Source organism: Amblyomma americanum, chromosome 1 (genome assembly GCF_052857255.1).
Source record: "Amblyomma americanum isolate KBUSLIRL-KWMA chromosome 1, ASM5285725v1, whole genome shotgun sequence".
NCBI classification, from domain to species: domain Eukaryota; kingdom Metazoa; phylum Arthropoda; class Arachnida; order Ixodida; family Ixodidae; genus Amblyomma; species Amblyomma americanum.
Window position 1 is genome coordinate 408,136,537 of NC_135497.1, and position 72,089 is coordinate 408,208,625.

Below are 72,089 nucleotides of genomic sequence, written 5' to 3' on the forward strand. Positions count from 1 at the left end.
GGCACTCCGTGACGTTGTATTTCAGTAGTTTCTTACCAGGCCGCCAACATGTTAGTGGCGCCGCGGGCTTGTGACTTTTTCTGGTCGCCGCAGACAGCGGAGTTTCCACTCCTATATAGTCTTCCTCCGTGACCGCCAGCCATTTTTTTTTACTTTAGGTCGAGCCCATGCTGCCTCGACTGAAATACGTTTCATGTTGTTGTTCTTCCACCAACACCTGTTCCTCCGTCCGGTGCACGAGGACACGTGAAGGTGACGATGCGTTCAGCGTTCGATGTGAATTCGGGCGAACCTATCTATAACAGGCAGCGCTGTGTCAAAAGATAGGCATCGTTACGCGCCGGTTTGAGTACACGAAGCGGATAGACTGAATGGAGATTGGCATGTCGTGCAGATCACTACCAGCGGTCTCGTTCGCAGCCATATCGACAACAGCACAAGGGAGCCTGTATGCCGTAGGAGCCCGGCGACGACGCAGTAAATCGTTGCTTGTTGGGCACCCGGACCGTTCGCAAAAATTCCGCTCGTCCATCATACAGGTAACAAGCGCCGTACGCTGGGCCGCGCGCTGCTGCCTTGGACCACTTGCCACAGTCCGTGACCGGCGAACGGTCCTTGCGAAGGCCAGCTCTCTTTCTCTCCCTCTTTTTGGGATGCCTTAAAATTTTCAGTTCTCTTTCTTCTTTCCCTCCCTCCTTTATCCCTTCCTTTACGGCGCGGTTCGGGTGTCCACCGAGATATCTGAGACAGTTACTCTGCCATTTCCTTTCCTCAAAAACCAAACAAAACAAATGAGCCGACGGCGTTCACAGAGTTCATTGGGGTTGACAACTTTGCAAAGGCCGTTCATTTTCACGAAAGGAAAGGTGCACAACCGGCTCCGTGAGTCAGTGGAGACCTCAATCTCGCTTTCATGTACGTGGCGTTGGTGTCCAACTGCAAAAGCCTCCTTTGATTGCGTTCCGCACACTGAATAGGCAGCGCGCCCTCCCTTCAACCCTGGGAGGTAGCATGCAGTTAATGGTTGATCGCGAGAGATTGATCACCAAATGAACGCGGCGGCCTAGCTATTGCTTCAGAGCCGCATCTCAGCCACTACGCTGTCAGCGCTAATGCATTCAGGCCACATCTCTCTCTATCTCTAACCACCGCCACATGTATCAAAGCACGAATGAGGCGTCCGCTTGTCCAGGAAGCCAGTTATGCGCCCTCCCTTTGCTCAAGGCCACCGCCGTCTAGAGCATTGTCAATGCCAACGCCAATGAACACAGTGAACGCCAACATTTTTCGCTTTGTATATCCTGGATTAGCTGAGCTAATCCAGATAATTTTTTCAGGAACGGAACGGTGTGTGTGCCCCGCCGCGGTGGCTCAGTGGTTAGGGCGCTCGACTACTGATCCGGAGTTCCCGGGTTCGAACCCGACCGCGGCTGCTTCGTTTTTATGGAGGAAAAACGCTAAGGCGCCCGTGTGCTGTGCGATGTCAGTGCACGTTAAAGATCCCCAGGTGGTCGAAATTATTCCGGAGCCCTCCACTACGGCACCTCTCTCTTCCTTTCTTCTTTCACTCCCTCCTTTACCCTTTCTTTACGGCGCGGTTCAGGTATCCAACGATATATGAGACAGATACTACGCCATTTCCTTTCCCCCCAAAACCAATTATTATTATTTCCCCCCCAAAACCAATTATTATTATTATTTCAGTAGGTGCGATGTCAGTGCACGTTAAAGATCTCCAGGTGGTCGAAATTATTCCGGAGCACTCCACTACGGCACATCCTTCTTCCTTTCTTCTTTCACTCCCTCCTTTACCCTTTTCCTTACGGCGCGGTTCAGGTGTCTAACGATATACGAGACAGATACTGCGCCATTTCCTTTCCCCCAAAAAACCAACCATTATTTCAGTAGCTGCAGCCTAGCGCGTGGCACGCGTTCCTGACCGCTCACCGCCCTCGCCTCGCAGCTTTGGCTGTGCTTCGGTGCGGACAGCGCACGCATTTTCCAACGTTGTATGCAGATCTCCCAAAAGCTAGTTTTAAAATCCCATGCTCCCAGGTGGATAGCCGTGACACTATGCGTAACTAGCAAAATTATTGGGAAGATATAGCGAACAGTACGAACTAGCCTTTACCATACCTGGTGCATCGATGCACGTCGCGGGCCATAGCATGTTAGTGTAACTGCCAGTGATACAACTGAATTTCTTATAACATTCTGCCGATGCAATCGTAGCATAACCCGTTTGTGAATTTGGTGGCAATGTGACGTAACTCCAATAATGAAGGAATAAAAAAAGAACCGTCTAGCACACTCTCAGGCTGCGGACAGCCGCACGAAATGCTTTGGATGAAATGGCGAGGACCGCCGCTCACTGCATATCCTGATGGAAGCTAATGGCCGGCCGCATTTGTTTACACTGAAAGCGTTTACTGATTTGTGGACACTTTGTTGTCTACTCTATGGTATAGCCCAGTTCCCGTTTTATTTACGTTTTCACCTATTTCGATAAAGCGCCTGACTCTTATCAGTTGCTTTCATTCTGCTCTATGAGTGGTGGCGCAAAAAAGTTGGTAAGATTCAGGCTGAAGCCCCGTTCTCCGCAGAGCAGTAGGAAGCGAGCCGGAGAGTAAATGGACGCCGGCTGCTTGGCTATCGTAAGGAAAAAGTTGCCGGCGAAAATATTCGCTCCGCTGTTGAGTGCGTCGATGTGGGCAGGGCTTGGCGAGGCGTTACGCGTTTTATCAGCCCCGTGTCGTTCACTAATGAATCACGGGTGCAATGCTGCTGCGCGACACTTCCGCGGTGGAGGCGGCGATCTGAAGGGGACAGTATATACCGTGCTGGGTACCTCGGCCGCTTTCGCGACAATAACGACGTCGACTCTCCCCAGGCTTCCGGCAGTGCACGCGTGGCCATCGTCGAATTCAAAGAGAAAACTTTTCTTACATCCTCCGCCGAAAACCGGCGCCTGGATGTGCGCCCTCTACCGGTCGTGCACTGTAACTTTGTGTGCGTCGCTCGGCAAAAGCTCCGTCGTCGAGCTGGGAGCAATGGAACAGCAGCAGCAATACAGCAACGACCAATGTTCTTCTGTTTCTTGGTGCAGATGCTATCTTGGAGCGGACTTAGTCATGACTCGAGCGACCGGCAGCACGTTCCCTACCTGACATCAACTGAGCGCCCCGTATCGCCTCTTCGGCTGCCTGTACAGTTCAAGCCCGACTCGCTACGAATGAGCGAATGTTGCCCGACGCCACCGGAAGAAGCCATCGCCTTCAAGTGGTCTGCACCTTTGGCCGCGCAAGCCCCATCGTCACAGTCATCAAGTGTATCGCGCCAAGTTTTAATATAACCTCCTTGATCGCGCCCATTTAAGCACTGGCAATCACCGAGCGCCTTCAGTGGGCATGGAACAGCAGCAGCAATGCAGCAACGACCAATGTTCTTCTGTTTCTTGGTGCAGGTCAGTTCATGTCCTTCTTTGCACTGTAAACGCACAAGTAATGTCAACCTGCTGCTTGTGCCATGCCCAAGCGTATTCATGTGCATTGTCTGCGAATGTGTATATATGTGCTGAAATTATTGCTCCTAGGTGGCGACATTGAACAGAACCCAGGGCCCCCTAAAAAAGATTCTAGCCAGTCCAATGATGACGCAGTCACTCTGTTAAAATCTTTAAACGAAAAAATTGACAAGAACCATAGCGAAATACTCTCCCAGCTCAATGAAGTTCGGCAAACACAAACAAAGCTTGAGCGTCAGATGGCCAGAATGAACGATAGGCTTGTTGCCGTCGAAGAAAAAGTAGCTGCCTCGCAAGCCTCCAGCGCCTTTGACATTACCCAGGAAGTGTCTGAGGCTGTACAGAATGAAGCAGAGGCGTTTCATAAACGACTCGACGACCTCGAAGGCAGGTCACGATGCCATAATCTATTTTTTCACGGCCTCCCTGACACGCAAAACGAAACATGGGATGAATCTGAAAAGCTCGTGCGTGAAAAGCTTCTTTCTGAAATGGACCTTGAGCTACCCAGCGAGGCCATAGCACGCGCGCATCGGCTGGGTAAATTTTCGAATGACAAATGCCGTCCTGTCATAGTCAAGTTTACGAATTTTAAGATCCGAGAAGCCGTGTTTACTGACCGAAGCAAAATGAAAAATGCTGGGATAAAGGTTACGGAAGATTTCTGCTTATCAACTCGCAACGCACGTAAACTTTTTGATTTTGGACAAGCAAGTGTAGAGAAGTGCGCTATTCGTCAGAACAAATTGTTCATAAAGAATAAGTGTTACATCTACATTTCGGCATCAGATAGCATCTGTGAATATCATCAATAACCAAGCATCCCCACGCAGCCCTGATAGTAGTGCCTTGCCTGCCGATCTTTCTACCGCGTAGCTACCTGCTCGTGGTCATGAGCTTCCAAATGACATATGTGTTTTGTTCTCTAATATTCGTAGTGTTGTTAACAAGCGTGATGATCTGTGTACTATCATCGACACGTGCGATGCAGACATTCTGGTCCTCACCGAAACCTGGCTGAATTCAAAGATTTCTAATGAAATACTAAACTGCGAAAAGGATTTCATTACTTATCGATGTGACCGTGGAGACAGAATAGGAGGCGGTGTTCTGATAGCGGTCGCTGATCATCTGCATTCTTCACACGTGTCACTTGTTTCTTCACTAGAAATTGTATGCGCCTCTATACGCATTAATCATCGAGACGTAATCTTCTGCGCATGCTATCGCCCTCCAAATGCTCCATCGTCTTTCTGTAGTGAACTTCATGATGTGCTCAATCGCATTTTAGTTAGGTTTCCTTCTTCGCCAATCTTTTTACTTGGCGATTTCAACATGCCAAAAATAATTTGGTCTGGCGCGTTCCCTTCCACTCTGGATTCGTCACCTGACTCGATTGGCTTCATAAATCTGTGCACTGACTTCAATTTTTCTCAGCTCATTACCCAGCCAACCCGTATCACCACTACTAGCGCTAACATTCTTGATCTTGTTCTAACTACGCTTCCTGAGCTAGTTCATTCATTGGCATTTCTACCAGGCCTCAGTGACCACTCCTTCATCCAGTTTGACCTTAAAGATACTAGCACACGTGTGCGACCGAATCCCAAATATATCAGAGTTTATACAATGGCAAATTTTCCGTCGATTAACGCTGAACTCGAAATCTTCTTAGGAGAGTGCATGCCAAACTTTTATAACCGTACTGTGGAAATGAACTGGCGCCTTTTTAAAGAAAAAGTTCATTTTCTCGTCCAAAAACACATACCTTTACGCGTCATATCAGGCAAGCAACGTTCCCCGTGGTTCACTGCCGCATTAAAACGCCTTTTAAGTAAAAAAAACGAGTTTATCGTAGAGCGAAAACCACCGGTTGCCCTGATCACTGGGATGTGTATCGTGCCATAACATCTGAGTATCGAAGAGCCTTAAGAAGCGCCAAGCAGGCTTTCTTCCAGAGTACGCTTCCGTTTTTGTTGATTGATAATGCCAAAAAATTTTGGAACATCATTTCTGGTCCCAAGCATAAAGCAATAGCTCTGAACGATAGAAGCGGCGCAGCCATTCCTTCATCAGAATGCCCTCAAGTGCTAAACGACGCCTTCTCAAATACTTTTTTACAGCAATCATCTGTTTCTCTGCCCTCTTTTCAGCCTGTGCAGAATCCATTAATGGACCCGATTGTGTTTGACAGTCTTGGTATAGAAAGTCTAATTAATAATCTCAAAATTTCTTCGTCTTCGGGAATCGACGACATAAATTCTAAATTTTTAAAGAATACAAGTGTTTATTCTTCCATTTACTTGTGTGCACTGTTTTTGCAATCTTTGAATTCAGGAAAGCTACCCGGGGACTGTAAGGTGGTACCAATATTCAAGTCTGGTGATGCTCATTGTGCTCTTAATTACAGACCCATATCATTAACGAGTGTCCCGTGTAAACTGTTTGAACATGTCATTTATTCTAATCTGGTTAAATCGGATCATCTGCATTTTGCCTTCTGACGAAATAAATGTTTTGCAATCCAATCCTAGGCTGGATATATATTCATTTTATGAATATAGCAATCTGTTATGTGGTGGTGGTCAGGTGCAAAAGTGCATATGGCATGTGAATGTAGTGCACATTATGGCAGCTAGATACATTAAAGGCAATCTATGGCGCTTCCATTATTTAAAATGTATGCGACTTAAGCATTCAATGAATTAAGAAAAATTTAGGATGACAACCACAAATGAAAAAGAAATGATCTAAGCTTCATATCTTCTTCATTTTTGGTGTAAAATCTGTCTTTTGCTATAATTATCACATTGTTTTGTGATAATTGCCTTGGTAACCATTTGTAACCACTGCTGAAAACTTAATTTTCCTGTTCTCGAGTTGCTAAAGCAGTCATTCAGTCTTTTTTACTTTATTCTTCAGCTGCCTTTCAGCATGTCAGGGAAAACATCGAGGACCTCAATGGACGTGTGGGTGTTCGGGACACTGACCTCATTTTTCTCAAAGGTCTCATGGAATCGCCTGTCATGAGCTGCTTAGTGCAGGTATGGCACTTTCATAAATTTTTGTCACATCTTGTCGTTTATCATCATAAGGGCATTCAACATTTTATTACTACTTTCGAGTTTTTGTTTAACTTGGAATAGTGATCAGCGAAATTCGAGGAAGTTGAAAAAAGCTAGGTTCTGCAACTTCATAGGCTGGCATTTTGCATGTTAATAGCAACGTCCCTTGCAGCTGGGCATCTATGCATGTTGTACAAGGCATTGGAGTCACTGCCCTCTCTCTGTCAGAAAGCTAAAAGAGTGTAATTGGCATGGCATTTATTATCATGGTCATATTGTCTACATCATCGCTGTGGTTGTTATTAGTGAGCAATTTAGGTACATTGTGCTAATTCATTTATTTTTACTGATCTTTGCTAAGTCCAGTTAGTTGCATAGAATGGAGGCATTCTGAATGCATTTCAGCATTGTAATAAGGTTTTTGATGAGGCACAAATTACATTGTTTTCATCCTGTGCTTGCTAGCTCAACGTGCTGTCATCATTGTACTCAAGCAGGAAAGTTGCTTGGACCAGTTTTTTAAGATCCATAATATCAAGTGTTTGCAGCACAAAAGTATGAAGGCAAAAGACGTGTGTGTTCCTCTTGCTTTTTTCTTTCATTTTATGCTGTGAAGACTTTATATTGCGCACTTGAGTATTTTTTTATGTAGTGCTGTGCTAATCATGTGTTACTGTTTTGGAGTTGTGCAGAAGAATAAGACATCAGTGAACAGCAGGTAGAAAAATATTTTGCATTCATTTTCTTTTCTGCTATTTTTTACCCTTTTGCTGATATGTTGCCTTCTGTGTTTGAGATGAGGTTGAAGTTACTTGTTGAAATCATTTACATGATGTTACATTTATAGATATGGAGAGTCTTTCACCAGACAGTAGTCATGAGAAAATTAATTTTAGAGTGGGGCCAGTGCCTCAGAAATAGCATCAATGTAATTTCTGAGGCACTGTTAAGAGTTTCTGATTCGGAAAAGGTCTAGAAATGTCAGAAACACATTGGCGTACTGGTATTCGCAGTTTGGCGTAAGAGCCAGTACCATGGTATATTTATTTTTGCATAGTTTTTCAGTGTAATGAGAACTGGTCGACTTTTAATATTAAAAAGTTTATGGAGGAGGTCGATGTCAACAAAATGTGCACTGATCAATGTGATACCTTGTATGCTGACTGAGGATATGTATAGCATTTGAAGTGCTAATGGTATTCAGGTGAGTGGTTAGCCAAAATGAGTTGAGGAGGTAACCCCAGCGTGTTATTTAAAATGAAAGTTCCAGCTGTAACCTTACATGAAGAAGTTCCTGGTGTATCACGGTACAAAAACAAAGCACAATTACTTGGCATCGTTTTGATCTTTAGCATCAATATTTGGTTATTAGGTGTTACGGTGACATCCATTATGAGCCGTAAATAAAGTTGGTCGGTTCTGTTGCTGTGAAATACATGTAAAGTTGATAAATTCAGTTAAATTTTCTTTCTTTGTCTACCAGGTCCAAGATCATCTTGAAGAGAAAACTACCACTTTCAAGCCTGTCTCCACAAACAATGTAGAACTTTTGAGGGATGTCTGCCAGGCTTGCCGTAGAGTCAGTGGTCGTGACGCCCAAGAGCTCGCCAACATTCTTAGTGGTCCTCACTTCTCAGTATGGCTCTTTCTTTAAATTATTCTTTAGTGTCTGGCCTTATTAACAACAGTGAAAAATATATATTGCATGTCTTGCCCCTGGTGTAGTTTCACACTCTTTTGTCAAGCCTAGTGGGCTGTGTGTTTGAGGTTGGTGTTGTCCTCTGTGGCCTGGCATTGCATTTGGATAGCTGTTGTGGAACTGCACATGGGCGTTTCTTAACTTTTGTTGCAATAGTGTAAATAGACCAACTGAATTGATTCATGGCAGTTGTTCATGGCCAAGGTAAGCAAGAAGTGAATCTTTGTTTCTTTTGATAAGCAGGTTTTCTAATGAAGCTTAAAAAGATTTTTGAAAGGGTCTTGTTTTTTTTTTCTTCTATAAAAATTAAGTGTAAAACTGGCTTTAAAGGCTGGTGCTAGCACAAAGTCACAGACTACAACGGCAGTCAATAGACTTTTCACCTGCACCCGCAAGCTTAACCAGAAACGTGAGCCACCAGTAATGTGGCCGAGCGCAGTGTTCTAAATGAGGCCAGTGTTGGGGAAAAACTTGCGAAAGTTCCGCCATTTCTTCCACGCTTGTATGCTACATGTAGTGTTGTGCCTGCTTTTGAGTGTGAGCTCTGCCACTTTTGCAGCGATGCTGAATATGTGTGAGAAGTCTTCCTTGCGGAAATTTTTTATATTCGCTTTTTTTTTATTTGAAAAATGGAGAACCTTAGAGAATATTGGAACAATGCAGTCTCCATGACTGCTTAGCCCTTCATATTTGATAAACTGCACTTTGTTACCTTTGGAGTGCACAGGAACTAATTTGGGGCTCTTACTTGTCTGTCCAATATGAAAAATGTTTGGTATGTTCAGTTATTGCTAGGGGCTATAATTGAATCTGCTGTATCACCATGAATAGTTATAACCTGTTGGTTGGGCACCCTTGTATTTATTATGAATTTTAATTCATTAGACGGTCACTTCGGGTGCATCTTGGGGTGTTTGGCATTGTTTTTTGAGTATGCCCATGAGTGATAAAAATGTATTGCCTCCTCAGCTTCAAACTTCAGTAGTGACCCAGTTGGTGTTATCTGTTGACGTTCTTTGTTTATTACTCATTTTTGTCATTCAGTAATGCCCTAAGTGAAAGAGATGTAATTAATATAACAGATTTGTCACTTCAGGGATAAAATTTTGTTCAAAGCAGAGAAGGGGGTTTTTACCTTTGCTTATAGGTTCACATAATAAATCTACCTACAAGGTTTCTTTTGTTTCACATCTTTTAAATAACAGAGTGTTGACAATTCTCTGCAATAAGTGTTGCATTAGTCGCAGAATTTGTAAAAAAAGCTACTGGAAAATCGTGTCATATGTGTCTTCAAGGTTTATTGAGATCAAAATTGTAAAACACTTTACCTTGCTTATAAATTTACCATTCTTAATATATGCATCAAGAAAAACAGTGAAAGCTAGAGGGATAAAAATTACTACCAAATGAGCATTTGGAGGACTGCAGTGAGTTCTTGTATTTTGTTTTTGATGGTTCTCCTTTTGTTCATGGTAGGCCTTGCTCAACGCCCATGATGCTGTAGCTACAAAGAGCTATGAACCTGCTAAACCACTAGCACTTGAGAAGGAGGCACCAGCAATGGCACCTGAGACCCTGAATGACACTATCAGGATGGTGGGAATCAGAAAGAATGATGATGAACCCTTGGTGAGTGGCTGTTTCATTTCCAGCTTGGTGCTTTTGTGATTCTGCACACATGTGGTATAGAGGTGCTTTTGCTTAATGTTTTCAGGGGATAACGGTACGAGTTGAGGATGACAATTTGATGATAGCTCGCATCCTTGCTGGTGGAATCATTGATAGGCAAGGTGAGTTTGAGTGCAAGCTTTCTTTTTCACTAGATGCTAGGATTTGAAGTAGATTTCTTGACTGACTGATTGTGATGCTTATGGCAGTATCAGACTTCCCGACCTTCCTTGTGCAATATGGTTTCATGTGATTTGAGGATTCTTTTCTACTTGTTACTAGCTCTAATCTTTTCCTTTTGTGGAACAATAATGAATATCAGAATGGTAGTATTTGCTGTCTGTTAGGAAATACTACCATTCTGGTATTCATTATTGTTCCACAAAAGGAAAAGATTAGAGCTAGTAACAAGTAGAAAAGAATCCTCAAATCACATGAAACCATATTGCACAAGGAAGGTCCGGAAGTCTGTTAGTCCCTAAAGAACTAAAAGTAATATCATAGCTACTTTTCTGATTTGGATATGTGTTTTATGCCTTTTAGTGGTATTCATGATAATGTATTTTGCCTTTTTAAGTTCTTGTGTGACTTTTTTTTTTTCAAGCGGTAACTTATGTTGAAATAATAAATAAATTGGTTTTTGAGGAAAGGAAAGGTATAGGAATGGTCTCATGTCTTACTGGACATCTGAACCCTGCTGTGAGGAAAGAGATGAACAAGCTTACCAAAAAAGTTTGCCCTCACTGCATTTTCTGTTTTCAATTTCAATATAGGTTGAGGTGTGAAGGTCAAAGCATGCTTAACTGTAAAGTGTGGTAAAGGCATGCTAAGTATAAACCTCATGTCATGACATACACTGAATGTTCAACAGAGGAAGGCATGTCTGCACTAGTTATTTCATTTAGAACATTCAGTTTGTGTTTCCTCATGGTTACTTTTAAAAGGAACTTTCAGAACATTCACATTTTGTTGTGTTAAAGGGAATGCAACTTAGTATTGTGGACACCTTGCTTATATTTCAGGGTTGTTACATGTTGGTCATACAATCTTGGAGGTCAATGGAGTGCCAGTTCACACGCCTGAGCAGCTGCAGCTGCAACTGAAAAAGGCCCAAGGCAGTGTTGCATTCAAAATCCTCCCCTCATATCACGACAACCTGCCAACATTTCAGGTATGTGTCTGTGACATCAACTGACATATTACAAATGTGAGGCTTTTTTTTTGTGTGTGTGCTTGAATGGTACTTTATTTTGCAGTGTTTTGTGAAAGCACTGTACACATATGAGCCATCTAAACATACCCTTCTACCATGTAAATAAATTGGGTTGCCATTCAAGCAGGGTGACATCCTGCAAGGGCTCAATCAGGAGGATCCAAACTGGTGGCAGGTAGGTACAAAATTATAGTCTGAAGTATTCATGCACCTCTCTTTCAGCACATCTACTGGTCACAAGTGAGCCAGCAATCAATTTTTTTGCTTGGTTTAATCTTCCTTTTTTTTATTGCGTAATCAAGGATGAATCGGGCAAAATAAAAAAGGCTGCTTCCTGGCAAACAGTTTTTTTACCCTTTGCTATACACGCAGAGCTGTAATCTGCCCACAAGAGTGCTGAAACTGCTGCTGCTTTGATTGCCTCTGGAGTTTTTTGAGCATTTATGCTTCACAATGCGACGACTCTGCTAGACACCAGCATGCAAGTGATGCATGTCTCGTCAGATGTCAGGCATCAGGTGGTGATACGTACGAGCTCATTTAAACCTGCAGTTTCTTTTATTCTTGCTAGATTGTTGTAGTTTGCTAAAATTCCACATAATATTTCAGAAAAGCAGCAGCACTACAGAAGTGAGTGCTTTATAGGGAACGTGCTGAAGTGAGCATTTTGGTTTATTCACAACACTCACAACTCATATGTACACAACAGTTTTTTTTTGGCCACAATGACTCTAGAATAGGTGACATGTCTGAACTACTGAGGCTAAGCTTTCACTTTTTTTTTTGTCTCTGCAGTGCATCATGAATCAGTTCATTAGCTGGGCTCTAAAGTCTTAATAAACAAAGTGCACATGTCAAAGATCAGGCAGACTGGCATGAGGTTTCGTGGTGCCAGCTTAAGCGGATCTTAATTGCATTTGAATTGATAAGTGTCATCAGGTTGAATCTACTACTTTATTAAAGTATCTCTGTTAAAACAATTATGCTATCAGCTTGTTGGCTTAGATTTGAATTGTATTTTCATTATTTTTGTAGTTGTTTTTATTGTGACTAATTTTAATATATTTGTTTGATTACAAAGCCTGAAGGTTTTCATGTGTCATTCTTTGCTTACACAGGCAAGAAGAGTATCTGCTTCAGGTCCGGCAGGCCTTATCCCATCTCAGGAACTTGAGGAACGAAGACGAGCTTTTGTGCGGCCAGAGTATGACTATGCAACAAAGACAAGTATGCATTAATTGCTGCTTTTCATGAGACAGATATGTCACAGGTGTTGAGGACTGCAATGAAGGTATTTTTGCATTTTAATTTCACATGTGCATAGTACCTGTTTTAAGTAGTATTGTCAACTTGTTGCTCGCACGAGCCTGTTCGCAGTCAAGATTTTGCATTTAGATTTAAATTCATTTTGCTGGACTGCATACTGTTGTCATGCAGTACTTTATTTTGACATGAGCAGGCTTTAACCATTATAGGCAGGTACTAGTGTGTTTTGCATAACAGCAATGTTTCCCAGTTTCCCTCCTGTAATGTAAGGATTTTTGTGATTTTAAATAGGTGTAGAATTAACACTCAAGTTCCCCAAACTAGAGGGGAATCCATTATTGTTGTGTAGCTAAAGCTGCATGACAATGAAAGCTTCATTGCTAGGTTTCAGCCAGCTGCCAGTGTTTTACAGTGGTGTGTCACCACTGCACTTCAGTGGTTTGGAGCTCTGCCGTTTCTGGTTGACAGCTATTGGATCTCAAGTGTGCAGACCACCTTACAACTAGTTCGAGCTTGGCTGACAGGTGCTCTGAGCAAGCATGATTGCAAAGTTTGTTTCACGCTTTTTCTTTATAAAAGGAGTGTGCAGTGTTAAACTTGCCTCAACTGTGGCCACATTGGTTTGGTTTTTATATCATTTTATGTTTGCATTTACCTTTCTGTTGGGTCAAGCATCGCAAACAAATGGTGAAATGAAAATATTTGTCTAAATGTGCTTGAAGCAATACATGGCGAAACTTTGTAGTATTTTATTGTTTTGGAAAGCTAAGGATTCTGCATTGCACAGTTTATTTGTGGTACAAATGTTTTGTTCACTACAATCTAAGCACCTGAAGGTTGTAAATTCAATGGGGATGTATGCACAGATTTGAAGGATGTTTTGAAATGTTAAATTTAATTGCTATAACATGGGCAGTGCTTTAGTCAGAGGCAAAACTCGGCATTGCGCGTCCCTCATAGCCTGAGTCGCTTTGGGACGTTAAATCCCCATAAACCAAACCAAAGCTCGGCATTGCAGTATTATGTAGTTAAAAACATGTGCTTGCAGCATGAGCAGTCATTGACGCCATTCCTCTTTAGATTGATTCATGTTGTTGCTTGAGCTGCTGCTCTCAGTGACCGCTGTTTCATCACAGTGGTTTGTGATTCATTGTCCTAAATGCCATCGTGGAAGGGGTGCTCATACTTGAGCACTAGCAACTTTATGGTTGCTATGGAAAACGTTGAGAAAATTTGGACAGACTCTATAGTGAGAGTTAGAGAACAAAAGTTTTTTCTTGGGGGGGGGGTACCAGATGCCATATGATGTTTGTACTGAATTTAAACAGCAGTGTTTATGTGTGGTACTGAGGGCCCGTCCATTTATGCAATGAACAAGACTTGTGTCGGCATCTGCATATATCATTGGTGAGGTTTTGGGCAGTTTTATAATATTTGTTTTGTATTTTTGCTTTTTTGTTCTCACTTGTGACTTGTGCGGGGATGAGGTAGAGAAATGTAGTAAACATAAAAAGTTAAAAAAGATACTAATAAATTCAAGATACATTTGCAGGGAATATTTTGACAGTGATGAGTTATACCATTTGTAAAAACATGAATGTTGTATGAAATAGGTTGCAGTTAACTTTCCTTGCTCCTAGTTATGCTTTTCTTTTGCAAGTTTCCTACTTTCATTTCAGCATGAAATTGCTAATTTCCTGTAGACAGAACTTATTCTGGTAGATAATTTCTGGTGGAGTACATTCTCATCATATACTTACAGCTGTTAATATTGAAATTATAGAATTCTAGTGCATCGTACCACTATTAAATGTTTGCATTATTTACTTTGGTTTCAGTGTGTTGGCTTGCTGTGTATGATGTTTGTGTGGGATATGAGGAAAAGGAGGTGCTGCTCCTTGGCGATCTAAATATGAAATTTGGAACATCCTAAGGAGCTGCTGCAGATATTTTTGTCATTTTTTTATTTTTACAGTGTACAAATGTTATGAACATCAAAGCAGTGAAAAACTAAAAATGTATGAGTTTTGTGCAGCAAACAGCTCAATTTTGATGTTGGTCATTACAAATCAAACTTTTGGGGCATGATACTGTAAGCGTATGCCTTGCGGTTTCTTGTTAATGTACACTGTGTCTTTGAAAGCACTCTACCACAGGCTTTGATTAGTTTTGTTTTCAGTGCATTTTATACACACTCATGTCACCAGTAGACTTGCAGTATTATTTAAGCTTATTTCTTGTCTCTATGTGATAGTGCAACATATTTTGGGCCATTTCCTACAGAAGTGTTGGTTTATAACATGTTAGTTGTGTGACCAGTAGTAGTCTGTGAAGTAAAGCTTGCTTAATTTTATCGTTGTTCTAATGCAAAAATAGTTTCTGTAGCCAGGTAGTAAATGTGTGCTTGACATAATATTATCTGTATCCATCTCTTTCCAGAAATGTGTGGTACAAAGGTTACTAAAAAGAAGAGAAAAACAATGTATGAGAGCAAGGCACCAGCAGGTATGCTTGCATTTCTGCTTGTGTTTGTTTTTAATTTATACTCACAGGCACGAGAGTTGAGTTAGATGTGCACAGCAGAACCTTAATATGATTCAGTCACACCGCCCCTCGAAAAGGCCACCAAAATGGCGATTTAGAGTCAAGATTTTTGTTTTTTGGCAATGCAGGTATTTTTTTGTGGTTGAAAGCAACACCTTTTGGCTTACAGGATGTAAATGGCCCTATGTGTATAAATGCATGGGAGAATAATTTGGGTGTGTTCTTTTTGCTTTTTTTTTGCCGGTACAAATATAACGATAATCGGTTATAACGATCAGATTTTCTAGTTTTGTCAGTATTGTTTACTCACGTACTCATCATAACAGTCGGCTCAGCTGGCTGATGTGCTGGAACCATTATAGTGAAAGTGCCACATTGGAGCTCTTTGGAGCTGGGAAAAAAAGACATGCGTGTGGGGGTTTCCTTATCGTATGTGATGGAATGAGGGTTTCTGAACGTGCTCTACAACTCTTCAAATGCAGTTCGTTATCTAAAGTCAGTATTTTTAAATTAGATAATTAAACTTAGTTAAACTATTAATTAATTGTGGGAAAATTTGCCTGTGGTGCGCAAGATGGCTGTTACCAATATGCAACTGGTTTCGCTCGCCTGGCTCTATAATTTATTTTTTAACCCTTGGCTGAAGTTAGCTGGGACACCCGGTATAATGTCCTCCTTGCTGTATAATCCACTTGCACAAACAGCACTGACGTATCAGTACGTATCAGTACCCGTGGTCGAACCCAGCTGCAGTGGCTGTGTTTTGATGGAGGCGAAACCAAAAGGCACCTGTCTGCTGTGCGATGTTTAAAGATCCCCAGGTGGTCGAAATTATTCGGGAGCCCTCCACTACAGCACTTCTTTCTCTCTTCCTTCTTTCACTCCCACCTTCCTTCCTTCCCTTACAGAGCGGTTCAGGTGTCCACAGAGATGTGAGACAATTGCTACGCCATTTTTCTTTCCTCAGAAATCAATTTTTCAAAATATCACCCTCTATATATTCACAAGGGGCAGGGGTGGAAAGCGTAAGCATGTTAGAACATGTGCAGACTGGAAGAAAGCAAAGTTCCAGCAGCGTACAAGGCATGAAGGTCAACAACGTTGATGGTGGTGTAGGCAAGGTACTTTTAGTGCGCAAGCACTAAGTACTAAGCACTCACCGATTTCGCTGATCTTTGTTTGAAACCTTCTTGACCTGAAATAAAATGAACTAAAATAAAACAGTTTATGGCCACGAGTGGCTTTCGAATCTGCAGCAATGCAAACAGATCAGCAACTCTGGCCACTGCATTAGAGCACTACGCCATAGCCGCAGCTGAACATCCCGCACGTTTAAACTGCTAGTCTCTCACGCCATGCTTTGGATGTCATCTTCTTCATCAACTTCCATCCGTGCCCAATGGATCCAGAACACACTGCTATCACATTGCCCTCTTTAGGTGCATTAAGCGGCCCCATAATTTTTTAGCCACTCACCGACTTCGCCAAATCTTTGTCTGAAGCCTGCTTGACGTTGAAAAATATGCCTCGAATCAAAACTGACACTGAAGTGAAAACCAAGCGCTAGTGCACCTAATTTGCATTTGGCCCAACCGTGCTAAATCATCTATTATTTTTTTCATCTGCCAGCCACCACCAAAGATTGCTTTCTGTTCTTTGGCTGTGGGGTAAGCCTCAAGGATCAATTGCGCGCATTGGTTTTGGTGATTGTGTAAGAATCTCAGCTTCATGAAACATGGGATGGCATGAGTAGCTGCAGTAAAACTTTGCGAAGTGTGCATATTTTTGTCATCTTTAGTGGCGCTGAATGCTAATAATTCGACCTTAACATACAGTCGCGAGTAAAAAAGATCAGCACAATGACATCACCAGAGCGGTGAAAATCAGTGTGTGGATGGCGCGGCACTGTGCTTTGCTGACACACCTGGCACTTTTGTTATCGGCATGTTCGTAACTGCAGTGCCGAGTGTTGCTATCCACTGCTTTGGGGGCACGTCACTAGTTGTAATATTTCGTGACTATACCTTCCTGGCTGACCCTCTGCAAGATGAGAGCCACATTTTGAGAACTGGTGAAAAATTTTCCTGTGATATTACTTGTATTGCATCTTTTGCTGGCATCATCTTTGCACAGTCAGCTTGCATAGCAATTGTAGGACATGTGCTTGCTAGCTTCCGAGACTTTTAAAAGACATCAATACCATATCAGGTTCCTACTTTCATCACTCTGAAAAATATGGTGCGTGTTGGGATGAAATCACCAGGGATACTGATTTTTAACTCCTGAAAGCAATTGTGAGAGGGCTGAAATGTACTGCATGTGGGACCTATTTGTGTGGCAAGTATTAGACCCCTTTTGCATGATCCTTTGGGTAATTCAAATTCTGGTGAACAAAATTCTCTGGCTGCAGCGAGTTTCAATTAATGCAAGCTGCCAGCAGATCTACATATTTCTGGGTTTACAATGCTGTGTGGTCAGTATTGTGCACAGCATACTACACTGCAGACAGCATCCCTTCAATTACAACTTGTCAATGCTTCTTAACGTACCACTTCACCTTTACAAGGTGCTGTGTTTGCTGCAATGACATGTTGCATCATGGCATTAGGCTGTCTTCGAAGTCTCAAGTCTCACAGGTATTAGAGGAATATGTTAAAAAATTACTTAGTTCACACTTAAGATATTGATTTCTACTTCTAACTACAGCTATAGTCTCTAACTCTTGTGTGATGTCCTTGTGTTTATTTCTTTCTGCTCTTTTGCCCATTTAGAGTTTGAAAAAGCTGAGCTGCTGTTGTATGAAGAGGTTGCCCGGATGCCGCCTTTTGAGCGGAAGACAGTAGTTCTCGTTGGAGCACGGGGTGTTGGCAGACGTTCACTGAAGAACAAGCTTATTAGCTACGATCCAACACGCTTTGGGACACCACTTCCTTGTAAGTTGCTTTCTGTTTATGTGCTCTGCTATGTCAGGGCACAGGAACACTTGAGGACAGCTGCATCAAAATTTTGTTTTCAGTGAAATTCTTTTCTGTGGCTATTTCTGGCTATAAAGGTGCATTTATTACTGAGAAAATTAGATTGAAAATATTCCCGCCACTCAATTTAAACTCACGACGCCCTACACGGAAAAGGACTCCCTGATCACGATATTGAATTACACGATAGAGTAGCCTATACCTCATCTCACAAGCTGTTTGCATCACTGTGAAAGGTAGAGCGCTCTCATCCAGTCAGGGCCAAGGAAGACAACAAATAGTTCCTCGGATATTTGAGTAGTGTTGGGACTATTTCTCAAACAGTTATTTCAGTAATTGAAAAGACAGTTCAGAATGGTGTTTTGAAAGTGCAGCAAGTATTTCATTCCCTGCATAAATTAGCAGAGAAAGTCCACACGAACACAGCATTGCGGAGGCCTGCTGCGAAGTGGTCTGCCACCATTCGTGAACGTGGAACTCAGTGTCCCTTTAAAGAAAGAACCCTAAGTGGTCTAAATTAATCAAGAGTGCTCCACTACAGTGTCCCTCACAGCCCATGTGTCACTTCGGGATGTTAAACACCACAGTTTATAATTTACAATTTGTTTACGAGTACAGCCACTTTTATGTTGTGCGGTTGGAGATGTTGAGACAAATGGATTCAAAGATTTTTACAGGTAAGAAGGCTGCATGTTATCCATGTTCCACTAGTGCCTGGCAGAATGTTGGATGTGAAACTGCATGAACTTTTTTTTTGTGTGTGTACAGTATGCAGCTGTAAAGGAGCTTAAAGGGACACCGAGGAGAAATTGAAGTTGGCTTGTATCGATAGAATAGCAGCTCCTGATCACAAAAACGCCACCCTTACTGAAAACAAAGCTCTTGTAATGTAGAAAATAGCAAGAACCAAAATACAGGTGTCGCCGCCACAGGCCAATCTCGCAAGTACAAGCGTGATGACTTCCTAGGACAAGAGGCGCCACCTTGGAGGAATTTTCCGTACTTCATGGAAGCCACGAATCTCTGAGACTGGCAAAGGAAGGTTGCGCACCGCACCGCTAGCTGTCAGAAATCACGGAGTCTGCGTTTACGTCACGTATCACGTCACTCCGTTCTGTGACGTCATAAGAGTTCTCCGTGTCCTCATAAGAGTTCTCGAGTTTGAATCAGAGCGGCGGGAAAAACTTTCTCAACTTCGAATCCAAATTTCTTTGAAATAAATGCATCTTTCGCGCCCGACAAGCGGCAACAAAGCCATGAAATGTCGAAGTATCAGATTTTGCTAACAAAAAAAAAATGATAGAGTTCTCCTCAGTGTCCCTTTAACAGGCTGTAGAAGCTGTGGCTAGAACGTGTCTTTCATCAAGTAGTTGTAATGCATTCAGGCTTATGTTCATAGGAAACGTACCACCCTTACATGGGCAATAGCATTATTTTTCAGTAAGTTGTTATTGTTGTTATGTTACAGTGTGTCGTATTAAATCATTGTGTCTTTATTTAAATAAAATGAAAGGAGCTTGTTTAGCTCATTGTAAATTGGGAGGGGGAGCAAGAGTCTAAGGGTAAAAAGAATTGTTATTCCACGTAATGCCTCTGATGGGTTGGTATGTGGAACTATAGACTAGCTGAATAAATTACAAGGATACATATGAAGCAAGCAGAACTAAATAAGGATATGAGAAGGCACACGTAAGATAGGATGCAATGAACCAACTAGCCAAACCAAAATTTTGACCTAAATTAAAAAGAAGTAACGAAGGTATCTACACACATTATATGTTTATCTTCATAACAGCAGGCAGTTTTTAAGGCTCTTTATGGCCATGAGAAACATGTTCAATTCAGTTTTGAAGTGAAACAGTAGTAACAATAGCTAGTAATTTTGTTAAGAGCTTTTATTAAGCATTTTTGTTTTTTACATGGTCACTAGCAGTGTCTGAAATGGTTGTGCTAATGTTAACTACCCTCCACTGTCAAGTATAATTCAGTATCGAGCGTGATTGTGATGATACATGATTTTTCTGTTTCACATACAAGGTACTCTATGTAAACTTGGCTACCCACTCACTTTCATGGCAGTTTGACTTTTTTTACCAGGTTTTAACAAAACTGTTTTATTATGTGGCGATGCAGATACATCTCGCCCAATCCGGGAGACAGAAACGGATGGCAAAGTGTACTACTTTGTGTCACGTGAGGTAATGGAGGCAGACATAGCTGACAACAAGTACCTTGAGGGGGGTGAGCATAGTGGTCATCTGTATGGCACCAAACTGGACACCCTGCGCGCAGTCATCCGCTCCGGAAAGATGTGCGTGGTGGACTGCAGCCCCCAGGTATGCCCCTTATGCTGCACTTGAGAATAACTTAAGGTCGTGTATTTACTGTTGTGCTGTCATACATAGTTTCTATGTCTCCAAGGCCTTTGACACTTTTGCTGGACTACCTTCTGAATTGGAGCATAATATGCCGATTATGACTAAGCTGAAGTAATCTGGCTATTCGTGAAGCATTAGAACAATTTTTTAGCCCGCAGCTTACAGGTATCCAAGGAAGGGGCATGTGGAAAGTACCTTTAGTTCAAATATATGGCTTGTATTTCTTCGACCTGCTTTGCAGATGTTTTAATGCTTTCTTTGTTCTCTGCAGTATGTAAAGATTACTGTGAGACTTCTTGTGGTACCTTCTGATAGACGAAGATGTTTTGCTACTGCTGAGGCCACTATATTCATTCCAAATGGGCTCATGATGCTCTTGTAATTTGCAGAAATTGAATATTGGCCACTTACCTTGTATCACACTTGCACATAGCTAGCAACAATGGCTTTGAAGTGCATTTAATGAAACTGTGGTATGTGCACTACAATGATTTTACCTTTTGAATTGATTGCTCACTATGGCCCCTCATTTGTCAGGGCCTTCATGTGTATACAGCAGCCTATACTTGTGTAGCGACATTAACTAAATCAATGCGTACAGCACTTCACTGCGTATTGTGGAGTGCATTGTGGATGCAAATGCTGGCGAGCATTTCCATAAATCGCGTGAAGGTACACATGAACAGAATACAGTGAAAGCTCGTTAATTCACAACTCGTTAATTCGAAATTTTGGATAATTCGAAATAGTCATCGTGGTCCGGTCCGCAGTGCATAGAAGTCTATGCGCGTAACAGCTTGTTAATTCACTCAAAAATTGATGCGGCCACCCATAATTCGAACTGCGCGCCGCCAAGCGCCGCTGTTGAAAACCATCGTTGGAAGCTTTCACGGCAGAACGATAGATGGTACAACCATCGGGGCGCCGCTAGGGTGCTGGAACAAGTACTAACCAGTCTTTCCTGCCGCGACTGCTTCAAGGAACGACGTTTTAGTGTTTTAGCCCTCGTTTTGCACGCCGCTTGCTGTGAGCTTGTGTCCGTGAGATGTGTTCGCGTGGGAAATACTGCGCCAAGACGGTGAAGGAGAAAGTGGCAATCTTACGCGAGGTGGACGAACGGAAGGCCAGCAAAGTGGAAATCGCGAAGAAGCACGGGATTCCACCAAGCACGTTGTCGACCTACGTCCGAAATAGGAAGGCCATCGAGGATGCCTACGAAGCCGAAGATTTCGCCAGCAACAGAAAAAGGCTCCGATTACCAAGTATCCGGAAATTGAGACCGCTGTGATCACGTGGGTGAAGGAAATGAGAAGCGCAGACATTCCACTGAGCGGCCCAATTATCATGGCGAAGGCGGTCGATTTCGCCCTGCGCATGAATGTGGAAGATTTTGTCGCTTCCGAAGGATGGTTTCACCGCTTTCGAGACAGACATAATCTTGTCTTCCGGGTGTTGTCCGGAGAAGCCAAAGAAGTGAACGCAGAAGCTTGTGCCACGTGGCGAAGCGGTGCTCTGCAGCAGTACTTAGAAAGCTACTCGGCACAAGATATATTCAATGCTGATGAGACGGCTTTGTTCTATAAGCTCCAGCCCGACAGAACAGTAACATTTAAAAGGGATTCCCTGCGTCGCATTCGCGTGCTAGAAGACCGAGTGACTACGGTAGCCCTCAGAGAGAAGAAGCAGAAGATGATAACAGATTGTTTTGCTAAATAAATGTTTTTCGTGCCCTGCGGGCATCAAACGCGTCCATTTTTGCTCACTTTCATTAGTTCGAATTTTGGTTAGATCGAACTGGCCTGGCGGCCCCGTGGAATTCGAATTAACGAGCTTTTACTGTACAGTCAAGCCCACTTATAATAGCATCCACAGATATATAAAGAACGCTTGCTTATTACGAAGGAGTACAGTGCTACCGTCAAAATATGCATTAGGGCTATGGCAATTCGTCTCAGATACAACGAACAACTGTGGTGACACCACTGAGCTACAGCAAACGAGGAGACACCATAAACTTGCCCCGAAGTTGAAAAACTGGCTCTTACAGCGAGTGGGGAACACCGGAGTGCACCTCTAAGCTCCCATGACACGCTACAAAAAGAACATGTCGATCCAAAAAAGGCCCAAAAAAAAATGACTGAAGAGGCAGCATTGAAACTCATGCACAGGTCGATCATTGCTTGCACGTGCACCAACGGGGCAAAACATCTTAAGTGGAAGCAAAAGGGTGATGGGTGCAAGACGGTGGCAGTGTCAAAACTGAAGCTACTGTGCATTGTCGTGGATCAGCTAACTGCAGTGATCTGAGAAATATTAATGCCTTGCTGGCCATGCTGGTGACGTGGTATGCATCGCCTGCCAAGTCTGCTCCACCTTTTGTTCTGCTACTACATGCATACAGTGCCAGACAACAGACAGTGCAGCTGATTCTGTAGGCATGTGCTCTGTGTTCTACTTTTGCAGGTGCAAGGGCCCAGAAACGATAGCTGACACTGTAGAAAACTCTTTTGATCAGATGCACGTAGACTTGTGGCAATGCGTCATTGATGCAAAGCTGGTTGGATGTTGCCTCCGATGACAACGTTCACTTGAACGACATTGCAGAGCCATACTATGAGGAAGCCCTTGTGCACAAAGTGTGAGAGCACTCTCCTACCGCTAGAAATCTGATAAAGGTGGTCGACCTGCAACCAGCTGCCTAGCACACTTCAGCCACGATCAGTTGTACCTAGGGCCTTTGGTCTAGAGGTTTTATTTTTTCCGTAATTTGGGGGGTAAACATCAGGCAATATTTTTCGAGCTCAAATATTGGGGAAAATCGGGTTATTCAGGAAAAATTTTCGTAGTTCGGGGTTTTTGGCGTCTTTTTTCCGTCGTAGGAAAGTTTAATACAACGGTTTGTTTTTCTGCTAGGCATAAAATGCCCTATATTTTGCTTATTATTTCATAAATAAGGAATTCACAGGTTCCACTAAAAAATTGTTCACGAATTAAAATTTCTTCTTAATCTATTACAAATATTTCATTGCGTACGTTAGCAATATCCTACAAAGCACTGCCACATCTGAGCAAGACCAGTCTGCCTTTATGCGTACAGTGTGAGAACAGTATCACAACGATAATTTTAAACACACAAGGTCTAGGGATTAGGGTGCCGATATCTTTGGCAAAGCTTCATACAGTGACTCCGATAAGTTGCCTTTTCGGCAGCCATGCTTTTGGCCTCTCACTTCTAAATCGCCCTTTTTGGAACTTATCCTATAATTCATCCACCTCATAAAAATGAGCGTTAAAAGAAGTTCATAAGATTCCTAGTTGACCGTAGGCACCCCTCAGGAGTAAACACTAGATATCCACACATTTTATTGCGGTCTCTTGAGCTCTGTGAACTGGAAAACCAACATCATCTTGAAGGCTCATTTTTGGGGAGAAATTTGGTTTACCCCAATTTTTAAGAAATAATTTCGGGATGCAAGAATTGGGTAAAACCCAAAGACTAAGGGCCCTAGTTAGGGTCTGTTATCTTGAAATAGATGCACTTGATATAGTTTTAAAGTAATAAATGCTATTTTTGATGAACTTAGTATCTTTAGCTGTAATATGCAGAGTCCTCTTACTGCGAACACCGGATACAATGAACATAGTCCATATTTCTGTCGGGTTCGTTAAAGTGGGATCGACTCTAGTAGGTGAAAAACATTGAACAAGGTGATGAACAAAATCAAGTACATTGTTGTACGAATTGGATCTTTTGGAAAGAAGGTATAAAGGTGACTGAATGGGGCGGTGCCTCCAGTCTGAACTAGGCTTTGGAATGAAATAGTTGCAATCTAAATCAGTCCAGGAGCTGGGTCCTGTACAAATCAGTCGGGAAATTTTGAACTGGTGGTCGCTTCGAAATGAGATGTGTGGTGGTGGCAAGAATCATTTTTGACATCGCCACACCACACATGCCTGCACAAGATGGGTACTTTGTGAATTAGGCACAGATAGATCTTTCAACAAAGGAAAAAAATCAAGCAAGTTGAGGTTTGTCCTGCAGGGAAAGGTGAATCCAAGTCGGAACTGTTTTTCTTACTCCCCATTCATGCCATGCTGGGTGCACACCTGCACCCGTTGCATGGAGGCTGCACATCACGATTCCTGATTAGCGTAGCACGGTGCTAAAGCGTGATTATCAAAGCAGCAGAGCTAGACATCTCAGTAATGTATAAGCAGTGGTTTTCATAAGTTGGTTTACGTACGTTATATACACTATTGCAGAGAAGGACTTCAGCCGGTGCGCGATAATGCTGTGACGCTAAAAGAAACAAGTGACCAAGGCAAACAACAATGCAGCAGTACCTTGGAATGGGTTGCCTTACTACTCTATTTACTCGCATAATTTGTGCACCCCCAACTTTTTATCTGGATTTTTGAAAAAAAAAAAAAAAAACTTTTACTCCCTAATTTTGTGCTGTCTGCTGTGCCAGGCCACCAGCATGTACATAAGTGCGCGTGGAACTCTGAAATACAGTGCTCCTCTTAGATTAGGTGCAAGTGCAGGACATAAGAATTTCATGAATTAAAAAAATAAGAAATGGTGCCATCAACAGACATGTGCAAGTATGTCATCTTATGGTTGTCCATGAACTAGACTAAGGAGTAGGTTCAGTGTGCCCCCCAGGAGCTGGTAAAAACTGCCATACAAGTAGGCCAAGTGCATTTCTGTTCAGCAGGAATATGTTGGGAAGGTTGATGCTGCAACCATGCTCTAAGTGAGGAGTGTCAGCAGCAGGAATAGAGTGCTAGTCATTTAGTAGTGCGCCTTATGTGTGCTATGACCCATCTTTTGTCATTTAAAAAAGAAGTAGCTCAGCTGCACCACGAATCATTAGGAACTCATAGTTGGCAATGTCTTCTTGCAGTATCTGAAAATCCTGAACACACCAGAGTTCATGCCTTACTTGGTCTTCATTGCTGCACCTCAGCTGGAGCACTTCCGACAGATGCATGAATATGGGCGTCATCATGGATATGGAAGCAGCCGCAATCTCACGGTAGGATGTGTATCGCATAATGGTAGTGCTAATGTGGGAAACTATTTAAAACTGAAGAGTAAATTGCATACACCCTAACACCTACTCGAGAGGTTTTCCTGTCCTGTTAAATGAGCCACATTTAGGGCTGCTGGTTTGCCTGGCCTGTTAAATGAGCCACATACAGGGCTGCTTGTCTACACCAGCAGCCCTGAATGTGGCTTATTTAACAGGCCAGGCAAACCTCTCGAGTAGGTGTTAGAGTGTATGCAATTTACTCCCAAGTAGACCAGCAGCCCTGAATCCAAGTTTGGTTACGAATTCATTCAAGTTCATATATGTTTAAAGTTAAATATATGTGCTTATATATACAAAGGGTGTGTACATTTAGATGAATTTCTCTTACTGTAAGCTACAGTGCTGCTGTTATCTTGGGCCAACGCCTTTTTGTTTTTGCAAGCAGCAAAGTTTGGCCCAAGTGATGCAGAAGACCATGGATTAGTTATCTTTTAATTTACGCACTTTATTCCTTGGTATGATTTCTTTCTTTGCTGCAATATTAAAAAGCTTTCTTGTTATTTATTCTCCATGGTTAAACTTCTCATTTAATTACTGTCATGTAGTTAATATTAGTCAGCTGGGACCAAGCAGTGCAGCTCAAGAGTGATTAAATTTAACCATATAGTAAGGCAGTTTTTATGCTTCATTTTTCTTGCTCCTTCACAGTTTAATTCTTTGCTCTTGACTATTGCTGCTCTTTGCTTGGAGTGAAACTTGGATTATATTTTTTTCTTCATAAATTTAGTTTGATAGAGCCATGAGTCGACATGGTTCATGACGGGCAAGGACTCTTGAAAGCTTGGCATCTCTTCAGGAGGTAATGTACTGTTTTATATATATAATTTCCCTTAGTATAGTAGATTTATGCTGCAACATTGCCATAAGCTATACCACTTAGAATTGTGGTTATCAATGAAGTTTGCTGTTATGAGGCAACAGTTAGGCTGTGAGAGCCGTTGTAGTGCAGAGTTAGAGCTAACTTTGAAGGGTATAGAACCAAAATACAGTATGGAAAATTAGGGATTGGCTCTTGCTTTGACTGTTTTTGCTACAATTTATCAATGACGTTTGTGATGTCGAGCACAATGCAAATCTATTTTTATATACCAGGTGTTTCTGCAAAGCCTGCCACTAATTTTTTAAAATAGTCTGAAAGACAGCTTTTGCATCATAGTAATGCCAGTGGTGGCAGATGTCAAGGGGGCTGGTCAATCATGTGAATTGTAAGCTGGTTAACTAAATTCTAATAGATAAATTTTTAACTATGTATTACACTTAGGTACCTGGTTGCAATGAGAGATTTGTAGTTGGCCGTAGTAATGGTCATATCAGTTTTTAGAATTCAAAAAATGTGATTCAAAAGCAGCACGGCTGTGGAGCGTACACAGGGAGGCCTACCAGTACATATCATCAGTGACATCGTGGAAAAAACAACGCGGAAAGACAATGGACGTAGAAAGAACAGACACCACAAGCGCTGACTCTGAACTGATTGTATACTCACAGAACAACAAAAGAGAAGATATGGATGAGGTGCATTTAGATACCATATTTACTTGCATAATCTGCGTACTCTGTTTTCCTAGAATTAAGGCTTCAAAATGGGGGTGTGCAAATTATGCGGAGATTTCGCGAACACGTCCTAAAAACTTTAAAAAGGTTATAACGCAGAATTTATATGGCATACTGCCACGTTTAAGTCGACTCTGCAACTCGCGCCCCACGCTGGTCAAAAAAAAGTTGACTCGAAACATAACTCGACGCATAACCCCCCGCGCTCGCCCCGTTCCACGTTATGTAGTTCCTTGCAGGATGGCATGACGGCACGTGTGCAGCTCAAAGCAAGAAACCCAGAACGATACAGTTGCAAAGTCAGCAGTCCGAGGCAAATGGAGACAAAAGGCGATAAAACGGCGCCCTCATATGCGGCCCAGCTGAGTAGTGGCAAACAGAATAGCCAATGGTTTGGTAGTTATGGATTATGATGCAACTCACGCTTCGTAGGTTACCAGAAGTTTACACTCGCAGCCTATCGTACAGGAAATTGACCACTGGTGTGAACGAGCCAGGTAAACGGTGCACAGTTTACTTTTTCTTACTAGAAGCAATTTACAAACAGATTACCGACTGTTTTTGACGCCACGCACTCGCTTTTCGCAACTGCGCGTGTGACGCAGCCGCACCTATGTTCCCAAGCCTGCTGGTGTGCTTGCGTAGCAGGGAGTGAAAATGTATGGGTAAAAGTATTTGTTTTTTTTTCTTCAAAAATCCGGGTAATAAGTTGGGGGTGTGCAAATTATGCGAGTAAGTACGGTACAACTCCATTTCATGCAGGACAACTGATGGGTCGCTAACACATGTGTGCTTGTTCTTTACAGATATGGTAGGCCTCTAACACCTTCCTTGTTAGTTGATTATGATGCCGAAAAAAAATTGTGGTTTGGTAAAAAAAAGGCTCACACCCACGACATTCACTTCAATGCTTCACTACTTTGAAGAAGGCAGTTTCTTCAGAGATAGGTTATGCTCCTGCAGTCATACATTTAAGCAGCGGCCAATTTGTCCAATGTACGTACTACCACAGGAGAGCGGAATTTTATAGACCACCGCTTTTTCACAAGTGGCGTGCTGGTTTACAAGGTTTACTGCACATCCCCTAGCCCTGCCATGCCCTTCACTACCAGAGTGTGTTCCGACCATAGCGCAGATTCTGCCACGTTTTTTGGGGGCCAAAAATAGCACATTGATACTGTACTTATTACCGTCATTTTTTTATTTGAGTGAAATGTTAAACACATGGAAGAACCGTTACTTTTTTCTTTTTCTTTCCCACTTCAGCAATCGTGGGTGATAACCTCTTGGTATCTTTAACTTTCATAAGCACCTTATTGAGGCGAGGGACAAGACATCCTCAGGAAACCCAGCCAGCCTTAATCTGCCAACTTGTTCACAGAAATTGTCATTCATTGAGTTAGTACCTGACTTGTGCAAAGATGATCCCAGGCAAGCCGCAGCAGTGCCACATTTCACAATTTTATAATTTCCTGACTGAAAATTTAAAAGCGGCTTCACTGACCTTGGGGAATACTTCCAGCACACATGATCCTGCTGAAAACGGAGTTTAATGTCTAGGAATAGCAAATGGTCATCAGTGGGCCTGTCGAAGGTGAACGCACGTCCAAATCCACTTTCTTTAAATATTTTGACTACATCCACAACGTGCTTCATAAAATTAGGTCTGTCTACGAATGCCAGATAGTCTTCAACGTACCTGAAAATCTTTTTTGAAAGGCTGCTCAAGTCTCAGCAATGCACTTATCAACCCTAGAAAGGAAATTATCGCTAAGTATCGGAGCTACTTTTGAACAAATGCATACGCCAGTTTTTTTAAGAAACAGACAGCCGTCCAATTCAACAAAGGTAGAAATGAGATAAAAAGTTAACAACTCTAAAAAAGAAGCAACTGAAATATCACAGGCGTTAACATTAGCGTTCTTCATCGTTATTTGTGATGCAGTCACTAACATTTCAACACAGTATCTTGCTGGAGGCGACTAGAAAAGGTCCTTGACATCTATACTGAACGCACAGATTGCACCATGGTTCTGGTGTCTAAGGTAATCCACAACAGCCAAAGAATTTCATGTCTGAAATGGGTCTTCCAAAGCAAGATCAGTTGCGAATCAGCTCTTTTGGTGTCTGTTCTTTCTATGTCCATCGTCTTTTTGCGCTGTTTTTTCCAAGATGCTGTACCAACTAGCTCAGATGTCAGTATTACTTCATCAGTGGCATGCGTGTCATGGGACTTTCGCTGTCCTGCCACGGCCACCGCTCGAGAGCACCAGCCAGGGCAGTACATAAAAGGTCATGTAACACATGCTTCACCGAATGACGTGTACTGCTTGAGATCCCTGTGTGCACTCCACAGCCATACCGCTGCTGAATCGCAGGCTGTAAGACAAAATTCATTGCGGAAGAGTGCCGGGTGTAATCGTATTTTTATATTGTAAAAACTGATATAGCCATTACTAATAGCCACCTACAGATCTCTAATTACAACCATGTGCCAAGCGTAATAGTTAAAAAATTAATCATGTGAATTTTTTATTCAGCTTACTAGTTGACATGATTACCCTGTTTCCCGACATCTGCCACAACTAATACTCGTATGCTTCAAATGCTATCTTTATAATGCAAAAAGCCAGTTAATAAAAATTACTGGTGGGCTTTGCTGAAACACCTGGCATTTAATGCTCAGAGAGCTAGTTAACAGCTCTGTGGCTTCTATTGTGTCAGATTCCTTCTATTCCGGGTAATCAAATGTACTCTTTTCTATGCGGTATAGTCAGATTCATTTGGACTTCACAGTACTGACCAAACTCACTGTAACTAACCCCGGACTAGGGGCATTGGCAATAAAGGTGTTTCACCACCACCTTTGTAATTATTCAATGCTCAGGTGATACTAAATATTATGAGCAGTTCTGTCATGTCTTTCTTGTGCCTTCCTCAGAAGTTAACATGCTACATACAATCTTTTGAAAATGCCATTTGCTACATATTTTGTACTGTCTGTAATGTTGGGAAATTTGGTTGTCCTACCAATATAAGAGTAACGGAGCTTACACAACTTTCCATCTGTAGCTGTTTTGCTCAAAAAGGAGCTTTAGCTCAGGCTCAACTTTAGTTTTCATATTCAGGCGCATGGAGAACGTAGAAATGCTCACATCAGAAAGTCGCTGCACTATTTGTACATAATTGGTTTTATGCTGAAAGAAGAGATTAGAATCAAATTATTTGAAGTGGGATTTCCTAAGTTCTCATGTTTCTAAAAATTGCCAAAAACGGACTGAATTGAAATTTTCAAAAATATATTTTTTTGGCCTAGTCTGTGATCTTGTAATGAGAAAAAAAAAACATGTCACATTGCTGTAAATTGCACCTGTTAGAATGTTTAGAGTAAACGAGATTGGCGTCTTCAATTACATTGTGGTAAACTACGACGTTGGGTGTTATTTGCAAACATGGAGGAAGAAAACCTCAAGAGAGGCCCACGCTATCTGAGCTGCATGTCAAAAGGTGTGCTGGAAGTCATGCACTTTCACAAGGACTACTGGGAGTCATTGGCCATCGGCACAGCAGTAGTAACATTGGGCCCAGCTGCATTGTCTGCTGTGCATGCATGAGCACGCTGAGATGGCAGCCAAGAAGGGGGGGGGGGGGGGGGGCAGAGCAGGAGGGAGCCTTCACGTGCTGCTTCAAAAACTTAGGCATAACCGCCTCTCCTGAGTTCTTTCCGTCCTCCATGTTTGAGAATTATTTTTTATAGGTGACTGCACAGCATAGAATAAATTTTAACATGCCAGTTTTGATTATGCTTATGTGCTCTAACAGGTGTAGTTTACAGCATTGTGAGGTCTGTTTTTAAGTTGCAAAGCTATAGAGCCGTAAATGTGAAATTTTAAAAAGTTTTCTTCAAGTTTTGTAACCTTTGGCAACGTATTAGTAAAAATTTAGGCTTAGATTGAAATTATGCTTCCGTTAGTGGCTAGGTACTGAAATAGATATTACAAGTAGTCTTTCTCATTCAATGTGCCGTATTTCATTCAAATTGATTCAGCAGCTGCCTGTGGGAGCAGTTTGGTGGCCCTGATGTCTATGCATAAGAGAACTACCGTATTTACTTGCATAATTTGTGCACTTTTTTTTTTGTCTTTGAATAAGGCTTCAAACAGGGAGTGTGCATATTTTGCAAAAATTTTGTGACCACGTCCTAAAAAACTAGAAAGGTCATAGCACACAATATATACTGTATTTTGCCGCCTATACGTCGACACTATAACTCCCCCCTCACTGGCCAAAAAAAAAGTTGAATCCAAATATAAGACACAGGGCTGCTCCTGCTCCACCTACCTTATGTAGTTCCCTGCGGGATGGCATGACAGTGCGTGTGCAGCTCAGTGCAATAAATTCACAACAATACTATCAAAGCCAGCAGTCAAAGGCAAGTGGAGATAACAGGCGATAAAACAGCGCCCTCTCATGCAGCCCGGTTTGGTAGTTTCGGATTCTGGCGCATGCGCACCTGTTCATCCGGGAAAGTGACCGCCAGCGTTGCCGAGCCGGGTAAACGGTGTGCAGTTTGTCCCCTCGCCACTTGCACCTTTCGCAGCTGCACATGGCAAAGCGGCCACACCATTCTTCCCAAGCCTGCCTTGTGCGCACCTGCGTCATCTCGTGCATGCTGGGGGTCTGTCACAGCGGAAAACATGGGGAGCGTAAAATGTGCGGGTAAAAGTTTTAGTGCGAAAGCGCTACTTCACTAGCAAAGCTGAAAAACCCGAGATGTGTGTGAAGCATCAACCTTTGACGGAGCACCAGTGGTGGAGGTCTTGCTTGCGCAGCTGCACTGTCAACGCATGGAACCATCACCCCCTCCCCACGCGCGGCTGCCAATAATGGCTGACGATAAGACCTTGCATGTGGTTGCCTTTGAGGCGATGTTGTCTCAAGTGCTTTCGCATGTCCTACTCGGCTTTAACTGCGTTAAAACCCTACCATTTTTTTTTTATAAATCCAGGCAATAAATTAGGGCGTGCAAAATGCTTGCGGGCGCAAATTATGCAAGATAATACGGTACTGTTGGGCTCAAATTCAGGCTTGTTACTAAATGCTTGCTCAAGACCAGTCACTATGATCGCTGGTCAGGTTTATGAAGTTTTCATGGCTGTTACGCTATAGCTAATTCAGTGCCCTGAAATTGTGCATCGCTGATTGTAATTGCTTTGGATAGTCTGTAGGAAGGTCATTTGAGTTTATAATTTCAAGCATAGCACTTGACCATAGTGCTGCTATTACTCTATTAATCTTTCGAGTATATTCTGCTTGCAGCTTATAGATTATGATGTGCTTATTTCACAGTACTAAGCAGAGGAAATTTTTTGGGGCTTCAAGTAGTGCTTCCCTGTCATGGTTGTGTATATTGCAGAAGAGAAGAAATCAAGAATTTTTCTCATAGCGAGCAATATGGTTATTATGCCTCTTCACGTAGTGTGCAAGGTTTACAGATTAAATGCAGCGGTGCTACGCAGAGATGTGTGTTTTTTTGGTCACCGTACCGTTATCTCGAAAACAAGTTTTGTTTGCCTTTGGTCCCACTGATAATTTAAAGGATCGCGTATGTCCTGCAGCTTCTAGTGCACTCCAGCCAGGTTGTGTCCAGCTAAGTTGAATACAGCCAAGTTGTGGGATCTGATTCAGAGAATTTGCGATCTGATTCAGTGCAAAAAGTGTGTATTTGAGCCTATAAAAAGAAGCTTTTGCTGGTACTTTGAAGTGCAATAAAATTAATCTTACTGAATTAGCAAGCTCTTTTTCTGTGCAAGTTCTGTTTATATTTTTTTTATGCCTTCTGCTTTTTGTTTTGAAAGTTGACTGTTTATGGTTGCATGTTACAATTTTTTCTATTTGCAGAGAAAGGGAAAAGTATGTATTCACTGTAGTGTAGAAAGTAGTAGTAGTTTCAGTTTTTTTATTGCAATTATTTCTGTTTTCATTCTTATGTTTTGATGCATGCATTTTTATTCTCGACAGCAAAAGGGCCGAGTATGTATCATAGCTGTAGACATGCGTAGATATCCTAGTGGGTGCTTTATGTTGGAAAAATTTCCTTTTATTTATAACGTCATTCATGTATTGCAGTGTAGCTGACAGTGCAGTTATTTGGTCTGATTCTTGTGTTGTATTTCTTAACTTTTGTGGAGCCATACCATTCGTGTGGCTGGACTTTTGTGCACGTTGTAATGCTTAAAAACATTTGTCTGCCGAAATTAGTTCACTGTGGAGACATTTGCTTCCTTATAGCCGAAGCTATTGAACCAGAACATGAAAAATCCTTGAGAATTCTTGAAAGAGCGTTCTTGTTACAATTGACTTATTAGGGAGAGGGAGAATTGGGAGATGTTGATCTGTGAGCATTGACTGCAGGTGACAAATTATTTTATTATGAATTTAAATAACTTAATAATACTCCAAGTTGCCAGGCTAAGAATTGATAACAATCCTTGTCGTTTAGTTTAACGTTGCTGTTTAATAAAGACTGCTTTTAATGTCACTGCAAAGTGTAAAAAAGAATAGTTTTCTAAATTTTTGCAGTCACATGTGCGTCTTTAATAGTAGCTGCTATTGCCAGAGGGCATGATAATCACTGAGCTGCGATTATAAGCCATGAATACCATTGTAGCCAGAGTTAAGCCTGCCTTTTTGTACAGGATGAAGATCTCAAGAGGACTATTGAGGAAAGTGCCCAGCTTCAGAGAGCTTATGAACGCTATTTCGACACAATCCTTGTAAACAACAACTTTGAAAAGACCTTTGAACAGCTCAAGGATGTGATTGATTCACTATCAACAGAACCTCAGTGGGTGCCCATTTCATGGGTATACTGAAGTATTTTTTGCGAGCGTGCTGGCAAGCGATGCCCTCTGAAAACATTATGGCTGAAGCCAAGGGTGTCTTTTAGTTGGCCTGTGCCAACAAATTTTGTCAAAAGCAAAGACAAGGTCTGGAAGTAGTAGGTTTTGAGAACATTCTTTTAGATAACAGGCTGATCCTAATCAGGTACATGCTTAAATACTGCAATTTTCCTGCAGTTTGTGTTCAGAAAAAAAATTGAGATTGTGTGTTGCTTTTACTGCTTAGTTGTGGTTGTGTACTTTGCAGATGCCATAACTCAATATGAATGAGTCTCATTTTGTAACTACGCCCCCCCCCCCTTTTTTTTTCCTCCTTTTTTTTTTCATGCTACTTGTGTTGGCACCCAAAGAGTGCCTTCCATAGCCATTCTAATTCCGTCCTCTTACTTGATATCTTGCCTTTGAAAGGCTGTACTCGCTGTGACAAGTATGAAAGGAGGTTTTAAGTACTGCATTCAGGCATTTAAGTTGATGACCTTTTGTTGGCCAAATGAAGAATCTCAAAGATAGCTGCCTGAGCAGCATTGTTTTACATCAGATGCTGTTTCGTGTGTTGTGCATTCCATTTTGAAGCTGTTTGTTGATTTTGCCTTTTGATTACACACAGATGTGTGCACTCCTCACATGAAGGGTAGTTGGTAGACTTGTGTTATGTGTGGAGTGAACACAGGTTTCTTGCCACTGTGTATAACCGGGGATGCCACCTGCAATACATAAACATACATATCACTTATAGTACATCATATCAGTTGCATCCGGTTCCATGCAGAGCACGATGATGTTTGACTGTTGCACTTTTTATCTGTATAATGTCCCAGTGAGATGACCTAGATACAGTGCGTTGAACCATTGTCTACGTTGTGTTTGCTAGTGAAAGCACATCTGATTTCTTTGCTTGTGCTCTTCTTGCTCTGTTGTTAAAATAAGCAATGGTTTTAAATCTGCGAACATCATTAGTGCTTACTAATGACTGTTCAAATGGCGTGTTATTTGTTAAAATATTTGGGACTTTGTTAGAAGAGGTAATAAATGACCTGATATTATCCTTCATTTTTATGCAAGATATAGGACTTGTGGTGATAACGAGCGAAGATTATAAGAGTAACTCAACTTGATTTGATGTGAAGCAACAAGTTTGGAATACGAATGCCTTTGTCATGGCACACATGTCACAGTAATTGTCTTTTCACTGATGCTGAGGCCACAATTACTGAAGCCAGTGCATAAGGTATGGATTTTTGACTGAGGCAGGCCCAGTGCAGCGCTGTACAACTTGTATGGTTTAATTTACGTAAATATGGATGGATTTTAAAGGGCAACTCAAAACGTTTCTTGAACGTCTTGAGTTGGTAGGCGCATCACATTCCTTAAGGTCCCCTCTCTCCGTCACAACAAACCATGTTTAAAAACATGAAGTGGAACAGTTTTAAAACAGCTAAAATGACAAATTGAAACCCAAACTCAATTCATGGCCAGGGAAGATGCTCCACGTGAAGCAGTGATGATGCCATAAACATTACTAGAAAAACACTTGTACGCATGTTGTATGGCTGAAATAGTGGCTGGTGACTTTGAATCCTTTCATAAAATGCCTGAGACGACCTAATATGAGCTTTGCAAAACTTTGTTAGTGAAGCAGGGAGCGGGTATTAACATGTGGCACATGTTTGTGACGTTGAAAATTCAGTGTTGCTCATAGAAATTGTCTGAACTGAGGCCGCGGAAATGCAAACTTTAAAATCAATTTGTGCCAGAATGAAATGTCACATGGCTACCAATCTTGGTGGGAAATCAAAAAATTAGGACAAGAAAAAAAATTTGCAGTATAAGGTTCATTAAATTATGGTAGTCTCAAAAAACCTCGCACACGCATGCACACACGCACACACACATATCACCACGCACCTTTTGTGCAGAGACAAGGCTCTTGTCGCATTAGATCAAATTTTGGTGAGTTACTCTTATGATGTATATGTTTCAGTGCCACAAGTCCACTAGAGTACATTTGACAGAAAAATGAAATTGGGGAGATCATTTGCAGTAGTATTGTACTATAGCCCAGAGGCTTGACCTGCATATTCTTCTGGTAACATTATGCTGCAGACACAGGTTTAAAGGTACAGACACACTGGCGGAAAAACGTGGGCGGCACGCCAGTGGCGGAAAGCCGCTTGCCGCGAAACCTGCCGCGGCAGCGGATTGATCTGCCGCGCAAAGGATAGGTCGAGGAGCCATTTTCAGCGGCTTGCCACGTGCCACAGACCGGGGAGACCAATGATGAACGCCCGAATTAATCACGTGGGGAGCGTCAGTGCCGCCACCTCTTAGCTCCTAGCAAAGTTGCCTTCCACAGGCTGCAGCGAAGCCACGCGTGTTCCTCCACTAGCAGGGACCTCGACCGGTCTGGCATGAAAGGAGCTTTGTGCGGCCGCGCTTTCCCGCGCACTCCTCGCCACCTGTGCCGCCAGCGGCTTACCGCACGTTTTTTCGCCAATGTGTTCGTACCTTAAGACAGCAGATGTGATGGTATTGGGAAACAGTTGAACCTGTAGCTAGCTTATGTTACTTGTTGACTCAAGCTTCATTTGCAGAAGTGAAATGATGCTTTTAAGCATGTGGGTAAATAATGTACATGCTTGCTTTATATATGAATGCACGAATAATGAATTGGGTTTGCTCGGTCGCTTGTATGAATGGTGTGCTGCTGAGCTAAGAAGTCCTTTCTGTGCAACTTTGAGCAGTGAGTTAAAGCTCGGCTGAGCGAAATGCGTGGCTTTGGCGCGGGATTATGTTACAGAGGAGAAATTGGTAGAAAGATTATATGCTTAATATCATGGAGTACCTGTGGTTTGGCTTGTCTTAACAATGTGAGTGGTTTTGCTTTTCTGGCAAGAATGATTCAGATGAGACAATGAACGAGATTGGGAGGTCTCGCTTAATTATAATCTGTACTTGTGTGGTTTTACGAGAGGTACCTTGCAGAATTTTGCATGGGATGTTGCCTGTGAGCAAAGATCAAATACATTCCAGGTTTTGGTGACATGCAACTGTCAATCTATTTTTATATTCATAGATAAATGCATTTTAACTCTGTAGTGATAACATGTGCAACAGCAACACTTTTGTGTCATTTGACAAGTGCTCAGGTATTCAAATGATTCATGATAGAGGTGCTAGTAATAACCAAGAGTGATATGCTTTGGCATATTCATATTTTTATGAGTAATAAGTTTACTTTATGCAGAGGTCTGTGAATTTTGACACATATTTTGGATATTCATATACTGCTGATTTGTATGCAGCCTTGAACAGTCAAGTTTATAAAACCAGAAGCATCTGCCTTGCTTTAGGAAATGTTGCTCATTTGTGTACTTTGTACTTCATGACATCACAGATATGTTTGACTTCACTTTTCTTGTAATAGCATAGTGCATTTTGCATCATCAACTGCTACCAATTGTGTGCCATGCAGAATTTTGATGTAAATTGTGATTACAGGCAGTGCACAGCTCTTAGGAATTTCACCACGATCTTCAAGGTGCTTTCATTTCAAGAAGGAAACGTGCTTTTCTATGCAGTGGGAAATGTGTGCTTTCATTTCTGTCTTTAGCATTGAGGGAAAAGTATATAATCAATGTGATGCTTATTTAGTGTTTAGGCTTGCAAGTTTGTCGTACTAATAGTCTTTACATGTTTTTACTTTGTAGTGGATTGGAAACGGTTGCTGTTCATGTCAGGCGACATGCTGTGCATATGAAAGGTTCACATCTGTTCAAAAATTGGATTCAGTAATAATTGGTAATGTGTTGAATAAATATTGTGCTGCCGGATTTGTTCAACCAAAAAACTTCCAATTTTAGGCAACACTACTGAAGGGAACATTGCAATGCAAGTTATTTTTGCTCTTATGACATTATTGTACGCTGACATATTTTGAGGAATGCACTGTAAAAGTGCAGGTGTAGCTACACTGCATGATTTAAATTTAAGTGCCAGTTATGAACAGATGGGGTGGGGTGGGTGGGAAGTCAGGATTTTTTGATGCCTCGGATGATAAATAGCATTCACACTTCCCTTAATGGTTGCAGCACACAGTTTTGTCCCCTTTAGCTCTTAGTGCTGTGGCTCTTAATGCTGGCTGTCTGTGTTAAATTTGAGTAGCTTCACAGCAATTTTTTTTTTCTGCGAATAGGGGGCAAAGAAAAATAGCTAAATGACTGTTTGATGTCCAGTATGGCTATTGTGAATCATTTATTGCTTTTCATTCAACCTGAGCCTAAATCCCGGTCTGCTGTGGAAGTGTGCACAGCTACACACAATGATAACTGTTTATTAAAAGTGAACTTCCAAGCTTAAACTGTCTATACTAATGAAGACTACGTGCTGTGGTGCGCGAATTGTGTGCATCATAGTGTGATCGTAGTGAGATTTTGCTTTTGGTTACAAAGCTGTATTTCTGCCTTTTTACTAAGTGGTGAAACCTGTTCCCAAGAGTAGTGCACTTTTCAGTGGCCTGTGTAATTTTTGTCATTTAGAAATATGGAAGCAACACTTGTGTGTCTTGGGCCTCAATTTGGAGCCATTGCATTAGAAACAGATCTCACACTGTTTGAAGACACTGTTGCATTACAGATGAAACAGACTGGCATCATGTTTTCATGGCACTATACAGCCATTTTCTTTTACACCTGTGCTTGAATTTTCATTTGTTAGTTTGTGTGTGCTTCTGTATCTGGCATCTTTACAACTGAGATTTTTATAGACCTGTTACCTGGTTGCCATTCTGGCATCATCCGTCCAGACGTGTGCCTTTGACAGCTGCAGAATAAAGTTGGTGTTCTGTTCATTACAGGACACTTCCTAATTTTGTGCATTCCACTGTCTCTGTATCTTGCATGGTGGGCACTGAGTACTACTTGCTGCATGCCACAGTGGCTCTGCAGTATTCAGTTATCACATGTATATACGCCATATTTGCATTGCAAAATGTGTAGTGGTTTTAAGGCATTTTATTTTCAGGACTGGTGCAGATTGGGGGATACCTTTTTGTGCTTTTTGTCTGGTAACACACTTGCAAAAAGCCACACATGTTCTCAGAATTGAATTTCAGTTCAGTGCACTTGATAAGTCATACAGGTCTGGAAGCTTATCATTAGGCACTGTTCTCTTATTTTACACGTCATTTTCTCTGACCACATGTGCCATAAAGCTGACCCTACTTTGAGAGCTTCCCTGGCCATTCATCCTGGGATTTTTCCTTTTTTTTGTAGAATAAGCTGTCAACACTGAAAAAATTTACTCGTGTCAGGCCATTGTACGCTTTTGCATGTTTAGTTATATTTAGTCGTGCTGTGAATGGTGCTCTAAGCCATGCCATCACACAGAATGTGCGTTTATTGTGAGACTTATATAGTTTCAGGTTTGATGCACCTCTAAGCATGTGCTGTGTCGCCACACTAAAGATAATCAACTGGCTGCATTAGGCTGAATGCTGCTTCAAGGTGAGGAAGAGTGGTGTTGGTAAATTGTATTCGGTGATTAGCCCTGTTATAGATTCTTCTGGGTCAGTGAAAAAGGGTAGCACAGTAGAATAAAGATGGGATTCACACCAGCACTACCACTAAGTAAGCGTTCACAATTCCACCCCACAGTCTTTGTTTTGTCATGCTACCCTTCACGGTTCTAAAGCACCAACTCATTTTTCAGTTGGACACTTTTATGTTAAACTGATCTTTGTTTTACCTTAAGGGTAAACAAAATGTCTGCACTTTGTAAGAGTTATTGGTCAAAATAATTAGTTTCCTTCATTTCCAATAGTATATACGAAGTGTCCCATGAATTGGAGGCTGCCAAGGGTTTTAAAAAAAAGTCTACAGATTGTGGAAATTAAACACAAGCAGTATTTTTGGGGGTTGTTGGGGGCTAACAGCAGCATTTTTCAACGCTGCCTAATGTCGAGCGCCAAAAGAAACCAGGTATGTTGTGGCATTTGCAAGGAAATGTTCTTTGCGCTCTGGTCGAAGTGCCCAATGTGTGGGCTGTGCAACTGGCAGCACTGCCCTGGTGGCTGCCGACATGGCGCGCTCAAGTTTGCCCAGCCACACTGGCTACTGCGGGGCTCCCACACCTTTCTTTCATTTTGGGGTTTCACGCATTTCCTTCAAAAACAAGATAGATCCGGAATAATCCTGTATTTGTAGAAAATATAGAGTACGTGGCACCATTTTGCAGTGTCTTGTACTGGTCTGCAACTTACTAATCAGCAGTTTGCACATTTCTCCAGTGGTTTGAAAAATAATCCTTACTAATAAGTTGGTGTGAAATGAAAAAATGCTTCTGCTTGCTTTAGATCGCTGCCCGCTGTATTATCCCAGCTGTATTTCCTTAGTGTGTGCTGGCTTTATTATTTATTTTTATCCTGTAGTTTACGTTGCCTAACTAACTAGATTCCGTGCATAAAACTGACTTATTTGCCGAATGGATGGTGTGGGAGCTTGGTTATGGTTGTGCAGGGAGTTGGATTACAGGCCACCTGCTGAGGTTGCAGTCCATAGTTTGATTACGAGTTTACGCTGCATAAGTGCAGGCATTCAGAAAAATTACAGAGCTCAAGAAAAATAAAATCCATTTTTGAAAACTGCGCACACGCGTTGTATCGACTTTGCCGAATTTCGGGCGATCAATTCAGCAGGCCGATCGGTATAATTTCTTGGATCGTTCAGGTGGCTGGGCATGTGAGAGCTTTGCCCTCCAGTACTGGGCTGCTGCCGCCTGCCTACACGCGAGTCCATTAGTTTTGGAATTACTTATTCAATAGAGCGGAGGACTCTTGCACGCGAGCAACCCTGCCATGGCACCTCGCACTTTAGTGAGACCTCGCTGCCTGCTACCTATCCCCCTTCATTTGCTATTCCTATTCTTTTCTCCTTCGCACTCTTTGTTGACCACGCACTGACTGTAAGAGATTTTGGACATGGCAGGCCGTTTTTTTTTCCCTTGTTCACTGAAATTCTTCAGTAGACTTTCTTGATTCACGACCTAGTTCTTTCACATTACCTTTCGTGGTTTCTGCGCAGTTTCTTGAAGGTCGACTCGCATCGACTCACGCGCTGTGCGTGTCGTTTTCGCTCGATTCTCTTCGATGCCCCATCGCGCCGTAACGCCGCTCCCCGCTCTATTTCCAGGGGCTCCAGTGATTCCAAAGGTTTTTTTTTTTTTCAAAACGTACGCTGTGGTAAAGGTAGGGATTAGTGATTGTTAAGGTGGTGGTACAGTACCGCGGACCATTGGCGCAGCACAAGTGTTCTTCCTTAAGCCTCGTGTCGCTGCAGGTTTAGGTTGTTCGGTATAAACAGGCTGCACTTACTGTGCACAAGCATCTGCGGCGTTGTATTGCCAAAAGACCGTTTACAATATTCCAGCGTGACGCGGCATATACGTGCGGTACCTTGCTTTGGTAAAGTGCGTTTTCTGATGCCAGCGTGTTATACTAAATATATAGCATTCAACACAACCGGAGTGTTCAGTGCCGAGAGCAGATTTCACGCTTGAAGTGGCAATACGTCGAAACGTTTCCGCAGGTGTGTCCGAGCGGCATCGGAAAACTGGGTATTTTCATTAATTTATTTTAATTTTTATATTTCGTTTGTTTTTAATTTATTTCAATTATTTATTTTATTTTATATTTTAACTGGGTATTTTTATTTTAGTTTGGTAATATACAAAAAATTGCTTGTTTACTAAATGGACGCTTTCTTCGCCATAGTATGCCCGACGGATGACATCAGAAAACAGTTGGGGCATGTTAAGTTGCAAAATGTGGTAGCTAACATCTTAAATATTAGGCGTCCTGCTGCTAATCAGAATTTTGGAGCTTGCTGTTAGTAATAGCCATAAGCCGCTGCGGCGCAAGGAATTTTTGGCCTCCCGACGCGTAAAACCGAAACCGGTGATTCGAAGCGCGCATTGCCAACACGGCGGCGTATGTCACTTGGTCTGCGACACAGAGCACGTGACACGCACGCGATCAGATGACCTGTGCGTGTGGGGTGATACGCCGAACACCGCAGACGGAAGCTTTCGTTGTTACGAAGGCGGCAGATATCCGTTTTTGAGTTTTCTTTTGAAGACGGGGCAAGGTGTCATTTCTGCCCATTCGGGGGGTCATGCTTTTATACCCGAAAGGCGACATGCTTTTATACCCGAACCGTTCATTCAGCGGAGATGGTACGAAAATAGCAGGTAGCGGGTTGTGATCGCGGCCGTGCACCGCGAACGAATTTTGAGGGAAGCGAAACGCGAAAACGTTCATGTGCTAATATTTCTGCGCACTTTAGGGTCATTCCACGCCAAACTGCCTCCCGATTTATTCCAGAAAATTTACGGCTTTTTATCGCTCTGTCGAAAGTAATTTCCCTCTATAGTTTTGCGGAAATTTTTCCTGTCATGCGGCAGCCCTTTGAACTTTCCAGACGAATGCAAGACTAGAACTCATTAAAAAAATGTACAAGAAATTTTTCTTTTGTGGTTCAAGTTTTTGCGAACAATGCAGAAGCATTGTACTTTAGTATCAGTCAGCAATAAACAGCCAGCAGAAAACCTTGATGTGTTTTCAGTTCATTAATATAGCCCGAAAAGCATCATTTTTATCATTTTTTTCCTCAGGAACGTAGGCGACATTCATGAACAATATAAACCGCTTTATCAGATTTCTTGGACATAAACATGCATTACTCTGTTAAAATGTTTGTACTCGAATAGAACAGAATAAATCTCACGAAAAAAAATTGGAAGTTGCAAATGATGCGATTTGTCGCGTTTTCACCTTAAATTCCACACTGAGTGGTCCAGGTAAAAATACAGACTGTGGTTCCTTTGATAGCTGATGTTATCGTAATTTCGTTCAGCGTTATTTATCGAAGTGTTTGTTGTTTTTGTTTTAGGCGAGAAACGAATATTTGAAGTTCAATGCCACCAGCAATTGTCCCATATTGCCACTACGCCACATGGCACACTCGTCAGTTCCTAAGAGGCACAGGCCGGCTGTTTTGTGCTCCAGAAAAAAAGTTCGTTCCTTACTGTGCATGTGAAGATTCGAGTTCAATGTCGGTACGGGTGAAATGCGTTTCCGAAGACAATGCAAAGAATTATGGAAAAATTGTCTGCTAGGTACTTACGATTTCAATTTTTTTTCCACTGCTTGAGTTGGGAAGAGACTGTTTTTTCAAAATATTATCAACTCTTAGATTTTGCACCCTGATGATAGAGCATTTAATTAGCTTTCATAAAATATATTACACTTGTGTGTTCGCGATTTCAGAGATGCTTTTTAAATCCTTTTTGTGGTCATGTCTAGCGGAAAGGTGGAAGTTTTTAGAGGTTTTATTCGCATTTTTCTCACTTCACTTTCTTTGCAATTTTTAGGTTTGGCGGCCTTCTAACGGAGCACGTTATTAGCGTTCAGCAAATATATTACACTTGGCTATTTGCGACTTCGGAAATGCTTTTGGATCTTTTTTCGTGATCGTGTCGAACGGAAAGGTGCGAGTTTTCAGATGTGCTTCATCCGCATTTTTCTCAAAATAGCATTTCTGGAAGTTCGTGTACTTTTTTCTCAGGAACTATTAGGCGTAAGCAAATAAAAATTTTCTCAGATTTTAACCAATGCCTTTTACAATACTAGTACCAGAATCGAAAGTACAAGTCCATTTTTATTTTAACGACAAAAAAAAAACATTAATGGGTCGCAATTTTATTGCACCTGTTGTGCCGCCAAGTATAGGTTTTCTTTGGCTTCAACATTCAGGTTAACTTTTTACCGCCTTTCTCGTGTGATAAAAGTTCTCTAGCTGTTTCATAACGATACTTATACAGGCTGTCCAGTCTAACTTTTGCCAAGGGTTAAAAAATAGGGTATTTGAGGTAGGCCAGGGAAACCACTTACAACTACTAGCCGGCTTGAGCATCTAGACAATTTTTGTATTGCTATTAATTAAGTAGTAAGGTGATTTTCCTAAATGCGTAAATATTGACTTTAGACAGCAGATGTGAATAGCAAAGTTAGCACCGTCAGAAAACCCCCATTCCATTTATTTGCGATAACGAAAGCCTCACGTGTACCTTTTTTCTGAGCTCAAAAGAAAGCCCGCGAAATACCAAAAAATCACGTGACAAGCGCATCCCGCGCGCCACGATTGTGGTGCTCTCAATCCTGGCTTGAGTGAATGAAATCAGCTGCTGGCATGGCGCGACGACACCATTGCTACGACAGACCGATATGTCGACGGTGGTTGCACCGTCACGACCCCATTGCTCCGGCAGGCCGATATGTCGACGGTGGTTGCACCGTCACGACGCCATTGCTCCGGCAGACCGGTGCAACCACCGTCGACATACCGGCCTGCCGGAGCAATGGGGTCGTGACGGTGCAACCACCGTCGACATACCGGCCTGCCGGAGCAATGGGGTCGTGACGGTGCAACCACCGTCGACATATCGGCCTGCCGGAGCATTGGGGGTCGTGACGGTGCAACCACCGTCGACATATCGGCCTGCCGGAACAATGGGGTCGTGACGGTGCAACCACCGTCGACATATCGGTCTGCCGGAGCAATGGTGTCGTCGCGTCATGCCAGCAGCTGATTTCATTCACTCAAGCCAGGATTGAGAGCACCACAATCGTGGCGCTCGGATGCGCTTGTCACGTGATTTTTTGGTATTTCGCGGGCTTTCTTTGAGCTCAGAAAAAAGGTACACGTGAGGCTTTCGTTATCGCAAATAAATGGAATGGGGGTTTTCTGACGGTGCTAACTTTGCTATTCACATCTGCTGTCTAAAGTCAATATTTACGCATTTAGGAAAATGATCTTAATTGCTAATTAATTAATTGCAATACAAAAAATTGCCTATGATGCGCAAGCCGGTTGGTAGGTGTATGTAAGTGGTTTCCCTGACCTATCTAAAATATCTTCTTTTTTAACTCTTGGCTAAAGTTGGCCTGGACACCCTGTATACTTCAGTATCCAAACGTGTAACCTTCATGCACGTTTGTCAGCCTCAGAGATCCGTGCTGTGTTTCGGCTATTTTACCATCGCGTTTGTACCTTGTGCTTGCGAGATTGGCCTGTGGAGGCGATACGGCGATAGCTGTATGTTAGTTCTTGCCCTTTCCTACCTTACGAGAGCTTTGTTTTCAGTAAGAGTGGTCTTTTTGTGTTCAGGAGCTGGCATTCTATTGACGCAAGCCAACTTCAATTTCTCCTTCGCTGCGGCTGCGAATAGGCTGTTTCCTCCGTTACGTGAGTGGTTCGCCGGTACACTGGTACGTTGTTGTCAGGGTATTGCTGCAAAAATATATCTTAGGAGCCCTGCTATACGTGGATGTCCGCATGATGTCACTGCTTGTCAGCAATGCAGAGAGTATGGGGACAGGAAGTTTGCACAATGTGCAGTGGAGCGCTTACAGCACCATACGACAGAGCAGTTGTCGTCAGCTACTATTTCTAAAGACGACTTGCGTGGACCTATGTAAATACGAGCGCTGTTTGTAAACAGCCATCGCTGCGCGCACGCAACCAAGGGAAGCGCGAGGTGTTTTATGCATGAATGTCCGTGTAATGGAAGGCCTTATTGCGGCATGCGTGTATGAGGATTTGTTATTTCCGTAGAGAGAAAGGGGAAGGGGATGATATATTGATTCTTTTTGTAATTCTTTTTGTATTTCGTTATTGGCTCATGCATTCGCTGTGACTGGAAGCAAGCACTCGGACGGGTGGATGGTAAGAACCTAATATAGGTCGTACGAAAAGATTGTACCGGAGTGACCTTATCAATTACGTGCCTTGCATCCACTGCTTATGAACAAATAGAGAGCGCAAGGCGTGGTTGTTCCGAGATAAATAGTGCGCGGGGAAGGCGATCATATTGTTCTCGCTTTCCACAGTAGACGTGATTAAAAATATGTATTCATATCTAAAGTATCACGTTGTCATTGAAATTTATGAGCACGAAAAAACGCGAAGCAGAGGAAGTTTTAGCAGTTAAAACTTATGCGACAATGGGAATGTCTCTGCCTTATTTTCTGCGCAAGCCGCATGGCAGTAGCTCAGTACGTCTTGCTTACCAGAAGTGCTAGAGGCAAAAAATAAAAATAAAATACGCTTCTAGTTTTGTCATTCACCCATTGTACAAGTCTCCAATGACGATGTTAATTATTTTAAATTTCTTCCAAAGTGCGCGTCCAAGTCCATGGCTCCGCAATCACGCCTGCCGTTTTTACGTGTCAGGCGGCGATTTGTTCTTCATCTCTGTCTAGTCGTTTTGCACCGTCGTCGCGAGTAACGGAGGACTGGCTCACAGGAGGGCGCAACATTAACAAAAAAGCGCGAGGTTGTGACGTTTGAAACAAGCAAGATTCTACCTATAGGGCTGCTCCCAGAAATAGTGGTAGCTCCGCCACATTGGATATAGAGGTGGCGTGTTTGCGCGTTTATATAACAAACCTGGTTGCGTCTTTCTGCCTCTGTAACTTACGGCTAGAAGTTTACTTTTCTGGGCGCCACATCCCGTGGCAAGTGCACGCAGCAATTGCTGAAGAGAGAGGAAAAGTTCGCGGGTTCTGTTCGGCAATCAAACGTGTGGACCAGCGGAAAAAAAATAAAAATCAGGCGTGACTCACGGCGCATCGGTTATCGCATCAACTGAGTAAACATGGCGCAGTAAAGAGGAGTAAGCGTATTGGAGCCAAAACTGCGCGGGCCAAGCGCGAGTTGTGCCCCTGAAGCGGCCCTCTGATAATGGCAGCAATGTGGCTGTCATACGCTGCGTACTTTGACCATCGAAGAAGATTGGTTCGTGTGATTTGAGAGTGTCAGCATTAACCGGCCGTTTCGCTACTTTCGTGCACATCTTTAGCTGTCGACTCGCATGTTCTTTCAAAAAGTGGGCTTTAAATTTATTATGAAATTTATTATGAAATTTCATGAAATGAAAGACTCGCAATAAATTTCCGGACGATCATCCAACGACCGCTTGTTCGGCGCATGATATTCTTCATATTTGCTGGGGCGACTTTATTACTTCACTACGACCGAACTAGTGGCATTGAGGAAATTTTATTAGTTGCAACTTAGCTATAGTACAACATGCCTCAGCAGCAAACTGCCTTATTTTATATTTGGGATAAGAGCTGGACTGCGTCTGCTCTGCTATAGCCGAACAACTGCTGTTGCGTATTATGGGAGCCCGACGAAATATGTCGGCTCCGGACGATCGAGGAAGGAGAGAGCGAGCGAAAGCAGAGCGGAGCGGAGGCCAGACGCGCTGCGCCAGATGCCGAGTCACCTGATGCCAGGCGCGCATACCACTGCTCGTGTAAACAGCACGTGAGGAGCGCCGGTGCCTGCTGCGATCAGAGCGTGGGAACATGAACGCCCGAACGACGACACGGCACACCGTGAGTGCGCGGCAGATTAGGATTTCGAGCAGTGCCATTGCCGTATTGTGCAGTGAGGTGGCGTTCAAATCAAATTTTTTTTTCCTGCCTAAAACAAAGACCACCGCAATAACAATCGCTGATCGAAACTGAAATGATATTACTGTGAAATTAGGTGCAATTTGCGCCTCATTTCGCCTCAGTGGCACCTCAGCATAGATTTTCGGGCTGAGTATGCGGCAAAACGCGCTTTGTTGCAAATTCAGAATTTTTTCTGAAATTTCTTTTGGTCTATTCGAGTTGGAGCATTATAAAAGAATATTGCATCAACCTTACAGCCGAAGAAACGGTTTATGTTGCGCACAAATGTCGCCTACTTTTTTAAAAAAAAAATCTAAAAATGGTAATTTTTGTGCTAAAATAATGAACAAAACGTACCTAAAAAATTTTCTTCTGGCAGTTTATTGCTAGCTGATACTGAGGTACAATGGTTATACATCGTTCGGGAAAATTTTGAGCTGTGAAAGAAAAATAACTATTTTGTTAATTTTTTAATGTTACCTAGGGTTTTGCCTTTATCTGGAAAATTCAAAGGGCTGTCATGTGACCGAATTTTTTTCCGCAAAAATATTCACTTTCGACGGTGCAATAAAGAGCCATAAATTTTCTGGAAGAAATCGGTGAGGGTAGAGCACGAACTCTGGCGCGTCTGGCGTGGAATGACCCTTTAAAGAAATTTAAGGGGACGAAATTATACCGGTGACCAACAGTGTTGTCTTGGCATGTAAAAACCAATCAGCCGTAATAAAGTACGCGCCTGCTCTGGTTTCAACCATCGTATTGACTTCCACGCAGTTAAATGCGATGAAGCAGACCTGACGCTATAGCTGCCAGCGACTTCTTGAGTAAGAAATAAACCCTTGCTGACCCTTGCCAGCACCGCGTGCGTAACCTCGTCCTGTTGTCAAGAGCACATCACGTGATCACGCACTTGTGAATAAACTGTGCTTATGTATAGAGGGAGAAAAGGTAGCTGTGTTCTTGCTGCTGCAAACGAAAGCCAGTTGTCCGCATTTTTGAGTGTTGCAGGCAAATTTCTTCATTGCAAGACTCAATGTGCGAAAGCATATGAAGATTTTTTTTTTCCAAATGAGCCAGATCCACCTATACGAAAACCGAGAAAGGGACGAGATTTGGTTATCTGCACAAACAGTAGCGCTATCCAAGATGTTATATGGTATGGTTTACATGTTACAGAAGCTCTACACAACGATGTATTGAAATATATGCAAATAATATAGTCAATATGAGCATGTAAACTTTGGATTTGACTCTTTGCAATGTGGAACTCTGCGCTTGACACAGTTTTGTCCAGAAGACGTTTTATACGGCCGTTTACAAGCGCTGTTTATGAAAACAGTGCCTAAAAATTATTATGATGCGAATACAGCATAGAAACAGTTAAAACATTCGTTGTGTGCAATCAGGGGCAGTGCTTTGCTTCAACAGAAGCAAGCAAATACGAACAGCAGGCTTCTGTCGCAAGCGCTTACGCGACAACCTTCTTTTCCAATGTCCACACTTCGGCAGCGGCAAAGTAAGCTACCTAGAATATATGGGATCTATATATTTTACTTCACTGCAGCATTTTAAATCAATGAGTAGCAGCGAAATGGTAGGCGCGTTCAGGAGGCAAAACGTCAGGACAGTGGCTAGTATTATCGTTTTCTGTCTGTATCTACTATTACGCTTGTAATAATGAATTGAGAAAGCCACTTGAATTGAGAAAGAAGTCGCCCAATTGAGTGCTTTAACGTGCACTATTGCAGAGGCGCATCCTTGCTTCATCGGCGACAGCCCTTGCAAAAATATTTTGAGTTTAAGTTGACGCTTAATTCAATTTTCTCATTAGAGCCCTTTGATAATAAATTGACTAGGTTTTGAATTTTTCTATTGACTTACGATAGCAAATTGGCCACCGCGTTAAAACTGAAACAAAATGCAGAGTGGCAGTTAGACTCAACTGAGCTCATTCGTTCTTTCGAACGAAAATTTAATGTCTATCCAGTACCTTAACTCACTGACCTTGAATGGTAGCAGCCTACAGCTTGGTGCTGAAACGTTACCGGAATGCTATAAAATTATTTATTTTGGTACAAATTCATAATATATGCCGTCCGTCATATTCCTGATCTCGCTGAAACATAATTCACGCTCTCTATGATGCGTTTTTAAGCTTTGAATAACATTTTATAACCGGGATCGCCAAAGTTTACAGCAAATACCTTCTGCCAGCATTGCGAAAGCAGCAAGTAACAGGCACTTGGAGACCGCACTACTACACAGCATAAACATGTTACAGCCATACAATCACCTGCCCTAAACCTACATGCTCCTGCTTGTATACTCGATATGAAGAGTGTTTCAGCTAGTATAAGCTGCGAGTTGTTAATAACCGCAGATTTCAAAAATGATTTAAGCACCATTGCCGCATTCTGAGGATGGAAATGTTTCATTTCCATTCATTTATTTTTTCCCTTAAAGACCCGAAGGCATTACATAAGGGGGGAGCAAAATCAAGGTCAAAAGAGAAAGAATAAATTGACAAAAGAGAACAATAACAAAACAAAAAAGGGTATGTAACAGTTAAATGATCTTGTCACGCGTATACAATGCAAAGTAAAATTCACGGGTTTGAAACACGAGAAATATGTATATATATATATATATATATATATATATATATATATATATATATATATATATATATATATATATCAAATAACATCCTGTATATCTTTTGTCCCTCGACACCGGAAGAGGTGACGTACAGCCGCAGCACTCTTAGATGTCTGCACACCAAGAAAAACACGCTTAATGCACGTGTTATAGAATTCTTTGAAAGTTGACAGGAACAGCTCAGATATTCACGCAACATTGTTTCGCAAATGAACATCCGTTGAGGTCACCTGGTGGGGCTGAATGAAGATCAAGTAGAATTATTCAAAGCTTGCCTTTGCGCGGACATTTCTAAATTTATTAGGCATCTGTACTTTCGCGCCTAAATTCAATGCACAGGCCAGGTGTTAAAAAAGTGCTATGCAATTTCTAATTTTCCAAGCTTTTGGATAAGTGCCTATCGCTAGAAGTCCTCACGGGCCGATCAAACACATCAAAGAGAACACATCAACGACATTTGCGAACCTGCACCTCCGATTCCAATCCACGTGTCAATAATGGACCCTTTGCAAAACTCTGGATGTCAGTTTCCCTGCACAGCGAGAACCCCTTCAACATGGCAACCCGGCCTCTTTTTTTCGGACAGAAATTAGGTGCAGCTCTAGCAACTTCTGGTCACAAAATATTTCCGCGGGTCTCTCGTGCACACTTCTGCAGTGTGCTGTATTCGCAGTGAAGGGGTTATGCGCTCTTTTGGCAAGTCACTGCTTGGCAGGTGCAACCCACCTGCCGCGTGTTGCACTCGCGACGGAGGGAAGAGCAATTGTGTCAAGCTGCTTCTCGCCAGGTGCGTGCACGGCATAAGTCTTTCTGTTTGTCTCCAGCCCTGCACCCAACTTCTGCCCTTGCTTGGGACAAGCCGCGCCGCCATGGTAAAGGAGGTGTTCATGTTGAGGGAGGCTAACTTTCGCAGATTTTCAAATGATCTGCGAGGCTTTTCTGGACGTGATCGCATCACTTTACATCACGCGAGATTTCTATCGTCAGACAGCTCTCGGAAGCGAGTAAATACCGTTCCATAGCTACTCCACAATGATTTATTGGGCGGTGCACTCTGCTGCTCACTGTCGGAGCAGATGTTGTCAATACTTATCGGCAGAAATAAACTGAGCGGAGCAAAAAGCAAAAAAAAAAGTTAGAAGGCCAGGACGTATACCCTGGCCCTAAAATTTCAAGCACATATTTGAAAAAGAAGTCTGGCCATAGAAGGGGAACATATGATCAATTAACGAAAAAAGAACGTAGTATTAGTTTGCCGATGACAAAGTCCAAGTTCATTGGTGAGGGTGAGTGGAGGCAAGGATATGACATAAGACTACAATGTTTTTCGAAAATAACACAACATGCGGCCACTCCTCACGTTCGTCTTCCCGTCACTCTGCGTTGGCTAGTCTCTGCGAGGAAGACGGGACACCGGCTGCAACTCAACGTCATGATGCAGCCGTTTCGCCATGCCTCCAACGCCCCGCTGGCCATGAATGAAGGCGACCGTGGCGCGCGTCTTCTTGTTGTTCTTGTTGTTGTTAGCCTATCAGAGGATGGCACATAACCACACTGGGGGATCGGCCAAGAATCGGGTGACTATTCACGTGTATTCAGGTAATTAAAATGAAAAGCACGCTGGAAAGCAACACTGGAGGATTCTTCCTCATGAACAGAAAAGGGATTAAAGTTTTGATTTCAAAATTAGTAGTAGTAGTAATAATAATAATAATAATAATAATAATAATAATAATAATAATAATAATAATAATAATAATAATAATAATAATAATAAAGACAGGGACTGGAAAGAGTTATTGAGTCAAAATTTACTAATTGAGAGGAAAGAAAATTTTGTAACCCTTAGCATGGAAGTCGGTAAGATTCTAGCAGGAAATTTATAACAGCGGTACAAACAGATCTGTGGATGAACCCAAATAAGGTGGCGCCAAATGATAGTAAGAGCGGGCTGCTTAAACTAAGACCAAGGGGCCGCAAGGGCTCCTCCGGCAACCTTCTTTTCAATCAGGTGTATCGGCGACAATAGAGCAAAAAATGCTCAATGGATTCAAGCTCATGGCAAAATGCACAAAGTGGAGAGAGCGCCAAACCCAACCTGTGCAAATAGAAATTTAGAGGAGGTATACGGCACCGCAGCCTGTCAGAGATACTTCAAGCTGCCGAGATCGACAAACTTGCCTGTTCCAAGAATATCTGAGGTGCTGATAATCCGCCGATGTTATAAGTTTTGTGTCTTGCGTGCTTAAAAACGCACGTCGCCGAAACCTAGATGCTGTCATATAGGCTGTAGCCGGGATGATAGGCAACACGGGGCCGCTTAGGGAAGCCTTCGCGAGAGTATTAGCGATCTCATGAACTGTCATACTGCTGTGACCGGGAACCCATACTAAATGAACAAGACTCAAATGCGGGGGAAGCAGGGACAAGAATGTGTTGAAAATGGAACCGTCAACATGCGCAGCGAGGGACGAACACAGAGATAAAGAATCTGTAATTACTGCCACTGCGGTAATAGAGGGGTCTAGCTTGCGTAGAGCAAGTACTACTGCCAGAAACTCTGCTTGAAAAATAGGGGTGAAATCTGGAAGCCGCCGTGAAAAAGACCAGTCTAAATGCGAACAGAATATTCCCACACTTGCCTTTTCATTGCACTGCGTCGGTTGCTATTGCAATTTTTGAAGGTAGGGCCCTTAGATGATCGTTCAGTAGACCATTTGGAATACAGGGTGGCAAAAGTTTTGCATTTTGGGGGTAAATATCGTCGAAAACAATGTGGACAGCGGGCACTCTGTATAGCGCACGAAGGATGTCATAAATCTTCACATCTAAAGGCTCAAGTGATCTTTGCACAAACACTACCTGTGGGGTATGAAAACGAGACCAGAGGGCACTAAAAAAGGAGGTCGGCTGGCAACAGAAAATGCTTTGTGAACGGTGGAAATGAGATTCGTGGATTCTTAGGTAAGTCTTCACAGTTAAAAATTGAAGTCGAGATAAGAGAGAGGGAATGCGGGCTTCAAGGTACAGCACATTGGTAGCCACAAATTTTGGGAGGCCGAGGCACATCCTAAGTGCTTCCCTCTCCAAAAGGACGAGAGGACGAAGTTGTATGTAGCCGAGCCTGAAAACAACACAGATCTAAAATCCAAAATTGACATACATTTTGTAGATGTTTAATAGCGCATCTCTTCGCATGCCGTACCGGTGACTACACAATCTACGCAACATGCCCACGGCCCGAGGCCCCTTCACCGCGACATGGTCAATGTTGGGTCGCCCGGTGAGTTTCTCGTCATAAATGACCCTTAGGTATTTTAGGGATTGAACCTGCAGTATTGGTTGTAAGTGGCAAGTGAGAGAGACCACTACAGGATTCTGTAGAGGGAAAACAAGGATGGCACACTTGCTAGCATTAAAATTCAGGTGTCAGCTGCTCAGCCAGCGCTCAAGTGTACTCAGATATGACTGCAACAGACCATGCAGGGAATGTATATCCGGCGCAGCCGCAAAAATCGCAATGCCGTCCGCATAGAAGTAAGTGCGTACATGTTGATGGAGAGGAATTGAGCTCAACAGAATATTAAAGAGCACAGGAGAAAGAACAGCTCCTTGCGGTACACCTCTCGTTTGTTTCTACCTCTCTGGATGGACACCATTATGGACGCAAAAGAATTCCCTATTATAAAGAAATGCAGATATCCAAGCAACTATATAATCTGGAAACTGGAGAGACTGTAGCCTATGCATTAGGATGGAGTGTTCTACACTGTCGTAAGCTTTGGCGACGTCTAACGCAACCAAAGCCGTGACCTGGCGTTGACGACGAGCAAGGAGAATTCTGCTCTCAAGATCAGCATGTGCATTCCATATCGAACACCGTGGCCGGAATCCGAGTTGACACGGGCTGAGTACATTTTTGCTGTCCACGAAGGCAGACACCCCAATTAGTAACACCCTTTCTATTAATTTTACCACGTTTTCTGTTAAAGAAATTGGCCTAATATTATCCAATTCATAGCCTCCCCCCTGATTTTTATGTAAAGGGATCACCTTGGCCAGCTTCCACTCAGGAGGCATCCAAGCGTGTTTGATAGAGTAGTTTATGAGGTGCAATAAGGAGTCAGGGGACTCCTCTTAGAATCTTGAGCATCTTTGTAGTGACACCATCAGGGCCAGGAGCAGCCGCTAGTAATCTCTGTACAACTTGGGAAAGCTGCGATAGATTAACTTGTGAGGCATTATTATTTGGCACCACTGACGCAAACAATATTGGTCGCAAAGGCAGTAGAGACGAAAGCCGCGTTTGCAGGCCCGTGGAAATTAATTCAACCGCCTGGATAGCTTCTTTAGGTGACATAACTAACGACTGTAAATAACTAGAGGACGTGAGCAGTTTTCTGGACCATAGAAAGCCGATTAGTGCACGTCGGTTGCCTGACTTCGAAAGATAATCGAAATGTTCTGAGTCATATTTTTCCTTCGCACGAGAAACTGTGCGTTTAAAGGTGGCTGCAAAAAATTTATAATCACTAGTTATTTGGGCATTGGTTATGAAGAAACTTTTCCATGCTGCCTTCCTCCGCCTGTAATCTCTTGTACAGTCCGCATTCCACCAGTTAGAAGAATTCCCTTTTGTTGGCCGCACCAGAAACTCCGTCTTTTTACGGCATTCTTCTATAGCCAGACATATGCTTGTTGACTGGTGGGCCTCGGCGATGCTAGACACTGACGCAAGGGCAGAGCGCAACGCCGTCCGAAATCTGTCATAATTTATATGTGGCCGCAACTGAGAAGACGCAGGAGTTACACGACATACGATATCAAAATGAATAGGTATATGATCACTTGAGGTGCCGCAATCAACAGTCGACCAATCCGTCACACCAAATCCAGGACTAGTGAACGTGAGATCTAAAACGGATTGAGTCCGTGCGCGAAGATAAGTGGCCGATCCTGAATTTAAGCACATCAGGTTGTGATCAGAAACCCAGTCCCAAAGGCGCTTGCCGCATGAATTAGTCCTAAAACCCCAAGACACATGGTGAGAATTGAAGTCCCCAGCCACGAGAACTGGGTTTTTACAGTTTACGAGTAAAAAATCCAGAGGTCTAACATCCTGGACTCCATTGGGGAAATAACAATTTGCTATGGAAAACGGAGAGCACCAAGGAAGTACCAAGTCTAGTGCCAAAATCTCACAGTCAGGAGACATTTGTTGAAAAGATACCTTAGCCCTGTGGCAAAATTTTGAAGAGACTTAAGTTAGTAAACCAGCTCCTCTTGACCGGGGATCTATGCGAAATGAACGGTAATTTTTAAAATGAAAATGTTTGTCGGTTGAAAGCCACGTTTGTTGCAGAATTGTGACATCCGGATTAAGCTGGGCAGAAATGTAGTGTAAATCTGTGGAAGCTGAAAGAATAGAGCGACAGTTCTACTGTAGAACTCGGAACGACGCTATGGTTGCGAAAGCCTAGCAGCAGCAACTGCCTGTCCCAAAATGGTATCCTTGGGCTTGGTGTCGAGCTGTTGCTTCTTTGGTTTGGGCTGGGCACGTGGAGACGACGAATGAGATATGGGGGACCCGCTGCGCTTGAGAACCCGCCAATCAGGCTCCATCATCTCGCAATCATAGATGATGCCATCATCACTCGAAGTACCCGAGGTAAGTGCCGCGGAAGGGGCTGTAGTACGTTCATGGGGCTGAGGTGCTTCAGGAATTGTAGACCGGGTAAGAGTAGAGGGAATTGCTGTAGAGAGAGGGGGCAAACCAGCCTGCACGGCATGTGTAAGCTGAGTCGCTAGAACGTTTTTAAAGCACTCCGATACACTTGCGACAATCCTTTCTACCATTTTAGACATGGAAGCCTCCACAGCAGCCGCAATTGCCTGGGACAGCGTCGAGTCTAACATGGCTCCTTGACGAGCGGTCACACCTGCATAACCGTGGGCACGTTCTTTCAACTGTGTAATAGGGTCCCGGCGCGAACACCGTTTTCTGTCAATTATCTCTATAATTTGGATTTCCTGCGCTCGGGAGGGACAATTTGAGTAGTTTGCCGAGTGGGCCCCACCGCAAAGGCAACACTTCTCGTTCTGCTCAGTGCAGGTGCTCGTTGCATGACCATCCCCACAGTTGCAACACCGCGAGTTGGATTTGCAACCACCGGCGCTATGGCCATAGCGCCAGCAGTTGTTGCACTGCAGAGGCCTAGATGACAAAGGGTCTACCCGAAAAATTAGAGGCCATGCCTTGATTTCAGAGGGGCAAAAAGTTCCGACAAAGGTGGCAATCACAGATTCGGTAGGCACCCGCATGTTGTTTACATCCCGGCTACAGCGGTGCACAGCAACAACACCTGCAACAGACAGAAGCTCAGAGGTCTCTGCTGGAGACAGGGAGGAGTCCATAGCCGAGGTCTGGCGATCTACACAGAATCCCGCCGCGTCCAAACTGGCACACCTCTGAGATTGACTCATAATGAGAAGTGGCTGACTGGACAGCAGCCCGAACAGCTGCAGGGTTGGTCATCTTGATTGCACCGCCATCCTGAGGCACCAGCGCAACAGGGATACTGCCGACGCCGCTGCGCAAAGAAAGCTTCCAAAGGCAGGAGATCAGGGGATAGAGAAGCCGACCAGGGGGAGCTCCCCTGGCCGGGAGACTGGGTAGACATTGCCCGGGCTTACCGCCTTACCACGTGCTTAAAGCCCACAAAACGAGAAGCCACCCGAAACTTGGCTGATCGTTCCCAGCAGAGCAGAGCAGGTCAGAATCGAACACGTCCAGAACAGAACCACCGCCGTGGCGCGTCTTCTCTGGGTGGTGCACAAGTTCTTCCTTGTATTCTATAGCACATCGGAGGCCAGGTGGCAAGAGCGCAGCGGTTGCGTTGGCAGCAGAGTCGGAAGGTAGCACGAAAGAGTCGAGTAGCAGCCTTGGGCAGCGGCAGTTCTTTCGCGTGTCTTTCAACATCGCGCTGGCCATATGGCTCAAGCCCTGAATATTTATCATCAGTAGGCTGCACCGTGAGGCAGATGACTCGGACAATATTGCTAAGCAGGTGTTGAAGCTGGTCCGTGAGTTCGTGTGCGCCTTCGATGACACAGCTGGAAGGTGTTGCAAGTGAATCACTGGCGTCAAGACCAAGGGTTTTCGTGAGACGAAAGACACCGGCACAGTCCTCGACGATAGCCAGGCGTCGCAAACACATACGGGGCCTTAGAAAAGGGTCCGTCGTAAGATGCAAAACATGAGTGACAGCACAGTGAAGAATCAGGAGGGGTATGAGGCGGTCACCTTTACCATAACGGTGGTGGTCTGTGCACCACGAGTACCAAAATTTCCCGGTCGTAGGCAACGATGGCTTCGTACCCGGCCTGCGCTGTAGATTTCACTAGCTCCTCTCTGTCACCAGCGTGTTATTTGGTGTCAAGTATAGAGTTTTTGTACTTGGAGATACCATCGATGACGGCGCTCAGCTGCGATGCCTTAATATTTCACCACGTGTACATCTTATGCGTTTTTCATGCTTCTTTCTTTTCCGTCTTATACGAGCGAGATGTATGTATTCGACGAACATGCATTAAAAATCTGGTTGTTATTCAGCGTCGTGTCCCGCCTCTCTCTTTGTCTCGTGCTGCGCTGCTCCTGTCACAAGATCATGCACCAACCAGCCCAAATTTTCACCTTGTTAAAGCACATTTCATGTAAACAGGTAAGTCTGAATGGCCTAGCCAGCAAGCATTCACGCGAGTTGACAAATGTATTACACCACCTGTAACGTAAGCATGTGCCTGAAATTTGGTACATGTGTGCGCTTGGATGTCTGAAGTCTGCATGCAAAAGAATAAATAGTTTTATTGAGCCAGCACGGAGATAGCGAGCATTAACCTTTTGGGGCTGTCCCCGGGACGCACAACTCTTTGGACACGGCTAGTTGTAGGGACGTTTTTTGGATGTCTTCGGGAAAAATGAGCACCTCCTGGGGAGATTCCAAGTGTCCTCATGGGATATTTCTGGGAGATTTTGAGGAGGTTTTGTGTTGGGATGGGCATCAACCCACTATCGCTATCGCGTCACACCGTTAAGGCGGAGCTCAAGTGGTTTGGTTGGTTTATGGGGTTTAACGTTCCAAAGCAACTCGGGCTATGAGGGACGCTGTAGTGAAGGGCTCCGGAGATTTTCGCCACCTGGGGTTCTTTAGCGTGTTCTGACGTCGCAAAGTACACGGGTCTTTAGCATTTCACCTTCATCGAAATGCTACCGCCGCGGACGGGATGCAACCCGCATCTTTCGGGGCAGCAGCCGAGCGCCATGACCACTGAGCCACCGCGGCGGCACGGAAGGTAACATTCAGCTTCTGGCTTCTCGCCGTCGCGCTTCTGTATACCATGCATTAAATAAAAATTGCTGCGAAGGGATTTACCTGCATTCTGCACATTTTATTTTGGGGTTTCTCTTAATGTCTCTATTGTTTTGCGGATTACCGCCTCTTTCACACACCTTCCTCTCAATTTCGTATACTGGAGCCTTAATCTGAGCATCGGTGAAATTACTCAATGTAGCGTCAATGTGCACTTGTTCGCGCCGTTCTCGGGGACAGGACGCGCCACATGCCCGGGAAGCGTGGCGCTCTTCCTGGTTTGTGCGACAACCTGCGGTTCTTGCTTTCCTTCTCGTGCGGGTGCCCTTGACCCCAGCGCGCACTTGGCTTTTCCCTGTCAGATGCAGTTGCGCACACGCTCGCGGAGATGGAACGGCGAGTTAAGTTCCACACGGTGGAGTGTCGTATATACCTCGTCGAGCGGCGGTCGCTTAAACTTAGCCCTCGACATATATATATATATATATATATATATATATATATATATATATATATATATATATATATATATATATATATATATATATATGTGAAGGGAGCCAACAGTCACCGAAACCAAGGTGCATAAGGGAACGTTAATTTTTTTATTTTTTTATTATTATTAATGTGTTATGCTTATCAGTGGGATAATAATACTTAGATTAATAAATCGCTTAAAGAAAATTACTTATAAAGCAGCAGAAAAAACAACCATGCCGCCGGTGGGATCCGAACCCACGACCTCCGAATATCGCGTCCGGTGCTCTTACCAACTGAGCTACGGCGACGGCTGTCCAATCTGCTGCTCTCGTGGGTATTTATGTTTACTGGGTGTAAGCGAGCCTTGAGAGTGTTCACCAGCGCCACCCTCGACCATAGCGGCGGACGTAGCACGTCCTGTAATACCGCGAGCGTGACGTAGAACGTCATATAACGGTGAGGGCGGAAACTGTGCGAGAGCCCTCTTATGCTACCTACGTCATCAAGACTGCCAGAACCGAGACCCTCGTTAAGCTATTAGCAGACAAGTTAAAGGAAATGAGGGGCCCGTTTGACAAATTTATGAAGGGAGCCAACAGTCACCGAAACCAAGGTGCATAGGGGAACGTTAATTTTTTTATTTTTTTATTATTATTAATGTGTTATGCTTATCAGTGGGATAATAATACTTAGAATAATAAATCGCTTAAAGAAAATTACTTATAAAGCAGCAGAAAAAACAACCATGCCGCCGGTGGGATCCGAACCCACGACCTCCGAATATCGCGTCCGGTGCTCTTACCAACTGAGCTACGGCGACGGCTGTCCAATCTGCTGCTCTCGTGGGTATTTATGTTTACTGGGTGTAAGCGAGCCTTGAGAGTGTTGAGAGTGTTGAGAGTGTATATATATATATATATATATATATATATATATATATATATATATATATATATATATATATATATATATATATATATATATATATATATATATATATATATATATATATATACACACGCCGTCCCTGGAGTGTGAACATCTATGGACTCTAACCGAAACCCCTGAAAGCGAAGGCAGACGCCAAGTGCTCTGCGTCCCTATTTCGTCTTTCATCGTTTGTGCTGACAATCAGGCGAGGGAATTTTTCGCTTCGCAATGCGACTTGTTCAAGCTGCCTCAGAAGACAGATATTCGTTTTTAACGAGCGGAATTACAGGTTGATATGAGAACACTTAAAGTATGCAGTGTATATGGGTATGTAGTTTTCTATTGCCTCGGTGAGACAGCTCCATATTAACATCTAAGCCTACAGGCCTTTAGCAACCCGACATTGGAGAGATTTAGCACAGCTGTACGGCGAGTACGGCAAATACGGTAACGTGTACTATACGTTGCCGTTGCTGCTGTTGCAGTGCTTGCTTAGCCGTGTTCGCCTTATGGTCACAATTACCGTAGTTAGCGTATTTACCGCACGACGGTGTTAAACTCTCTATTTTAGTGATGGTATAGAGGTCCGGCATACAGCGCTGACACGAAACGCTGAACATGACGTGGCACTGCAAAAACCGGGTATATAGGGACTAAAGTGTATTGGTTTGATGCGACAGATCACATTTTATTTATTCAGGAGCAATAGGCTGCGCTGAAAGTTGAAGGGCAAATCAGATATTCATGTAGGGCAGATCAGAGGAACGACTTTCGCTGCGGCAGCGTAAACCGGTCATGCGATGACTAAATCATGAAAGTTCTAGTCACCTGTCTCTACTTAAGATTAATTTTTCTTTTTTGCTAAAATCAACAGACAAGCAATCACGCCATTTATCCGCATGATGATGATATTGCGGTCGTACCATTTGCAACGGATGGATGGATGGATGGATGGATGGATGGATGGATGGATGGATGGATGGATGGATGGATGGATGGATGGATGGATGGATGGATGGATGGATGGATGGATGGATGGATGGATGGATGGATGGATGGATGGATGGATGGATGGATGGAGCGTCCCCTTTGTGTTGGGAGATGCCACCATGCTCGACATTTTTCTTTGCATTTATTTAAGCTATCTGTCAAATTTAAAGGTATTATCTATAAATCTGCGAATTTTCTTTAAATACAAATTACACTGACCTTTATAGTTTTTGCCAATCTTTAATCTTGAACTTGCACCCTTGTGTTGACAACATTTTATCGTCCACTTCCGTCAGGCGTTCTTCATAGCATCACACTCTGAGCTTCCCGTGTTTCCCGTTGCGTCACCAGTTAGGGCCAGGCCATCCGTCAGCCACCAGTAGTGAACACAGCGCAAATTTGTGGCAATATTTTCATTTATTGTTGAGCGAATATAAAGAGCGGGCTATGAGATAATGCGCGATGATGCTGATACTGATGGCTTACTCTTTCTGCGCGCTGCAGAATCTGAATTATTAAATGCTTGCAGCGCTCGCCCCACTTTCAATCAATCAACGAGCATTTATTTCACCAACAAAGTGTACAGGTGGTGAAAAAGGGCGGCGGAGAAAAAGCTGCAAGTTTCGCAGCTTGACAAAAGCCCCGTCCGCCCCTCGAGCAGCGACAGGCTATAGTAAATGTAAAAAAAAAAAACGCGCATGCACACACACTGATAACAAAAGAAAAAAAGCATGTAATCGATGCTGATCAAGAGTTACAAAGACAGAAATACCACTCAGATCTGTCATTTGTGATAACATATGTTGAACAGAAAACTGTGACGAAATAGCACATGGTTATCAAATATGTAAATCTTGGAAGGTACATGCATGCAGTACACAAGAGACACAGAAAAACACGATTGCACTTGTAATTGAATATTTCATTCATTTTTGTCTAGTAAAATGTGATGCATATTACGTACAAGAATAATTCTGTAAGGCGCCGATTATTTAGTGTAAATATATCGATACCTAGTTGATCAAAGTAGTTTATTAGTTTAGGTAGAGTACAACTTGCCCGTTGCCGACCGTACTCTGTGCGTGAGAATGGTATTTGCCATGGGGGTTGGTGTCTATATGGGTACACGTAGTGGGAGCGTTTGAGGTTGGCATTTGGTAAAAATGAGTGCAGTTTTCCATGGACTGCACTTTTATAGCATCTTAGTAGTTTGTTATTATACACGTCTGCCACTTTAGGTATTTTAAGTGTCTGAAAAAATCCTTCCGTATGTTCAAGAAAATGTGCATTTTGTATGGCTCGTACTGCTTTCTTTTGTAAAATAGTCAGTTTATGCAGGTTTTGGGACGTCGTATTTCCCCAAACTGACACACAGTAACAGAGATGAGAATGGAAAAGAGAATGGTATATGAGTTTTTTTATGCCGACAGGAAGTGAATGCCGGGTTCTGTTACGCACGCCAACTGATTTGCGATTTTTTGTACACATAGCGTTAATATGTTCATTCCAGGACGTGTTTTCTGAGAAAATTACTCCTAAAGTTTTAACGTGTTTTTCGACTGTGATTGAGTAGGGGCCTAAAGTAATGTTTCCAGCCACATTTGTTTGAAACCCTGCTGCACTAAAAAGAACACATTTTGTTTTAGATTCATTTAGCACTAGGTTATTCTTTCAGACCAATCTTGAAGGCTACAACACACAGAGCTTGCCTGTCTTAAAATGCTTCCCAAATCCTTTCCTTCCACGTATATGGTGCAATCGTCTGCATAGATAAAGAACTTACAGGTTTTACTGATTGCTACAATATCATTTATATAATAAAGAAAAGGTACCGGGCCAAGGATGCTACCTTGTTCTCACGGCCATAAGAAATCAATTGAGTTCGCCACGCATTAAAAATTTCCCCGCAGATTTTTGATGTTCAGCGTCGTGCAGAAGGGGGTGGTAGCCGCGCAAACTAGAAGCGTCTGTCCCGATTTTCTGTACTCGTTTTTATCGTAAGGCTTTCCTGCAGCGAGTGTCTTCACCGTAGCAGCCAGATCTTCACAAGACCGATGTGGGCAGCAAGTAATTGCTGTTCCGTAGCGTTCGTTCGCGTTGACTGATTTGACGGGGCACTACGCTGCTCTCCGAAAGTACCACAGCTGTCAACCAACTACAGCAAAAAGAAACTGCGAACGGCCAAGATCAAACCGCAGGTTTTTCGCCAATCTTTCGAGGGCGCACAAGTAAATGCAGTGTGGCTTAGCCAAGCCAAGATTGTGTTGTTCTACATGAAAATCCCACTACTAATTTGCAGACAACTTCACGATTCCACGCATCCGGCGATGCCTACCTATGTTTGAGAAAGCTAGAGCCTGAATCCGCTTTATTCGGCAGCCGCCAGGACTCAAAACGTGCCTCTCAAAGTTTACCAGAGGCGAAATTCATTGGCCGGAACAGGAGAGAACACGAAACAGAGTGGCCGCGGTGGTTTTTCTAAAGCATCCGACATGCGGCTACTTCAGAGAAAACAAAGTTAGCGTCGCGAAAATCGAGCAAAAGGTCCTTGACGCAATGAATAATAGTTTGCTGGATATGAAGTTCATTACCCGGGATGAGTAGAGAGGATTAAATTGCGGATGGCCCCAGTGTCTTCCCTAAAGGGTTAAACACTTGGCCACTCAACACGTTCATCTTCGCATCGGTGGTCGACTATACCCAAAAACGAATATGGTGCGCTGGCTGCAACTCGACGACCTGATGCAGCCGCCTCGCCCCGCCTCCGTCGTCCCGCTGGCCATCACAAACGGCCGGCCACCGTGGTGCGCTGCTTCTGCAGGCGATGCACAAAATCTTCCTCGGCTCCTATGGCACCATGGAGGCCTGCTGGTGGCAAAAGCACAGCAGGTGCACCATCAGCAGGGTCTCCGGTAAGAAAGCGTCGAGCAGCAGCCTTGGTCAGCAGCAGGTGAAGGTCGTTCTCGTCTTTGGGCGCATCATCAGTAGGGTCGATCGCACGTCGGTAAACACCAACAGCACCATGAAACAGTTGTCGGACGGCCTTCATGAGATCTGCACGTTCCGCGACTTTGATGGCAGTTGAAATAAGCGCAAAAGACCTACCAACACCAAGGTTTGTAGTGAGACTGAAGACTTCGTTAATATCCTGGAGATCTTCCAGCAGGACGTCGACTTCTTTCGTATCTTCGATAATAACGAAGCCATTTGTCGTAAATGCACGATGGGCTTCGAGAACGAGGCTCATCGCAATATGGAGAAGTGATAGCGCAAAGAAATATCGGGAGCACGAGGTTGTCACGTGCACCGATATTACAGTGGGGTCCGTGTGGTACGGGAACCAGAACTCCCCGGGTGCGGACAACAGTGGCATGTGCCCGATGTGTACGGTAGTCTTGACCAGTTGCGCAGCTTGCTGTTCGTGGTTGTTAGGAACATGCTCTTTGTGCTTGGACAGGCGACATGTAGCGCGATTCTTGTGAGTAAAATTCTTGCAGCGCTCCGCGGAATTGACGAAGAGCAGAATGTCGTCTGGTGCACCGAACAGCAGTCGTATGTCAGCTGCCTGCATGCAGGAAGCGCACGGGTGGTCGTAGGCAACTAGGGACTCCTCTTCCAACGGCTGCGAATACGGCACAAGACTCGGGTCGCAGAGTGGCCGCGGGTGTTGTAGCACGGACATGGGCCAGTGTTTCTTCATCGCATCAGGACTCACGATTGCGGCGTCTAGGAGTCCAGCGACGCTCCACCTGTGGGTAGGCCTCTTGAGCTTGGGAGTGGCGCCGTGCTCTAACCAAAAAGGGACCCGTATCCGTTGCAGCTGTTGACTTCGTCGTCCACAAATCGCGCTCACGTACTGCTCCGGTTTCGGTATCCTACAGGGTGCTGCAACGTCGTCGTGTTGAGCTATACGGTGAGAGAGGACATCGTTTGATGTCTCCCGGTGGGGCAGCAAGGCTTAGGACTCGAAAGATGATCAGTGGGCCCGGCACGTTCTCTGGGCTGCCTGCGCCGAAAGCGATTGAGGGCACGTGTTCCGCGAGGTGCGCGAAAGTGGAATGAGCTGCCTTCATCTTTGCCTGCGTCAGAATTTTTCAAAATGGTGTAGAAAAACCGGTGCACCACTCTGCTTGTGTGGGACCAGAAAATTTTGGCCCTGCCTCGAAATACGGCATCCAGCTATGGCTTCTTCCTGTAGTCCTGCCACACAGTAGCCAAGGAAATCGACGTGGAGAGATATGGCTGCACTCTGCAGTAGGGTCTTCGGTGTTTGCGTTTTCTCCGCTTATTGTTTTTGTAGCATGCTTCTGCCACTCTGCCTCGCACACTTCTCTGACCACAAAATATTTGCACCTTTCTCAGCGCGTTGAAGATTTTACAAATCGCATCGTTCCTACAACCTTAACTAAGCGCTCAGACCTCGCGGCACTGACGCGCCAGATGCCCTGCAAGTGTGGCGCTTCTGCTTCGTTCGTGCGACAACCTTTTTGCTTTCAATCACATCTGCGTGCCTTTTGGCATAAAATGTGATATACTCGTACCCGACGTTTTGGGCAGAAAAATTGTGAATATTGGAAAATTGTAAGGAACTAGCTGTTACAGAAATATTGAAGGTAATGGGTCATTCTTCTGATTTGTAGCAAAGTCTTTGTTTCGAAGTTTATCATCGCTCGCATCATGCAGTTAAGATTGCCATAGAAAACCAATTGGGAACACTTTTGATGATAGCAAAAACGTTATCAGCAAAAAAATGCAAGCCTGTCCACGGGAGATCTGTGGATATGTTGACTGTCATTGTGAAATCTTAAAAGAAATGAATAAAACCTGCGGTCATTGACCCTTCGTATTTAAAAATGCTTTTCCAGAATTGTTGGGTATGTTACAAATGGAGGTGCAAATCTGATTTCCCTCCCTGCCGTATTTCCGGGAACCAGAGTAGGCGTGCAGTTGTCATTTCCCGCCGACAAAAAGTACGGGATCACTCACACTCAAGGGCGCCATAAAGGAACGCCGTATTCGGCGAGGGTCAGCGTCTGCAGAATGAAACCGTGCCATCTGAAAGTGAAGGCAGGCGCAGAGTGTTTTGTGTTTCTTGTTTTGCCTCCCAGTGGTGCGTGTTTATTTTTCTTTTGTAACGATAGCTACATTACGTAGCATTTCGAGCCTTGAGCGTGCCACGGCGCCGCCACCCTGTGGCTGCGCCGCCACGCTGTCACCTGGTTGGTCACATGGTGCGGAGAAGCTGCCGGCAGCGCGGCGCCGTGGCTGATCACGTGAGCATGTTCCACTCGGCCAGCTGTAGCTATCGCGTCACTCCAGGTTTAACCAAAGCTAAACCACCGCCAATTTTTTCATGAATGTGAACAGCGCTACGTATATGGAAGAATACACAGACAACACACACTAATTAGAGGCGGATTCATGGGTAACTCTTGGAGGGAATGAGTGGAAGGGGGGTGAGGTCCCATATGAGCGCCATGTATTTCTTGGACTTCTTTTGGTCGAAACAATTGGTACAGCATGGTTTTCCTAAGCAAAAATTTCTCGATTTAGTGGCGGGGAGGGGGGAGGGGTGGAATAACAGCCCCTCTTTAAATTTGCCCCTGCATACACACGACTTAGGGCTGCGCCTCTTATTTTCACGATTTAGGAGGCGCCCCTTAAATGGAAGACATTTTTCTGCTTAATTTTTTGAAATATATTGTACCATACGTTCCCCAACAAACATGAAACCTGTTTACATGAAATGTGCTTTAACAAGGTGAAAATTTGGGCTGGTTGGTGCATGATCTTGTGACGGGAGCAGCGCAGCACGCGACAAAGAGAGAGGCGGGACACGACGCTGAATAACAACCAGATTTTTAATGCACGTTCGTCGAATATATACATCTCGCTCGTATAAGAAGGAAAAAAAGAAGCATGAAAAACGCATAAGATGTACACGTGGTGAAATATTAAGGCATCGCGCGCAGATAATCAATTTCTCTGTCACGAAGCGCTATTGAAGGTATGCAGACGCATATGTCGCTCTTTGGTCGGATTTTGAAGGCTTCTTTAATCTCCCTGGTCCGTTGATCAAAATATGACGGGATGACCATTGTGTTGATAAGCTGCGGAGTGCATGCATGCTCTCTGCAATGTTTTGCTAATTCACTGCTGATGGCGCCCTTTAGGGATGTTTTGTGCTCTCGAAGCCGTTTATTCAAACAGCGCCCTGTTTGACCAATGTATGTGCGTCCGCATGACAGAGGTATTTCATAAACTCCGCTTTTCACACATTTGACATGTTTTTCAGGTGTTTTTTCTTGCATTGATTTTTTTCTTTGCTCGCTGTTGACTTTGGCGCACAGGCTTCTTAACTTGTTGGGTGCTGACTTGAGCACTTTTACACCAGCTCTTGCTCTTACCCTTTTGAGACTGTGGGAAATGCCATTAATGCAAGGAATGACCGCGTACGGCTTCCTTTATTCTGATGTGGTTGTGACATATTTTCTGCCTCTAGGTGCTTGCAGAATTCCTTCTGCGACACTGGATAGCAGTCTCGTCGTGACACCTGCTGCTTTCAGCCGACGGTTCTGGGTGTCAAAACTGCCTTGAACCTCATGATGACAGGATCTCGTCTTGTCTTGTTGTACGCCTTTGGAGTGAACAGAGCACAAAAAGGCAAGTAGAAGACCAGATAACATGGCGCTGGCTTGCAACAACATTTATTCGGCGTACAGGAAATCTCCATTTGTTCGTGGCGAAACAAAAACAAACAGTCTAGGAAAAGTTGTTTAACGCATGTGGCCGTAACTTCCGTCCTCTTCTGGTAAAAGAGAAACTGAGCATATGCACTGACATAGTCTTCGCCCCCTGCTGCTGTCATATCAGCTTCCATATGTTACTGTATCAGTTGCACTTCATATTTTTTAGAGCAAAACAGTTGCGAAGTGAGGCATGCACCCACAGGTACTACAAAGCAGTCATCCTTCATCATAGTCAGTGTCCACCTTGTTGGCGTACTCTCTCAACTACTTGCAAGCATACTAACTGCTTGCTGCATGAGAAATGATTGCATGCAGTATACCACACGTTGTGTGCTCACTTCACGAACTGTTAGTAACAACTTATGATAATGCATGGCGACACGACTGACTACTTTCACTATCCAGTTGCGCACATTGCAAAGCCATGAAAAGAACATTGATTATGTTTTGTTTAGATTTCTCTGAAGAAGTCTTGCCCTGACGAAGTGGACGAAAGTTTTCAGCAACTATGTATGCGGTTGATATGTGCCAGTTGCCCAACTTATATTCACATTTGCATTGAAGAAAAATTGCTGCAGCCATCACGTTTTGTGAATGCAGTTTACTCACAGCTTTAAAAAAAAGGCAGAGCACATTGTTGCTGTCATTCTTTACCTTCACACTCTGCCACACAATCTCCAAAGGTTGGCCAATGTTAAGGTTGGTTTTTCAGCACCTAAAATGCTGGGTAACATACGTAAAATCATGATATCTGTTAACTCAGTGAGTGTTCAGAGGAGTGCAGGGCCTTGTCTCTCACTCACGGCAAGTAGTACGTTCGATACAGTGGCTGGTGTCATAAAACTCTCAGTAGGCCTGCCAGCAAGGTTAAAACGGGCCATGAAGGATGCATGGCTGCGCATTGCAGTATCAGTGGGTGCATATGTCGGTTCGCAGATTCATTCTCAAAAACATGAAGGTAAATAGGAGCAGAAAACTAAAGAAAATCAGAAGATTGCAGCAGGAGGTGGTGACTGTATCAGTATATGCTCGCTATCATGACGCAGAGCTCGCGTAGCTAATGGGTACATGCAGGCATTAAAATATTTATCCTAGCATGTCTGCTTGGTGACCTGCCAAGAATATATATATATATATATATATATATATATATATATATATATATATATATATATATATATATATATATATATATATATATATATATATATATATATATATATATATATATATATATATATATATATTCGGACATTTGATCTTCACTTCACTTTGTTTTCCTCAAAGACCACCTCTGGAGGTATTGCATGAAGGGTGGGGTTAGAGATATTTGAGGAAAAAAATAGAAGTACGAGCATTGCCTTTGAAAATGCATTGTAAAGGCTTCGAGAAGTGAAAATGGCCATGTGGTGGCGGCGACTTCATGGGGAAGGGCATTGCAGTCCACAATAGCTCGGGGGAAAAAGATCCTGAAAACGTTGTTGTGCGAGCAACAGGGCAAGTTGTCTGAAACGGATGCACAGCGTGGTGAGATATGTGGGGGCGATGCACAATGTAAACAAAGGCTGGCAGTGCAGCGTCAAAGTAAGAGGCTTTCAAGGCTGTCCTTCAGAGATGAAACGCTGATGGAATAAGAGTCTGCATGATGCATGACATTGACGGCATGGCTTTGAATTGATTCGAGCGCATTTGTTAGGTGTAACTGAGGTGGGTTCGAGATGGGACTGGCGTACTCAGGTTTTGATCTGATGCGTGTTTTATATGCCAGAAGTTTCACGTGTTCGAATTAATTGTGTTTTAAGCAAGTGCTATGTTTGTGTGGTCTGCTTTGTTTCTGCCTATTCATGTGTTGTTTACTTCGAAAATGTACCAGAAAGGTGAAATTTTACTGCAGCTCTATACTGCTGTGATGCTTTAAATGTTTCCCCGCGCTGGTTGCTCAGTGCCAAGGGCGCTCACCGACCCCGGTGACAAAATGGCACCCATGTGCTGCTCTGTGATATTGCAAATGGTCTAGGTTAATTCGGAACCCTCCACTGCAGCAGCCCTCATAGCTGAAGTCAGTTTGGGACATTAACCCTAGATATCAAACCATGTTTCACGTATTGCCTTAATTTGCCCTATTTCTGAACAAATTCTATTTTATTTTCAGCATCGCTTCCGGGATGTAGCTAAAGCACCAAAGAAGCACATTTTTGCTGGTGATGGATACCATCTGTCGGCTGGTGAAGGAGTGGAGGAGCCGGCCGAGATCCTTGTCAGGAGCCTGGAAAAGTTGTATGGACCAGGTATCCTTGCTCTTTCTCAAGGGTGCCAACCAGGCACATCATTTACGCATGCCATCACTGCGGTACAAAGGGCCATGTGAATGGGGACTGCTACGAGTACCGCAGGCCGTAGGACCTGCACTACTACCTGCAGTGCTCGTATCAGTGGGTACTGTAGTGACAGTGAGACCTGTTTCTGCTATGCTTCTGAGCTACATCTGCTCCTTGGAATCTGTTGACATCATCTGGGATTTTTTTACATGCATTGACAACACAGAGCATGCTGGCGTTTTTGCATTTAATCTTCGCAGAACTTGCCACCGCTGCGGTTGAAATTAATCTGGAGCTCTCCACTCTTGTGTCGCTTATAGTCCGTATGAAGATTTCCGACATTCAACCCCGCATGACAAGGATTTCAAGTCCACTAACGTTGTGCTGGCTTGCTTGACAGCCTGTATTGGCAAGCTGGAAATCTTGGATGGGAAAACAATCGGGAAAGTGTGGAATTCTACTTCCCAGCAAGCTATGTCCTTGCGAATGGCAAGCTGTTTTATATTCTTGTGGTGCAGCTACGTCTTCACTGCTTCGGAATAACGGCACCTCACAACCATGTAGTGCTGCATGTTGCCACTAGTCGAATACTTTTCATGGAGCCAAAGCACTTGCAGAACTTTGCAGTGCCCCTTCACCAATGTCGTCACCTGCGGTACCTGGTTCCATATTTTCCACAAATACAAGCGACCATGTATCATACAGCTTGCCACTGTTAACAAACTGTCACAAGCAAACTGTTCAGCTCTGAATCGAAGACATTTAATGAATGCTGCAGTTTGCGGTTCGCATTGCCGACAGTAAACTTCGAAGAACAGCCAACAACCAGTATCAGACGAGGTAGCAGGCAGCTGGCTTGGGACCCATGGAGCGGTGCAATCATGAATGCATTCATCAACGACCAACACAATGGCAATACCAGCTTATTACAAGGTACAACCCAATTGTCTGCTGGTCTACAATTAGGCTTACACCAAGCTGCAAATTACTGACAGATGTCCAACAAACCTGTTGGACACTACGAGCATAGCCACACAGTGGTGATCATGTCTTCACCTTTCTTGCAGTCTGCACAGACTGTGACCTGGCTCCACATTATGTACAGACTCGGCCAACCCAGGCCTTGTGCTCGAGTGAACCGTTACAGTTACAGCCTTGTGAGTGCCCTTTCCAGCTCCCTTGTTCAGGCTGATCAAGCGTGAAGCTGTTTGTTCAACTGAGCGAAATAACAAACTGCTGCCTCTGCTGCAGCTCTCTAGCCCGCCACATCATTATTGCAAATGGGGTCTGCCTCCTGCTACAAAACAAGCCTGGTACTGCGCCCTTTTGCAATGCTGTGGTGCACACGTCTTTCATCCAGGCCTGTCATTGACACTGTTTGAATGAAGTGCCATGGAGAGTGTTGCCTAGTATCTAGATGCCTAATTAAAAAGCATCAATGCCTCTGCCAGTCAGGTGCAACAGCACCACTTCCTCTTTGGCTCCCGGCACTGCATAGCAGCCTTTCAGAAGATCTTCAGGGCTTGCAGCTGTGTTGTGCGATTTTCTCTTTCAACGTTTCAAGCTACAGAACACTCAGTACTGGACCTGCCTCCAAGAACACGTCTATTCTTATCTTGGTACCCCGGTTGTCTTGAGATTCATAGGAATCTATGTCTGCAAAACCAGCACCACCTTTCATTTGGTGAGCCCAGCATACAAGAATTTCTCAAGGTTAAAATTAATCAAGTTCACAAGCATTGTCCCCGTTTCCATTCCGCTGTGGTGCCTTGCATGTCACTGCCTGGGTAGAGAAGGAGGCTGGTATTGCACTTCTGTTTTTCAGAAAGGGAAGGAGGGGTCACTTCAATCATTGTAACATGTTGCGATGTGATGTGTACTGAGTGTACTTAGTGAATGACTGCACGTTTCCAACTGTTGTGTGTGTATTGCAACTGTAGAAACTGTTTAAAAAGCACAAGTGCAGTGGTGTGCAGGTGTTAACTTTTATACAAAAATTTTAGCTCTGCACATTTCTTGACCCAGTTCCTCCTCTCATGTCTTTTTTGTGGTGCCGAGGTAGAACGTTTAAATAGCAGGGTACAAGTAATGCTTATGGAATGTCAACATGGGTAGCATTGGTTGAACGGTCCTACCTGTTCTGTGTACGTGGCAATGTCTGTTCATCGAGAAATATGACACTAAGTGTTTACAACAGCC

At 43.5% G+C, this 72,089-nt stretch overlaps 1 pseudogene; it reads left to right on the top strand.

Moving 5' to 3' along the window:
* Nucleotides 1-2,630: 2,630 nt before the first annotated feature.
* On the top strand, nt 2,631-33,856 carry LOC144124212 (protein PALS2-like; annotated as a pseudogene).
* The last annotated feature ends 38,233 nt before the right edge of the window (nt 33,857-72,089 follow it).